The following is a 72,089-nucleotide window of genomic DNA, read 5'->3' on the forward strand; positions in this document are numbered from 1 at the left end:
ACCCCAATTATGTCCCATCTATTTTCTACCATCAAAACATACATTTGGCTTAATTACCTTCTTCACAACATGTGGTATTCTTTCATTATCAATTCATATCATCTTTAACATAAGGTGTATAAAGTCATTATAGAAAGAAATAACATTAGAATAAGGGTAGAATCTTTTCCATACCCTTGTCCATCTCTACATCGATAATCTTTCTCCCCACTCTTCTATGCACTCAAAGAAACTCTGATAAAAAAGATCTACATTTCTGAACAATATCAAATGCATTAGCATTGAGTAGTGAAACAACCTTAAATTCTTCAAATTTCCCTCCTTGGCAACAACAATCTCATCGTGGATCTTGGTGATGATGTATTCTACAAAATAGTATCCCACATTTGTGTTTGGATCTTGAATGTTCAGTACCATGACATAATGTGCACTAGTAGCATACATGGTTCCATTAGAACCTAGGACTTTGTTCAAAGAAAAATATAGTATTCTTCATATACCTTTTAAAGGAATCAAAAGGCATGATTCCATTCACTTCAATTTTCTTTTCTATTTCCCCTTTCTCTTTGTGTACTTGAGGGATGTGCCTTATCATAACACTATGCATGTAGAAATTCTTATGGTTTTTGAAGTTCTCATTAAATTTTTCTATGTCAATTGGCAATGACATAGGGCATCCCAAGTCAAATGCCTCAATGAATGTCTCCTTGTCTAGTGCTAGGAAGATACTTCTATCCTTCATATGAAAAGACTTACTGACTATTGAAATTTTTTAGAATAACTGAGAAGTGGGGATGAATTAGTTATTCAAGGTCCTGATGTACTAAAAAATGTTTTCTTTTCTCAGCTTAGTGAACCTATAAAGCATTCATATACATCCAATCACTACAACTTGTAGCTTGTTGTCAAATCAACCATGTAGAAATGTAAACATAAAACATCAACACATTTGACACAATGATTTAACGTTGAAACTCAATTTGAGAAAAACCACTAGTAACATGATACTCATTTCTCACTCTTCTAAAGTGATGCCCTATGATAGGTCAGCCCTATTAAAGGTTACAACACACACTATTAAATGTGACCTAGTTAAGGGATTTTATCACCTTGTTAAAAATGGGCCTTGTTAGAGGACTTTAAGCCATTCACTTGGAATGCCACCCTGTTAAAGGATTTTACCCTAACTGATACAATTGTTAGAGAGTAACACTTGAGCTTGATCTAATTTAACTTACAACCTCTCTTGTAGATTTTAGATCATAATTCAATCCTCAATTCTCTTTGCTTTCATTCTTTTTAGCTCTGATAGCTTGTTCTCCCTTCAAGAATATGTCTCATTAAGCCTTCTTGCTTGGTATGTCAGTTGAATCACCCTCTTGGTCACTTGACGAATTAGAATCCTTGTCCCTATTCTTTCCCAGTCTTCTTTGACCTTCTCAATATCTCCCCCTTGGCACTTTGCTTCATGACAAGACATTCCTTAAATATGAAATTAAAATACTTTTGTTGTTTTTTTCTCTATCATCCATTTTAGGGTTTTGATGGATTAGGTAGGATACAATGTATATATCCCATATCTTATATCTTCTAGAAACTTCTCCTAGAATCCAGTGGAATCTGCCTAAAAGTAGTTTACCTCAAATTTTGTGCCACTAGCTCATCGTCCTTATCTTTCACTTGGTTCACAAACTTCAAGAAAACAAACTTGTCAGCTTAGATTTGGTGAATCTTTGACTTTTCTAATAATGCAACAACTTGGCATTATTAATCTTATGATGCTCAAAACATACTGCATTGCTTGACATCAACTCTGAGTTCACTCGACTTCAACTATGATTTTCTAATGCTTAGCACCTATTGTGTTTTCTTGGCATCAACTATTTTACTTGACATACACTACAATTTTCTTTTACTTGGAATCAACTCATTTTCTACTCAGCTTGATCTAACTTTTCTTAGCACCTACTAACCAACTTGGTCAAGCTTGGTGGATAGTCTTTGAGTAACTTGTTCTTCTAATGTTTCTAAGTGTAACCAACCTTTGCAACCTTATGTAGATTATCAATACATCATATCATCATTGTCTTAACTAATCCTTGTACTTCATTACATAAGCATAACTCAACCTTTCCTCTAGGTGTTGTTACCTCTTATTGATCAAATCATCTTCATCAATCAACTAAGTGATAGTACTTGAGTCTTAAAAGCAATTGTCTTACTAGCAAATAGCAGGTTTGACATCGGGGATAGAACAATGATTGAAATACATTTTCTATCTCAACAATATCTCTTTTTCAATAATCTCTTTCAACAATCTCCCTCTTTGGCATTAATGGAAAACCAAACTAATTGACCAAGTCAGCTAGATGGTAAAATAACTTCTTCAACTAGACTAACTAGATTAAAATAGTAAGAAACTACCGAAAGGAAAACTTGTATCAAAATTGCTCCCTTTATTAGCAAATTCATTCTTCTAATTAGGTTACAAACTTCTTTCTTATGACTCTTGAGTTTCTTTCTTGTAAGTCCCTCTTATTAGGTAGATTAAGATTTCTCCTTCATTATACATGTGTTTACCTCTAATCAAAAACATTAGCATTTATCTCCCTATGAGATAACAATCTCTGGTATACTCTCCCCTTTCTGATCACTGGTATCTTTCTTTGATATTCTATCTGACTTTTTGATCAATGTCTCCCTCTTTATACTTGCTCCTTATTGGAACAAAACAAATTGTTGATCACTAGAATATCTCCCTCTTTGACAAAAATGCCAAAGAAATATCATCTTTACATCTTAACATGTAGATATAGACTTTTGCAATTTTAGCATCTTTGAATAATTTCTCCTTCTATCACCTTTCTTGTGATTGTTTTGAAGTTTTTAGCATTCTGATTACTTCAGTAAGCTCCTAAAGTAATATCCTCTGCATTAATTTGTAACATTTTGGCAATCAACTTGTTTGATGAGGGTAGTTCTCTTGTTACTTATATTTCCTTTAATAGGGGTATCACCCCTAATTTACCTCTTAGGTATTCATGTGCTTCCATAGGTAATGGTTTTGTGATGATGTCAGCAATCTACTCCTTTGTATTGACATATTCCATCTTCACCTCCTTATTTTCTACTAGCTCTCTCAAGTAACGATACTTTATTGTAATGTTCTTTGTCTTTGCATGCATCACTAGATTCTTTGATAAACTAATAGCATTGGTATTATTACAATAAAGTATCACTAGAGCTGTGATCTCTTCCTTCATTCCTTTGAGTAGTTGCTTGATCCATACAATGTTTGTGTAGTTTATAGCAGCAACAACATATTCAACTTCAATAGTAGACTATAATGTACAACTTTGTTTCTTACTAGTCCATGTAACTAGTCTCTTCCCTAAGAAAAGTGCTCCTCCCCTAGTTATTTTTTTGTCATCTATGTTACCAACCCAGTCACCATCATTGTAGGCTCTCAAGTCAAACTTTTCATCCTTCTTGTAATATAAGCCAAACTCCTCTGTACCTTTGAAGTATCTCATTATTCTTTTCATAGCCATTAAATGATTTTCCTTGGGATTTGCAAAAAATCTTACAACTATCCCTATAGCTAAAACAATATTAGGTTTACTATGTACAACATATTGCAACTTACCAATCATGGACCTATACATTGTTTGGTTTACCTCAGCTAAATCATCATTCTTGGACAATTTTAGTCTTGTTGTCATGGGTGTACTTAATGGTTTTGAATCCTCTAGTCCAAAAGCTTTTAATATTTATTTGGTGTACTTTGAATGAGTAATGTATATGTCATACTTCATTTGATGTACTTGCAGTCCTACAAAGAATTTGATTTCTCCAAACATTGACATTTCAAATTTATGGTTCATCTATTTTTTAAAATTGTTGCATAGAGCATCTTGTCCACCAAATATTGTGTCATCAACAAAGATTCCAGATAATAGAATACCTTTACCTTTTTTTTGGTTTTCATGTACAAATTTTTGTTATCATCTATTCTCTCAAATCCAATTTTCACAAGATACTTTTGAAGTCTCTCATAACATGCTCTTGGTGTTTTCTTTAAACCATATTGAGCTTTGTGTAGTTTGCATACCATGCCTTTATTGTTAACATCAACAAAACCTTCTGGTTGTTCTATGTAAACTTCTTCTTCTAGTATGCCATCAGAAATATAGATTTAACATCCATCTAGTAGACCTTAAATCCTTTGTAAGAAACATAATCAAGAAAAATTCTTACTCCTTCCAGTCTTGCAATAGGGGAAAATGTCTCCCCATAGTCAATTTCTTCCTCTTGTGCATATCCTTTGCAAACCAATCTTGCCTTATTTCTTGTGATTTCTCCATTTTCATATAACTTATTCCTAAGCACCCACTTGGATCCAGTCACATTTTTATCTTTTGGTCTAGGGACTAGACTCCAAGTTTTGTTCTTCTCTATCTACTCAATTTCTTCTTCCATGGCTTTGCACTAGTCATCATCTTCCAATGCATCTTTCATTGTCTTGGGCTCTTTTATACTTAGTAGACATGATTCACTTCTTAGTTTGTTTCTTGTCTTTGGCCTTGCATCTTTGTTTCTAATGATTTGATCAGTAGGATGATGTCTTCTAACATACTTGGATAGTCTTGGTTTAGTCCTAGTTTCCTCTATTTGTCTTTCAACTTCAGTATCACTATGTGCATCTCTATTAGGTATCTTAGAATCTCTTTCATGTGTATTGACCTTATAATCAAAATGTGTAATTTCTTCATTCTACAACTCGGCATCTAAATGTAACTCAGTTCCTAAATGCAACTCGACATTCATAAGGTGAGACTCAGTAGTTATTGAAACTTGTTTCCAACTTGATTTAAAACTTCTTCTTTTGCAAGCATTCCTTCATAAAAATATACAAATTATTTTTATAACTCTGGTTCTTTCATAGATTCCTCCTCATGTACTTCTATATACTCATCAAAATTTACATTTGCACTATCCACAATCTTGTTAGTTTTGTTTATTTAAATACTTATAAGCTTTACTTCTTATGGAGTAACCAAGGAATATGCCTTCTTGACTTTTTGCATCAAGTTTTCCATTTCTAAAATCCTTAAGAATGTAACATTTTCTTCTAAATACCTTAAAATATTTTACATTAGGTGGATATACATACCATAATTCAAAAGGTGTAAAATGTGTACCTTTCTTGACTTGTACTCAGTTCAGGGTATAGATAATTGTACTAACAACTTCTCTCCTATATTTCAAAGCAACATTCTTCTCCATCATGAGTGTTCTTGAAAAATCCATTATAGACTACTTTCTTCTTTCAGCTATTCCATTTTGTGGAGGTGTTCTAGATTCATTTGTCTTTCTTTTGATCCCTCTATAATTACAGACCATCTCAAATTTGTTTGATGTGAATTCTCCTCCTCTATCTGATCTCAAGCATTTCAAACTTTTTCTTGTTTCTTTTTCAACTCTAGCCAATTTCCACTTAAACATTTGAAAAGCATTATATTTTTTCCTTAAGAACATGACAATCATCATTCTAGAATAATCATCTACAAACAATATTCTGTACTTGTATCCCTTGTAGCTTTGCACATCAATTGGTCCATACAAGTTAGTATGAACAATCTCTAGTATCTCTTTATAGGTGTAGATTTTTCTTTTAAAACTTGACCTTGTCATAGCTGACATTGTTTGCATACTATATTTTTAGGCATTTTCAACTTAGGTTGACCTCAAACCTTTCTCATGTTACTGTTACTAATCAGGTTTTCAAAGTTAACATGACATAAACTTTTGTTCCATAGCCATACATCATCAAATTTTTTAGTAAGACAAGTAGCATCCTCTATATCAAGATAAAATAAATTGCTTCTATTTTGATCTCCTTTGCTTATCAATTTCCTATCTGTGTCATAGATATTGAAAATCTTGTTTTCAAATTCAACTCTACATCCCAGATTGCTTAATTGTGATACACTCAATAGATTATAATTTAGACCTTCAACTTAATAAGCATTATCACATGAGATCTTGTCTATGAGTTTAATGGAAACCTTTCTTTTTATCAGACATAGAGCATCATTACCAAATCTAACACTATTTCCATCATAATAGTTTAAGGTAATGAACATACTTTTATCTCCAGTATGTGATGTGAGCATCCACTATCAATGATCCATCTGTCATTTTTTTCACACATGTCACAAGTATAGTCACCTCATCTTCATCTAATTCATATTTCATTGCAACATAAACAACTTCATCATCATGTTCATTTGAATCATCCTCTTCAACAATGTAGCAATTTTTGCCTTTGTCTTTATAATCCTTGTTGTCTTCATTTCTTTTTCCTTTGAACTTGTCACCACCTCTATGCTTTTCTTCTCTAGACATCTAGAAAAAATATGACCTATTTCATTACAATTAGAAAAAATGATAGGCAACTTACCTTTGAATTTTCCTTTTCCTCTGTGAAATCGTCTTGCTAGTAGTGCTTCTAATTGTTCAACATCTTCCTCATCTATGTCATTGTCACTAGACACATGTTTTATCTTTCTTTTCTTCTTCTACTTCTTCTCATCATAATATTTTAATAGAAATTTAGCCTTGAAAGCTAATTCAAGACTCTCTGGTTTGTAATTGTCAAAGTTAAATAACTAAAAAGTAGTGAGTCTACCTACTAGACCATCAAGAGTTAGGTTGTTCCCTAGAATGCATCTCAATTCTTAGATTGTTGATACTCTAATGGAATAGACATGTAATAATGTTCTTAACACTTTTCTTAGAATGGTGTCACCATCTATTTGACCAGTTCCACCCTTAATTGCACTAACCACTATTATTATTCTAGCAACATAATGAGCAATGTTTTCACCCTCTTTCATTCTCATGTCATCAAACTTACCTCTCAGACTTTCATATTTGGCTCTTTGTATATTCTTGCCTCTTCCATAGATGGTGTGTAGGACATCCCACATCTTCTTTTTAGTTTCATAGCCTTTGATGTCATTAAACTAAGCATAGCTTAGTGCAAAGGAAATCTCCAACATTGTCTAATTGTGTTCCTTCTTTTTCATATCTTCAATAGTAGGAACTCCAATAGGGTCAACATGTTCTAATGTGATGGTGGATTGTGCATGATCTCCAATCCCTCTAAGATGTAGCTTCATCAAACTTTTCCATGCAAGAAAGTTGTCTCTATTTAGCTTTGGTACATCTCTCTTTGACATCTTGATCTTTGTGCTTCTAGTACTTTTAAACTAGTATTCCTTAGCAGATGGCTTTGATACCAATTATTGGAATTCTTTAGAATAATTGAGAGCGGGGGTGAATTAGTTATTCAAGGTCCTAATGTACTAATAAATTTTTTCTTTTCTCAGCTTAGTGAACCCATAAAGAATTCATATACATGTAATTACTAAAACTTGTAGCTTGTTATCAAATCAACCATGCAAAAATGTAAACATAAAACATTAACACATTTGACACAATGATTTAATGTGAAAACCCAATTTAGGAAAAACCACCAGTAACATGCTACTCATTTCTCACTCTTCTAAAGTGATGCCCTGTGAAAGGCCAACCCTATTAAAGGTTACAACACACACTATTTAATGTGACCTGGTTAAGGTATTTTATCACCCTATTAAAAGTGAGCATTTTTAGAGGACTTTAGGTCATTCACTTGGAATGTTAAAGGATTATCTAATGATTGTTAAGTCAACCTTAGTCCAAAGGATTTTACCCTAACTGATACAATTGTTAGAGAGTAATAGTAGAGCTTTATTTGATTTAACTTCAACCTCTCTTGTAGATTTTAGATCACAATCCAATCATCAATTCACTTAGCTTTCATTATTTGTATATCTAACAACTTGTTCTCCCTTCAAGCATATGTCTCCTTAAGCCTTATTTCTTGGTATGCCAATTCAATCACCCTCTTGGTTACTTGACAAAGAAGATTCCTTGTCTCTATTCTTTCCTAGTGTTCTCTAACATTTTCAATATCTCCCCCTTGGCACTTTGTTTCATGACCAAACATTCCTTAAATAAGAAATTAAAATACATTTTTCATTTTGTTCTCCATCCTCCATTTTAGGGTTTTGATAGATTAGGTAGGATATAATGTATCTACCTCATATCTTATCTCTTCTAGAACCTTCTCCTAGAATCCACTGGAATCCACCTAAAAATGGTTTACCTCAAATTTTGTGCCACCAACTCATCATCCTTATCTTCCACTTGGTTCAAAAAATTCAAGAAAATAATCCTGTTGGCTCAGATTTGGTGAATCTTTGACTTTTCTAATAATGCAGCATCTCAACATTATTAATCTTCTGATGCTCAACACATTGCATTGCTCAACATCAACTATGATTTACTGATACTCGACACCTATTGTGTTTGCTCGACATCAACTATTTTACTCAGTGTAGACTAGAATTTTCTTTTACTCAGCATCAATTGATTTTCTTCTTGGCTTGAACTAACATTGCTTGGCACCTACTAAGCAAATTGGTCAAGCCTGGTAGACAGTCTTTGAGTAACTTGTTCTTCTAAAGTTTCTAACTGTAACCAACCTTTACAACCTTAAGTATATTATTAATACATCATATCATCACCATCATAACTGATCCTTGCACTTCATTACATAAGCATAACTCAACCTTGTAAGAAATTTTCTTAGGGAAAAATTCACCCAAGACTAAGAAGCACAATGACTAGCACAAAAGACCAAATGAAGTATGATTAGAATAACTATATGATATTCAATTGATTTTTTTTGTATAGTACAACAGAGGTGCCTATATATAAAGGCCTCTAAGATACATCTAGAATGTTTCTAGAATGAACTAGGAGATAAGCATTACAACTAAACACATGCCCACCAGAAGTGAATTATCCTCCATTGTGCATGAATATATGTACATCAATGAGAGGATAATTATGACAAGGTGTCTCACATGTAGAGATGTTGTAGACACCATGTGCTAAATTAAAGTTGCTTACTCCTGTGATTTATGTTGGTTAATAGATTGTTCTTTAGATTCTGACTCTTAAATGCCCAAATTATGAACAATATCTTATTACAAACAGCTTCTGAAAAGACTAACTTTTCTCTAAATTAATAGATATAGCTCCCTATTGTGGATTTGCAATGAATTATTTTCTATTCCTAAAACTAATTTGGGGTGTGTTCTTGACCCGAGAATAGGAGAGGTAAAACAAATTCAGGCCTAAATAGGTTCTAACTTAGGGAAAAAGTGATTTCTGAAGAATTGATTAAGTTCATAAACCCACACATCTTATAGACTCATGAAGCTTAACAACTTAAAATAGGATAATAACTACTACTAAAATGATTCAACTAGAATATAAGCTATAGAGAAGGAAATGTTAACTAAAGGGAAAACATCTAAGAGATTTATCTTTGAACATGTAATGAAACTACTTATCACATCCATTCACTGCTTTCAAACAGGGGAATGAAACTCCATTCTTTCCTTGCTTCAATTTAGATAAAGGAGAAAACATATAATTAACAAGTAATAGAAATGGAATAGAAAATAGCTGATACAAAATACCATTCAATTGACTCTACAACATCAAGTACTTCACACCAACAATTCACTAATTTTTTATTAATCTTTCAATTTCATACATATATGATTTTGAGATGATTGTTACAATAGAAGTTTAATTGGTTCATCTCCTCAAAAGAATGCCAAATGGAAAGAAACTAGTTTATTGTATTACAATGATTACATAAAAAAGTGAAAAGGCGGCAGAATTTGAATCACTTTGCCTTCTTTCCCTTTTCATTTTTTTTTTCTATAGGCCTTCCTTAGCAGCAACAATGATTTGGATTAGCTCTTCATTCCTAGGCATGTGTATGTTGGTGTATCTCAAGAGCCACTTAGAATGCTCCTTGGCCAACTCCTTCACAACATTCAATTGATTTGGCAATTCCCTCGTGGCCACATGGATGCATCCACTAAGTTTTTAGAGTTCTGAAACTCTATTTTAATTACTGGAGGATGCATCCGTCAGACTATCTATGAGTTTGGAGAAATTCTCCTACATGATGGTTATTCCAATGAGTCCTTTCCCTTGGCCACTAGTCTACGAATTTTTATATAGTCTCCTCATTAGTTCAAAACCTTTGTCTTGGTTCTTCTTCACTTTATCCTCTGTCTCCTTAAGTCCTCTCTCTGCTAACAAGATCATTTTTTATTTTAACTGCATGCTCTGAAGCCATTTGAACAAAGGTTCATCTCCTTTTGGAAAGATCTTTTCTTCAATAGCTTCCTTTTCTTTTATTTGAATAATCATCTTCAGAAGAGAGATACAGTCATCACTCTTCACTATTTCTCTAGCCAAAGTATTGTTATTTGCCAAGATGTTATCCTTCTCTATTTCTAATCTTATGATAACATTGCCAATTTTCCCTATAATGGAGACTCCCTCTAATTTGAGCTTCCTAGTCTAGTCTTTACCAATTTGGCCAAAGTGGTTATCTTCCTAAAGTTGAGAGATAAGGGCTTGAACTTTAGTAGTAGTAGGATTTCTTGTTATTGATATTCTAAAGATAGTTGCCAATGGAGTGACCAATTGTCTAATAAATATGTTCAGCTCTTCTATCTCAACCTTCATCCTAATCTTTTACAATTGGAGGTTTTCCAATTGTCCTTTAATTACTTCATTGGTTGACTTCCACAAGCCAACCTTGGTGCCATGTTTGGTCTCTCCAAGATCCATCGAGTGCAAAGTGAAATCATTTGTGGTCATATCTTCCATTCATCCTTCTTTGGTGGGCTTCGTAATCTCCATTCTGAAGTGCTAGATGTAAGATCTTGTGTAAGGATAGACAATGTATTTTACTTCTTAACCTTACTCAAAGCAAACCCAGAGCAAATTGCAAGAGATAAGGCATCCTTGTTTGGAGCACCTTCATCCTTCCTCTTTCTCTTCTTCTCCAAAGTATCCTCCAACTAGGAATCTGTGCTTATCACCTTGAAGGCCATGCCAAGTGAGTCTATGCTAAACATCTTCTTCTTCATTGGAGTAATTGCCATTGCAGTTGAAGAGAAGAGCCTGAGAAATGAGATTGGAAGAACTCTAGAATTTCTCCACCTCTGAGGTTCTTTTATTTGTCTCATTAGATTCAGTAGATTCACTACTACTCTTCCCATCTCCCAAATCCACTATCTACACTGGAGGGCTACTTGGTTGCAAAAGTGCAGCACTTTCTTGTGGAACTAGGCTATGATGAGGTGAGGAGACTATGGAGACATGAGGAGAAGAAACTAGGGAAACATGAGGAGAGGGAACTACTATAATAACACTATCCTTTGGCTCCTCCATCTTCTTCTTCTCAACATCAGTTTGGGTTCCAATAACTGGGAGGGATCCATTATGAAAAGTCTTAGCCATGGGGATGTTCTTGTCTAGAGGTTGATCACCTCCTCTTGATGGTTGAGCTAGTCCTTGAGTAATGGCCAAAGTTACACCTATTGTATCACCTTGAGAGGAGGAAGGAGCTATAACTGCTAGAGAAGCTTGAGCTGATGTGCTTTTACTTCTACTCCTCTTTGTAGTAGTCCATTTGACCCACTTTCTAGTTCTTTTGATGATTTAGGCCATCATGATATCTAATTCATCATCAACATGCTCATAAGGCTTTGAACTAATAGGACTATCTCTTAACATAGTTAGATATGTATTACTGTACATATGTTTCCCATCATCCTCCAATCCTTGAACATCAAGGTTGATATTATATGTTTTTATTTTCCCCAATAATTCTCAATAGTGGTAATGTGTTTGATCACATGCCCAATCTGCAATACCTCCCTAGCATATCCGTTCGGATCAAACATAGGTCTCAAGACCTCATACATCTCCAATTTGTACCTCATCTTGAACACTTTAAGCATATTCTTTGCATTAGATTGGAACTCACAACTGAAAGCCCCTACTTTCATAGGGAACTCATATCCCTTCTTCTTCAAGCTCCCACTTAGTACATTCACCTAAATTGACTGCTTTACAATCTCTATCAGCACAATCATGTCATTTGGATACCTGGGTAGCTTCAAGGGGATTCCATCGAAAGCTACAAAGAAACAATATGAGAAAGATGAGAACTGGGTAAAATAACTTTCAAATTGGCTAATAGCCACCATTGCTTTTGGGTTGAATCTCCTCTCTAGGCATCCCTAGAGCTCCCTACAAATTCTCATAGTGAATGTGTCATTAAATTTTACATACTCAATGTAACTATTTTGCAATTACAAACATGGATAGAACTCATAACACTTCACATCATCAAGATAAATTTTCTATTCTTGGGAGGCATGGCCATAACTGTAGAGATGATAACATGTAAGTTAGAAAGGAAGACATATAGAAATTGTTGTAGAACTTTGTGGAACTAAGAGCATTGGAATGATTTTCACTTACCTTATGAGACCAATCAATATATTGTAAATCTAAACAAATAACTTGTACCAGAAAGAAATATTGCTCAATAAAATTTAGAGCTTCTACCTCACCTTTCAATCTATGCAAGAGAACCAAAATGTCTACAATCTCATGTTTAAGATTATTACCAAATAGAGTTTTGGGGACTTTACTCTTGGTGCTCTGCGAATTTTAAAACTAGGACTGCATAATCTCCTTCCTCTAGATCATCTTCTTTGTGTAGAACTCAGAGACTACTCCTCCCATTGTCAAATCTAAAAACTCCTCCCATTCTAGAACTTAGAGGAAATTCAACACAATTTGCCTATTAATGGAGATCAATACTGTATCATCTGGTAATATAATCTATTTGGTATCCAAATTGTAGTAATTTATGAATTCATAAATTAATTTTGGAGATTGGACTACCACTAGGAAACTAGCTGCTTCCACTAGTCCACATCCTTAGAGCTTCTTAGTTATGGGGTTAATTGGCTATGATTTCAACATCTTTTGGAAATCTTGCATATCATAAAAATGGAGTGAAGTATTTGTGAAATTCTATAATATGGACTTGATTACATTTAGACCATCAAAACTCACAAACCTAGTTTCCATTCTATCTAAGAATGGAATGAATTGAAATTTTGAATCTAGAAGAAGAACATGATACTAAACTTGCAAATATAGAATATTTGAAAAGTTGTGCAATTTAGCAGAATAACAGTTCAAGAAAAAGTGGTAGTTTGAATAACTATTATGTTTCCATCTATATAAGAGTCTCAATCCATCCGTTGATCTTTAGGATCTTTGCCACATAAACAAATTAAAGGATGAATCCATTGAAATAATAAATGTGGGAGCTCTAATGGATATTTTGGCATCTTTTCACTATTTCTATTGGCCCATAATAAATTCCCATTCTTTCATACTTACTTTCCCATTTCCCATTAAGTTTCAAAAAATTATGAACAAAGTAACTTGTAAGGAAATATCTACCTAATCAAATTTTGCTTAGTATACCTTTCCCACAATGGTTAGATTATTTCCATTATCATCCTAAGATTTTTTGTGTATGATTTTTGGGTCCAATCCACTTACAAGGTTGATTTTCTTTTGAATGTGGAAAATTGTCCTCATGGGTTGAAAACTCATCAAGGAGAAGATGATTTTCATTTCTCTGCATAGGCTTCCCTTTAAACTTTATCTTTAGAGTTAATATTTCCTTTGCATTCAAAGAGTTTTAAAAGGCACGAAAGTCAAAAGGGACCCACTTCCTTGTTTCTTTTCCTTTACAATTGCCTTTGGTGGAAAATGTACTTCATGGGTTGAAAACCTGCTGAAGAGAAGTTAGTGTTGAGTTTTTCACTTAAGATGATTTTGAGTGTTGTGAAGAATCATGAATATTTCCCAAAGTAGTATATCATAGTGAAAACGAGAATTTTCAATAAGATATCTCATTATCTTCTTATATAGATCCTTGGGTATCATTTGTTACTCTTCGTGGGAAATCATCTTAATGGGTTGAAAACCCGCTAAGGAGAAGGAAATTTTCAATTTTCTACAAGCTTCCTCTTTTCACTGAAAATATGATAAGTGGCGAGAAAGCTCAGCTTTGTAAATACTTTTGGATGTTGCAAGAATCTCAATTAGATTCGGTACTAAGCTACCTATAAGACTCAGAACATAAAGGAAAACTTCCCAGCTATGAAATGTGGGAGAAGGGAAAGATGAAAAATTTGATGAAGACTCTTTTCACCTAAGGGAACTTAAAACTAGACACAGACATACCCAGGCTTAACTAAGACACCAAATTCTTCACTTTTGCAAAATGGTTATAGGGTGAAAAGTGAGGCAACAACTGGCTCTGACTGGGAACTTGGGTAGACTATACCCAAGCAAGGAACTCAAAATCTTTCATTTTGTAAAAATAAAAGGTGGCAACACAACAAAACTAAAGCAGGGAAAAATAAGGAAGCAAAGGAAAGAAAGGAAAACTAACTAGGAAAACACAAAAAGGAACTAAATGTAACTATAATACAATATAGGGGTTACCTATTCTCAGTTTGAAATTTGATAAAGCTTTAGATCTTGACCATTTTAGGTCAAAGGTAGCACTTCACCATCTTGGTGAGCCAATTTGAAAGAATTATTCTTGAACACGTGATGAATTATGAATGGACCTTTCCACAAGGTATCAAACTTTTCATGCATACCCTTTGGAGCTCTTCACTTATCCCATAGCAACACACTATCTCCTACCATGAATTTCTGTGGTCTTGCCCTCTTATCAAACAAATTCTTCACTCACATCTAGTGTTGTGTAATGTGATCCATGATTTCTTCTCTTTCCTCTTCAAGCTTGCTCAAGTACAAAATCCTCTTTTCTAAGCCATCTTTATAGATATCATCTTCAATTACTATTCTAAGTTTTTTTGTAGACAATTCCAAAGGTAATGGGAGATTAGCCTTAGTTCCATAGACTAATTCAAAAAGAGATATACCAATCGCCCTCTTAGGTGTTACCCTATCTACCCATAGTACCTCATGAATTTTCTTGTGCCAAGTTTTCTAATTATCTGACACCAATTTCTTGACAATATTCATCAAATTCTTGTTATTGGACTTAGCTTGACCATTTCCCTGTGGAAAATAATTAGAGGAATGACTAACTGTGATTCCATGCTCAGAGCAAAAATTGGTAATCTCAATTGAAGAAAAATAGGTTGCATAGTCCATCACCAATTTGACAGGAACACCAAACCTAACCAGTATGTTTTCCTTAATGAATTCACATACTACTTTAGAAGTAGTTTTCTTGGTTGTTTTTACTTCTACCCACTTAGTGAAATAATCAATCATAGTCATCACATATTGGTGACTAGCACTAGATGTTGGGTTGATAGGTCCGATGAAATTGAGACCTGATTGTTGAAAAGGCCTTCCAATGATGATAGGCCTGAGAGGCAAAGCAACTAATTGGGGACATCTAGAAAACATCTTACATTTCTCACATTTTTCCACCTAGGATTAGGCATCTTTTAACATTCCTAGCTAGTAGTAACACTGTCTTAATATCTTGAAAGCCATGACTGAGGATGAGAAATGTCCCTCATTGGCTTCATCGTGAAATGTTCTCAACAGTTTTTCTTGCTATTGTTTTTCCACACACCTAAGAAACGTATAGCCTTTTAAAATAGTTTATCATCCCAAATTACATATTTAGCTACTTTCATTTTAAGATCTCTTCTTTGCCTTGCTGTTAAGCCATTTGGACATTCTCCATAAGTCAGTAAGTAGGCAATATTCTCAAACTAGGAATCTTGCATGCCTACTACTAATACTAGTTGTTTTCCTCCTGATTCTTCTATTTCTTCAACAATCTTATTTTTAGCAATTTATTTGCATAGGGAATTGCCTCTCACTAGCTTAGTGGGCTTAATTTCAGTATCATACTCTTGTGTTTTTTCTATCCACGTTCCTCTAGCATTACACCCTACGTCCTATTGTGTCAACACACTTTTTACTGCTACATCCAAGACATAAACCATAGAATGTGAATGCAAGATGTAAAATAATGTTTTTAAAGTGCTCTGACTACTACAAAGGCATGTTTCTCAATTTGTGAGTACTTCAACTCATGATTTTTTAGGGGTATGCTCATGAAAGCTATTTGGGCTTGTATTCCTTCAACATTATCTTGCATAAGTATTGCCGATAAAGTGTGTTTAAGGCATAACAGTAAATGATGAAATCTCGCTTATAATTTGGGTGGCATAGTACTAGAGCATTAGAAATAATAGTTTTTATATTCTAAAAGGTCTTCTTTCTTGCCTCATTCCATTAAAAATTTTAATTTCCTTTCATCATGTCCACAATACACTTAGTGGTTCTACAAAATTTGCTACAAACCTTCTAAAGAAACTCACCTGCCCGAAGAATGATTTAAATCCTATTTTATTTGATGGTAGGCTCAATCTTCAAATGGCTTTGACTCATTCAAGATCAATTCTAATACCCTCTTGAGAAACTATATGACCAAGGAGCTTTCCCTCTGTCGCACAAAAAATGGATTTTTTTGGATTAAGTGAGATTCCATGTTCCTAACACCTTTGCAGTACCTTCTTCAAATCTTCTATGTGATCTTTTCTCTTCTTTGAAAACATGATGTGGTCATCTAGATATATAACTATAATCCAATTCCTTAGATCAGGAAATATTTTACTCATGCACCTTTGAAATGTAGTGCTAGCATTAATGAGCCCAAAGGGTATTCTGTGATATGAAAATGTACCCCAAGGAGTGGTGAACACTATCTTATGCTGATCCTTTTCTCCCACTTCAACTTGATTGTAACCTGAGAACCCGTCAAGCATGGACATCATTTTGGCTCCAACCACTATTTGTAGCAAGTAATCCATATTGGGGAGAGCAAAATTATCCTTCATAGATGTATGGTTCAAATTCTAGAAATCAACGTAGATCCTTATTTCTCCATTCTTCTTTTTGATTGGTACTATATTAGGTACCCAGGTGGAATGATGGATGGGATAGATGATTTTTGCCTTCACCATCTTATCTACTTCCCAAAATACAGCATCTTCTACCTTAGGATTATAATTCCTTTGCTTTTGCTAGAAAGGGACTGCATCAAGCTTCAGAGGAATTTGATGTTTTATCTTCCTACCTCTATAGCTTTTTAAATCTTCATAACTCTAGGAAAAAACATACTAGTATTATATGAAGAGTTGTTTTGTAGCTTCTTTCCCTTCAAGAAAACAACATTTTCCAATATTGACTATTTTAGGATCATGAGTATCCCCAATATTCACCCCTTCATACTCACCAGTAGTAGGACCCTTTTCTATCCTCTTTTGTTTTATGTAATCATCATGTCTATTGAATAGTTTTTCTAGAGATATAGAGTATGGGGGAATGATATTACCTTGCAATTGGACTTCATAATTTCAATTCTCTTTCCACTCAACATCAACGTTTTCATGATTATCATCATTGGATTCGTGTCCAGAACTAGGTTTTTCATTTTCAAGGAATAGTTGCAAACTTCTATCATCTTCAAAAACTTTCCAAGACTCCACATTGTTAGGGATAGAGGCTCAATATATGATTTCTACCTAATACCTCTTGTCTTTGAATTCTAGATGAGGAAGTAACAAGGAAGCGGAAACCACTAATGAATTTGCTTTGGTATCCATCTCTCTTGGTATTGATTTGACACAAAAGGCATAAGGACCCTCTATTTCATCCCAAAATCTATTTCTATAATTCTTTAACTTGTGATTCTTCATAGAGTATTTCCCTTTAATTTGTCTTACAATGAGCTCTACATCACCTCGAGCTTTCAGGATCTTTATTCCTTTTTCTTTCACAGCCACTATCCCTACAAGTAGAGCTTTGTACTCCATAGTGTTATTTGTATTCTAAAACTCCAACTTGAAAGCCATGGGTTCAGGTTCTCCTTCAAGGGGTATTAACAGTATAGGTACACCTGATCTTGATGAGGAACAACTTCCATCGAACTCTAATGTCCATATAGATGATGAATCTTTCTCTTCACTTAAGGTTTTCATTTTTGAGCCTTCAGTTTCTTTCTCATTCAAAATGTCTTCAGTAAATAACATGTAATTTCCAAACTCTAGCTCTTGGTAGAGGATATGAGATTTAGGATCATTTAGCTTTAGCACAATAAATTTTGGTTTTTCTTTAGGTTCTAGTTTATCTTTCTTATTTCCTATGGGTATTATTGCTTGTGACCAATCTGGTTTTATTTCTCCTCGTAAGTCTCGACAAAAAACTCCTTCTTAAGAGAAGTCTATAGCTTGTTGTAGTATCCACCACTAGAATAGTTAGTAAGAGTTTCTTTTCTAGATGAGAAGCTAAGGCTACTTGAGCATCTTTAATATGTATAAGCAAGGGAACCTGTTTGGCATCCATAGAGTAACATCTCCCATGAACTTTAGTAAGGTTGAGAGCTAGGGCCTTAGCTATAGAATAAGGCATAACATTGTCTGACACACCTGAATCTATTATACAATTGCTCAATTTTCATCCATTGATGTATAATGAAATATAGAATGGGTTAGGTTTTTGTCTAGGAGAGGTTGCTAGAATAGTAGAATCTTCTTGATTAAAAAGGTTGGATTATAAAGTTTCATTTCTTTCTTCCATGGTCACATTTTGATTTAAATCTAAAGTATTCCCTTTACAATGATCTACCAGTCTTTTCAACTTAGAGGGATGAGACTTCAAATAATCTATGGAGGAAATTTGGATTTTTGATTCTTCACAAAATTGAATGAAATCAAAGGGAATTTTGTCCTCACTTGTTTGAGATGTAGATACTCCTTGAATTACATGAACATTATTCATTGAAGGACTAGGAGCATTCCTATGAGCATGACTAGAGGTTTGATTCTTTTTCTTTTGACCTCAAGTCAAAAATGTGTATGAAGTTCCATCAATAGTTGCATAACATTTGCCTCTTTGTTCAAAATCTGACTCATAATCCAAAAATAAATTTCTAGAGTCACCATTTGAGTATGAATCTTACTCAGAATAGGGAGTTGTAGTGTTCAACTCATCGGTGGACAACAAATACATCATACGTGTAGTTTCCAGATAGCTCTCACTATCATGATTTGTTGTCAAATGAAACACACACATATTTCCTTTCTTGGGTGCCACCTCAATTACCAACCTAGGTTGTGAGCCTATGGGCTGTGTGAATTTTCCATCATTGTTCCTTCCTAGCGAATTTTGATAATTGCACCAAGTAATTTCCTTTTTACTGCTACCAACTCATTTGGTAGTTTCTAAATCATTTCATCAGATGATGTGGTGTTATTATTGGAACTTCCTTTAGTTTGAAGTTCTCACTTCCATTTTCCCATGGAAATCAAGTCATCTTCAAATTCAATTTCCTTCTTTTGTGTGTCTATTAAATATATGGGATGTGCCCTTCTCAAGTCATAATTGGTATCCAGGGGAATCACACATATGAAGAAGGTTTTTAGATTACTGGTAGTGGGCTTGTCAGTAGTTGGAATTCTACTAGCAATCTTATTGAAAGTAGCAACAAAATCCCTCATACTCATGGTAGGTTGATTTTTAATAGATGTCAACTATTTTAATAGGACATGATCATCTTCAACAGTTTTAAATCTTGTCTCAAAAGTCATTCTCATTGTATCCCAATTAGTGATTGAGCCATCATCTAGATGATAGAACCTGTCTACTGCACTTTCTATCAAGGTTTCCACAAATAATCTTATGACAACATCCTCATGTGCAACTCCTAAGATGTGAGAAGTTGAAAAGAAGGCCTTAATTTGTTCAACTGTGGTAACCTTCTTGTTACCTAAAAATTTAGGGAAATTCTTTCTTGAACCAGCTGGGAGTGGGTGATAAGCTGTTAGTGCTAATGGTCCTATTTCTGTAGCCCATAGAGCAACCATAATTATTCTAGCAAGGTATGGTAGAAAATTGACAATGGGGGGAGTAGTAATTTCATGTAGGGCCAATGTTAGGAATAAACCATGGATAGAAATAAAAATTACATGCAAATATAACCAATAACGGAAAATAATAGATCACACAAAAAGAACACAAGGCACCAAGATTTAACGTGGTTCACCCAATCCCTGGGCTACATCCACCAAATAGAAAGTCCAATATTTTTATGATCTAGTGATTACAACCTGATTACAATCCATAATCCCTTACAGCTCAATACCACTGAAAGAACCAATTTTGCATCACAACTTGTAAAATAATCCCTAACCCTAAGCCCTTTCATACAAGTATTTTAACAACTTTAGGGTTATAATTAATAATTACATGTCAGCCCAAAATCTCAATAAAATAGGACCCAAATTTTTTTTCTTTAGGGTAATGCCCTAAACCCCAAAGAATTTATGAAGTATGTATAGTACTTTCCTGATCAGTCACCACAATCTAACAATCTCCCACTTGGGGACTAATTAGGCTCCACACTAAACAACAATCTCTCACTTGGAGACTAATCCTATAGCAATACCGCTACCACATGCGGCTCCCACTGGATCAAACCACCCTAGACTCTACAATTTTTTAATTCATATTTAGTCTAGAAGATCAACCAAAACTAAAGAGGAGTTCAACTTCTCCCTTGTTACTACCTTTGTCAACATATCTACTGGATTGTCATTGGTATGTATCTTCTCCAACTTTAATTATCCATCCTCCAAAACTGACCAAATGAAATGGTACCACAACTGTATGTGTCTGGTCTTTGAATGTAGAGTTGAATTCTTTGCAAGATGAATGGCACTTTGACTATTTGTGAACAAATAATTATCCTTCTGAGGATGTCCCAATTCTTGCAAGAAGAATTGAAGCCATATCATCTCCTTGGCTACCTCTATAGTAGCTACATACTCTACCTCTATAGTGGATAAAGCATTAACCTTTTGTAACTTAGAAACCCAGCTCACGGCTACCCCACCAACAGTAAAGACATAACCTATATTACTCCACCTAGTATCAATATCCCCTACCAAATTTGAGTCAACATAGCCCTATAAATTAGTAGTAGAGCCCCCAAAGTGTAAACACTTATTGGATGTTCCTCTCAAATATCTGAGAATCCATTTTACTCCATTCCAATGCTCAATTCCTAGATGACTCATATACCTGCTAACAACTCCCACAGCATGTGAAATATCTGGCCTAGTACATACCATAGCATACATCAAGCTTCTTATAGCTGAAGCATAGGGTACCTTGGACATCTTATCCTCCTCTTATAGTGTCTTGGGACATATTTCCTTAGTCAATTTTAAATGACCAGGTAAAGGTGTGCTAACAACTTTATCATTCTCCATAGAGAAACATTGTAACACCTTCTCAACATAATCAGCCTAAGATAGCATCAATGTTCTATTTTTCCTATCTCTGCAAATCTTCATACCAAGAATTTTTTTTGCCACCCCCAAATCCTCCATGGAAAATGTATGTCCTAATTGGCTTTTTAGCCCCTTAATGTGATCCATGTTAGACCCAGCTAGAAGCATATCATCAACATATAAACATAAAATAATGTAGCTATCATCATCCAACCTCTTAAAGTAGACACAATGATCTGAATGATACCAACTATAACCATGCTCATGCATAAAACTATCAAATTTTAGATACCATTACCGAGGTGCTTGCTTCAAGCCATATAAACTTTTCTTCAATTTGCACACTAAATTCTCCTTACCTTTGACAGAAAATCCCTATGGATGAGCCATATATATCTCTTCATCCAAATCACCATGAAGGAAGGCTATTTTAACATCCAACTGCCCTAAATAAAAATCTTCAGTAGCCACTAGACTTAAAACAATATGGATAGAAGTCATTTTAACAATAGGAGAAAATATCTCATCAAAATCAATTCCCATTTTCAGTGCAAATCCTTCTACAACTAACCTGGCTTTAAATCTTTTCTTACCTCCATTCTCTTCTTTTAACCTATAAACCCACTTATTTTGTAAAGCCTTTTTACTTGTAGGCAACTTGCACAAATTCCATGTCTTATTCTTCAGCAAAGAGTCCATTTCATCTTTCATTGCAGACTCCTACTGAATCTTAGTATCCACGAGCTTCATCATAACTTTCAAGTTCACCAGCATTAGTAAGTAAAATAGAATACAAAGAGGGAGAAAATATTTGTGGAGGTCTAATTTTCCTTGTTGACTATTTAACATTCACTGGTGTGTGTGGTATTTGTTTTTGCGGTTGTTGCACATCATGAGGAATGGCTGAAACATCAACTTTTGGAGTATCATCCAACACTACATAATCATCTTCTTTCTTCTCATGTTGTTATAATAGATCTTTGTACAACACTTTCTCATTGAATATGACATCCTTGCTTCTTTCAATTTTATGATTTTCAAAATCCCAAAGCCTATAACCAAACTCATTAATGCCATATCCAACAAATACACATTTATTTGACTTAGCTTCTAGCTTGGTTCTATTTTCAGAATCTATGTGATCAAATGCTTCACAACTAAAGGTTTTGAGAAAAGAATAGCTCACCTTCTTACCAGTCCATGCCTTCTCTAGAATACCACAGCCCAAAGGAGTAGAGGGACCTCTATTAATCAAATATACAACACTATTGATAGCTACCCAACATGCAACCTCATGCTCCTTGCATGTTCCATTATAGTCTTGTTCATGCATTTAGCCACTCCATTTTCCTGTGGAGTCCTTGGAATAGTTTTCTATCTATGAATACCATTAGCAAAGCAATAATGTTAAAACTCATGACTGCAATACTCACCACCATTATCAGATCTGAGACATTTTAATTTTTTACCAGTCTCATTTTCAACCAAGCATTTCCATTTCTTAAAATTTTGAAATACATCAAATTTTTGTCTAAGCAAATAAACTCATACTTTTCTAGTTGTGTCATCCATAAATGTAACATAGTAATGAGAGCCACCAAGGGAAGATACCTAAGCCAGTCCCCTTACATTGGTATGCACAAGATCTAATTTCTTCCTTTTATTTTCCTTTCCAATCTTTGCAAAACTCACTCTCTTTTGTTTTTCATACACACAACTTTCACAGAAATCCATATTAACACATTTTAGATGTGGTAAAACTTTCTTTGAATGAAGTACTTTCATACCTTTCTCACTCATGTGCCCAAGTTTGTTGTGCCACAATGCTATATCAGAACCTATAGTAGCTATTTGTTCTCCTTGCTCAACTACAACAATTGTTCCTAAACATTCATTTTTCTCTGAAACAATTAAAGTAGAAGGAACAATATGACTTGTACAAAGATATAAGGTGCCTACTTTCACACCTTTTGCTACTACAAGGGAACCTTTTGAAACCTTCCAATTTTTATCATTAAAAGTACCTACACAATGCTCATCTCCAAGTTGCCTTGCTGAAATTAAATTCCTACTCAGCCTTGGAACATGTCTTACCTCATGTAGTAGCCAGTGATTCCCATTCTGCAACTTAATCTTAATTTTTCCCTTTCCAACAATCTGATAGGGTTCATTATCCCCCAAATAAATAAGCTCAAAATCCCCTCGTACATAATCAATGAAATAACCTCTATGAGGTGTAGCATGAAATGAAGCACCAGAATCTAAAACTCATGAATCATCAACACTTTCTAAAGACAGAAGCAAAGCATCCTCTTTGGATTTGTTACTTACCACATTTTCCTTCTTGTCTCCATCTCATTTATCTCCTTCATTTTTCTTTCAATTCCAACAATCTTTTTTTTTGTGCCTTATTTTTCCATAGTACCAACAATTGTTTGGTCCTCTCAATTGAGACCTTCTCCCTTTTGACTTTCCTCTTGATTTCCCATTATTTCTAGAATTACTTTCTCTCTCAATCATTCTGCCCCCATCTTTGTGCATTCAAAGCACTTCCTAATGTAGATGCACTTGAGGTTTTCCTATGAGTTTCCTCACTCAAAACAACACCAATCACATCATCATATTTTAGGGTACTAGATCTAGGAATAGAATTAATCACAACCATTACCAAGCCATTCCAGCTTTTAGGCAAAGAACACAAAATTAAGAGAGCCCTAATTTATTCTTCAAAATTGATACCCATAGAAGATAACTAACTAGTAATAGTATTAAACTCATTTAAATGATCTATAACAGATCCATCTTCTACCATTTTCATATTAAATAAATACTTCATGAGAAATATCTTGTTTGAAGCTGAGAGATTTTCATACAGTATCGCTAGGGTTTTTATCAATTCTTCTTTCATCTTTGCTTTTGTAATATTAAATGCCACTGATGGTGCTAGGCATAATCAAATGCTTCTAAGTGCCTTTCTATCCAAAATATCCCATTCATCATTTGACATAGATCCCTGATTCTTGGCTTTGCCTTCCAACGGCTTCCATAAATCCTTTTGATACAAATAGTCTTCCATTTGCATCTTCCATAACTAGAAGTTCTGCCCATTAAACCTATCAACCCTCAGCTTGCCCTCATCTGTCATTGCTCCTACTCAACCATGAGACTCCCACTCAACTATGAAACTTTCCTACAGAGGATAACTGAAAAACAACTAGGCTCTGATACCACTTATTAGGAATAAACCATGGACATAAATAACAATTACATGTAAATATAACAAATAACAAAAAATAATAGATCACACTAAAAGAACACAAGGCACCAAGATTTAACATGGTTCACCCAATCCTTGGGCTATGTCAACCAAACAAAAAGTCTAATATTTTTATGATCCAGTGATTACAACTTGATTACAATCCATAATCCCTTATAGCTCAATATCATCGCAAGAACCAATTTCACATTACAACTTGCAAAACAATCCCTAACCCTAAGCCCTTTTATACAAGCATTTTAAATGCTTTAGGGTTATAATTAATAACTACATGTCGGCCCAAAATTATGAAGTATGTACAATACTTTCCTGATCAGTCACCACAATCTAACAGCCAATACCTAGCAGGTAGTATGTGAAGTGCTTTGATTCCTAACAGGGGAAGTTGGTCTACTTCAACTCTTCTTTTCACCTTTCCATTTCAAAATGTCTAGGATGGGAAAACCAAGTTCTGTAAGTTTATCAAAAATATGGTCTTGCCCACCCTGTTCTTTGGTACTTCTGAGGAACCTTGTTTTTTCCAGGGTGCTAGGTTTGTTTTGTCTTTGAGCTTCACATCTCAATTGTCTTTTTTCTCTTTGGATGTCTCTCCTCTAAAAAAAAACTTTGTAAAGCTTTAGCTCTTGATTCTTCCTCTTCCAATACTTGGCTAGCATTCCTCTGATTTGAGCTTTCAAGTTCAGTCTTTACCAATTTGGCCAAAGTGCCTATCTTCCTAAGGTTGAGACATAAGGGTTGAACTTTGGCAGCAGTAGAATTTCTTGTTACTAACATTTTAGAGATAGTTGCCAATGGAGTGACCAATTATCTAATAAATCTATTCAGCTCTTCTATGTCAGCCTTCATCCTAACCTTTGACAACTTGAGGTTTTCAAATTGTCCTTCAATTACTTCATTGGTTGACTTCCACAAGCCAACCTTGGTGTCATGTCTGGCCTCTCCAAGATCCACCAAGTGTAGAGTGAAATCATCTACGATCATATCTTCCATTTGTCCATCTTTGGTGGGCTTCACAATCTCCATTATTAAGTGCCTAGTTTCAAGATCTTGTCCAAGGATAGACAATGTCTTTTGCTTCTTGACCTTACTTAAAGTAGACCTAGAGAAAACTGCAATAGATAAGTCATCCTTGTTTGAAGCACCTTCATCCTTCCTCTTTCTCTTCTTCTCTAAAGTATCCTCCAACCATGAATCTATGCCTATCACCTTGGAGGCCATACCAAGTGAGTCTATGCTAAACATCTTCTTCTTGATTGGAGTAATTTCCACCACAGTTGAAGAGAAGGGATTCTTTAGGGCCTAAGAAATGAGCTTGGAAGAACTCTAGCCTTTCTCCACCTCCAAGGTTCTTTTAGTTGCCTCATCAGATTCAGTAGATTCACTACTACTACTATTTCCATCTCCCAAATCCACTATCTGCACTGGGGGCTACTTGGTTGCAGAAATGTTGCACTTACTTGAAGAACTAGGCTATGATGAGATGACAAGACTAGGGAGACATGAGGAGAAGGAAATGAGGAAACATGAGGAGAGGGAATTTGTGTAACAACACTATCCTTTGGCTCCTCTATCTTCTTCTTCTTGGCATTAGTTTGGGTTCCAATAATTGGGAGGGAGCCATCATGACAAGTCTTAGCCATGGGGATGTTCTTATCTAGAGGTTGGCCACCTCCTCCTGATGGTTGAGTTGGTCCTTGAGTAATGGCCAAGGTTACACCTATTGTGTAACCTTGAGAGGAGGAAGGAGATGTAGCTATTGGAGAAGCTTGAGCCAATGTGATTTTACTTCTACTCGTCTTCACAGTAGTCCATTCGACCCACTTTCTAGTTCTTTTGATGATTTAGGCCATCATGATATCTAAGTCCTCCTCAAAATCCTTGTAAGGCTCTAAACTAATAGGAGTGTCTCTTAAATGTAACACCCCACCAAGGGATCCAAAAGAAATAACCTAAAGTTTGACTAAGTTTGATAGCATTTTTTATTTTTTAAAAAGAAAGTATAACATACACATCAATCAAAAAGTAGCGGAAGCAATAACACACATAACAAGTTACATTCCTTAAAGATCCCATGATGTTGAATCACATTTAAAATCTAATCTAAAACTAAGTCCATCATTTAATACATTCATATGAAAGAATAATGAAAAGTCTAATGTTCGTAAAATATACAATTGTTCTGAATGCCTCTTGGAAAATTAATTCGGAATGCTCAATCATCCACTGTACATGTCACAAGGTATGAAAGGCTTAAAAGAATATACATATGTAAAGATAAAGATACATCATCCTCAAATCCATGATACAAATATAGTAAAATAAATAAAATCATATACCATACATGATACATCCATCCATCATAAAAAGATAAAACATCCATCATAAAATCTAACCATTCATCACAATAATCCATGAACAGAATGAAGGTATAAGCCAATAGTAATACTCCAGCCACGGTGTCTCGGACGGATCTCAATGGTAAGAGTAAAAAGCACTACCACCCGACCGCGTGGAACCTAAATGGTCCACTCCCACCACACTGAGGAGATAGTCTCAAGTCCCAAATAGGATAACAAAACATATAATCATAAATACTCTCTAAGTCTAGGAAATCCTATAAGTATGCTAACTCAAGGGTTCCTAAAAAGATTGACATCTAAAACCAGAGGCACCACAAAGACACGTAGGAAACCTACTATGCAAGTGGGAAAGTGTCATCGCAAAAGTCACGCTGGAAGTTACCGAGCAATCCCTTAGGAATCTCGGGTCCCCTATGATCCTGCGGCCACTAGTATCCTCTCGTACTGACAAGGCATACTACAGAATGCAAGGTCGTAACCAAGTGTTCTCTCTAGCCCATCCTAGTCTGTACTAGCACTCAAGGCATGGGAGAGAACATACAGTTATCTTATTAGATTCATTTAAGTCAGTATTTATATCAGATGTTTCCACTTATTAAAACAACTTACAATGAGTTACCTTGGCAGCCACTTAGGGCCCCGACCCCCATCGCAAGCCACTTCTTGACACTACACATAGATAACCTAGCCTAGGCTCATGAAATCACAAATCACAAATATCACCTCAGCCTTATACAAGCGACTGGAAAACATCAAATGATAATCATAATGATCACAACAGTTCTCTATCAGCAACTGAAGGCATCAATAATAAGTTACAATATCCAATGGTTCTCCAACGAGCAACCAACAAGTATCCCAATAATAGATCACAATACTGATCAAAGACTCCAAAATGGTCAAGTCAAAACATGTCACAACGTGACATCACCAAGAACAAATCATCCAAAACATCTCAGTCCTCTCAAAGCGACTGGAAGGAAAATCCTATATATAACTGATCGATGACTCAAAAATGGTTAAGTTAGGGAACTCAAATACATACACTTCAGCTTCACACAAGGAAACTGGAAAGCAATAACAACCAGTAAATACATCCATCATAGAGCACTCCATCACATTACCATGGTCAAGTTAAGAAAGATCGAGACCAAATCATTATAACATCACATTCACAAAACCCCCAAACCTCTAGTAACAACCTAAACTGGTCAACATCTGAACAACCCAAAACCCCCAATGCATAGTCAGTACAAACAGCACAATATAGTTTCATAGTTTGGGTTTGGTTTGAAATACACAATAGGGTTTAAGTTCCAGTTTCATATATGTTTCAAGTAATAAGTTTTTTCGCAATTAATCCATTTCTATAATGACTTCCATTAAATCAAGAATCTAATTCTATAATTTAATCAATAATATTCATTATTAATTAACTTTAATTAAACTAATTTTAATTAAATTAATCAATAATTACTGTTCTAATTACTTATATTAATATATTCATTAATTATTAATTTATTAATATTTAACCAAAAATTATTAATAAACTAATATTTACAAAAACTATGTTAAATGCATTAATATTTAATTATTAAATATTAATAAAGATTATTATTAAAATATTATTAAATAAAATATATTAAAATTTATTAATAAAATTTTTAAATAATAATAAAACCTTTTAATAAATAATACTAATTTAAATACGAATTAAAAATCAAATATTAAAAAAACAACGCACGTATTTTTAATAAGCCTGTCGGCTTAATAAAGTGCCTGCGGCTTGCCGCAGTCCTGCGATCGTAGGGCCTACGATGGCAGGTACTGTCACGCAGAGCTGTAGCAGTGGGGGTGGGGTACGGGGTAATTCCCTCCCCCCCCCCCAATAATTATATGAATTTTTTTATTTATTATTATTTTGTGTTTTTTTTTTTTTAATCAAACGATTTATATTTATTTTAAAATAACAATTCAAAACCCTCCTAATAATAATAACAATTTATTATTATAATGATTTTTTATTTTTTATTTTAATAAAAGATTACTATTTAATCTGATAGGAAAATAAATCGAACCAATCGAATTTTCATTCTAAGATTTTCATTTCCAAGATCAAACATTTTTTTAAATTAAATTTCTCAATTCAATTTTAATTCAACCCAAAACCCGATTTAATCCAAATTCCCTTTTTACCTACGAATGAGGTTTTCTAAATAGTTTTCCAATCTAGATTTACAGATGAAATCGGATAGCAAAAGATCTAGAACGAAGAATTCACACATTCGAGAAGACAAGTTCTTACAATCACGAAGTAGACAGAACATATTAAATTTCTTAAATCATTTAGGGGTCAAAATATCAGACCCTACCTGAACCTGATGCTAATACGCAATTCCCAAAAACTGTAAGAGAACTCGCTCCTCTTCAATAACTTTCTTCTGAAAATCTTTCCTAGAATTCTCCTTCTGAAATTTCCTTCCGAAGTTGTTTCCCCAAAATTCCTGTCTCTCCAAAATTCCCGGTCCCCCAAAAATGAACCCCAAAGTTGTGATAAGGAGTTTTCTCCTCAAATCGGGGCACTAATTGTGCGTTCACCCGAGAGGACTCCTTGCTTAACAGACTCAAACTCCCAATTTACTTTTATTATCTTTTCTTTTATTTTGCATTCATCTTTTCATGCACATTAAGTTGAATTATTAAATAACTTTATTTAATATTCCACTTGACTTCTATTTTAAATTAATTTATTACTTTAATCTCATGTGCACTTTATGAAAATAAAATAACATTATTATTTTCTATTATTTTATCTTTTAATTAATTTCTCATATTTAAACTCATGCTTAGATCATGTGATCTAGAATCCTTAATAATTTAATATTTTTCAACTTTTAATTTATTTTAGAAACTTAATTGATAAAATATTTAATTAATTTAAATAACAATAATATTTAGCATTTATTTAAAAATGAACTCTAAATATACTATTATTAAATAAAATAAATATTATCATGTTCTAAATTATCCTTAAACTTTTATCTCCAAATTCAATTCTTTTTATTTAATTAATTTCTCAATTAATTAAATATTTAAAGATATCATATTAATTCACCATTAAATTAAATCATTAATTAATCTTTTTAATTAGACTTAATAATAGAAAATACATCAAAGACTCATAAAGCAACATACGAAAACCCATCATAGAAAAATACATACTAAATAAAAAAAAAAGGGTTATAATCATGAAATAACATCATTTGATGCATTTGGAGGGTACTTAACTCAGATACTTGTCCTAATTATCAATTAGGACAATTGGCTAAAGGGTTTAGGAATTGGACTTAAGAGTTTATCTCCCCTCTCTTACCATTGAGACAATGCGATAGGGTACGCTCATCCTGGCAATTTAGGGAAGTCGATACCCGGTACCTGCAACTTGCATAAAATCCACGCATGTAAAAACACAATATTCTAAGCTAAACAGACAATGGCAGGAAGTGGTGCATCATGTAGATCCTGACTAGCAGGTGACTATGACTCCCTTCCTTAACCACATCAGAAACACCATACATAAATAAAATAAACACGCACACCATACACATGCAGTATGGGGTAAGTATCCATAAGAAAACATGTGTATAATAAACCATCTAACTAATCATCATCAATAACTGAAAATATTGAATAATCATCATACATGCCTGAAATATAGAGTACCAAGTAATCTCATCATATAATAACTGAGTGTAAAACAATATTTGATAATCTCAAGATAATGCTACTAATTATCAAACATAAAACTTGGCCTAAAAGAGTTGGCAATGATATCAAGAATGTAACTAGAAAAATGTAGACTAGGGGCAGGCACTACATTAACTTAGTTAGATATGTATTGCTATACATATGTTTCCCATCATCCTCCAATCCTTCAACATCAAGATTGATATTATAAGTTTCTATTTGCCCCACTACGAGCTTGGTGAAAGCATGATCTTGACTTTCAAATTCATCTCTACAATCTACTCAATAATCCTCAATAGTGGTAATGTGTTTTATCACAATCCCAATCTACAATACCTCCCTAGCATATATGTTAAAATCAAACATAGGTCTCAAGACCTCGTACATCTCCAATTTTTACCTCATCTCGAACACTTTAAGCATATTCTTTGCATCAGATTAGGACTCACAACTGAAAGCCCCTACTTTCATAGGGAACTCATATCCCTTCTTCTTTAAGCTCCCACTTAGCTCATTCATCTGGATTTCCTGCCTCATGATCTCTATCAGCACAATCATGCCATTCAGATACCTAGGCAACTTCAATGGGAATCCATTGAAAGATGATAGGCACAAATACGAGAAAGATGAGAACTGGATAAAATAATTTTCAAACTAGCTAATAGCCACCATTGCTTCCAGGCTAAATCTCCTCTCTAGGCATCCCTAAAGCTCCCTACAAATTCTCATAGTGAATACATCATTAACTTTGAAATACTCCACATAACTATTTTGCAATTACAAACAAGGATAGAACTCATAACACTTCACATCATCAAGAAAATTTTCTATTCTTGGGAGGCTTGACCATAACTGCAGAGATGCTAGCATGTAAATAAAAAAAGAAGACATATAGGAAGTGTTTTAGAACTTTGGGGCACTGAGAGCATTGGAATGATTTTCACTTACCTCATGAGCCCAGTCAATGTATTATGTATCTAAACAAATAATTTATACCAAAAAGAAATATTGCACAACAAAATTTAGAGCTTCTACCTCACCTTTCAGTCTATGTAGGAGAATCAGAATGTCTACAATCTTGAGTTTGAGATTAGCACCAAGTAGAATTTTGGGGACCTTACTCTTGGAACTCCATAGCTCTTTGAAACTAGGACTATATAACCTCCTTCCTCCAGATCATCTTCTTTGTAGAGAACTCAAAGACTACTCCTCACACTATCAAATCCAAAAACTCCTCCCATTTTGGAACTTGGAGGAAATTTAACATAGTTTTCTTTTTAATGGAGATCAATACTATAACATCTGGTAACACAATCTATCTGGTATCCAAATTGTAGTGATTTTTGCATTCATAAATCAATTTCAAAGCTTGGACTTCCACTAGGAAACCAGCTACTTCCACTAGTCCACATCCTCAAAGCTTCTCAGTTATGGGGTGAATCAGTTCTAATTTTAGCCTCTTTTGGAAATCTTGCATATCATAAAAATAGAGTGAAGTCTCCATGAAATTCTATATTGTGGACTTGATACCATCCAGCCCATCAAAACCTATAAACCTAGTTGTCATTCTATCTAAGAATGAAATGAATTAAAATTTTGAATCTAGAAGAAGAACATGATATTGAATTTGCAAATACAAACTATTTTAAAATGTTGTACAATTTAATAGAATAACAATTCAAGAAAAAGTGGTAGTTTGAATAACTATTATGTTTCTGTCTAGCATGTCTATGGTGTTTAATCCCTAGGGGTTACATTGGATGTATCCTCTCCCCTCACCATTCATGGATCTTGGGTGTAAGAGAAATCTGTGTAACTTCTATAGGAGGCCTACCTTGGATCAAGATACTCAACATTGGGTATGCCAAGGGATGACCTCAGAGCGATAATGAGCCAAAAGTCAAGTCAACATTCTAGCTGCTATATAAAAATTGATTATGGTGAAAGCCATGTTGGTGGTATTGTTGCATGATAGCTCTCCTCTAGTACCCTTGTGCTACATTAAACCCTAGTTCTCAAGGATGGGAGACCTTCTGCAAAAATTTATCATCCACTTTTTGAATGGAATGCCCTTACTCAAAACCATGCTTTAGTGGTCAAAATCCTTTCTGTCCACTAGCTCAAGGGGTCACCCATGCCCATGAAGACATCTTACATTCTCACAGTCCCTAATAGAGGCAACAATCCCTTGGGAAGTCATGCCCCTTGGGAAGTGGATCTTGGTAGCCCCAAGAAGTGAGTGCACCATAAGGGGGAGCCTATGGTGCCAAGATCCTAGGTTCTCTACTCTCGATAAGTGTGACTAAACTTTGGTTCAAGAAGGAATTCAGTGGATATGGTCTTAAAACCTATGTTGTGGTGTGACTATTCACTTTTAACAACAACTATTCTTCTCTTAATGTGTCTTGCATGAGTCTAAAAAATCAATAAAGATAAAAGCCAAAATTAAAATTTATACCTTAGAAACTTGAAAAACCTTGTCAAAACATCAAACATTGTCAAAACTTTACAAACTTTGGTTCAACACATTCAAATATTGGAAAACATGGCAACTTGTGATCCTAAACATGCTTGGCAAAATGTAGATTTCATCCTTGCATAGAATCCACTTGCATTCACCCTAGTCTAGGCCTCATACTTGCATCATATACATTTCATCTTGCATCTTTTAGCACTTACTTAGTATCCCTCATCCTTCACATTGTATTCATTAAGGTTTAGTTTGCATCCTTCATTCTTTGCATTTCAACCCAAAAACTTGCATTTTGCCTTGCCCATCTTGTATCTTTACATACACAACCTTCATCTTGCACACTTTAACCTTAATTTTAGGTGTCATAAACATCATTTTGAACCTCCATTCTAGTCTTAGCATTTTCCCCTATTGTTTAGCTCATTGTGACATCAATCTAAAAAACATAGCACCCAGAATTGCCTTAGTTTCAACCTAGTTTACCAACTGAGCCTTGAGACTACCAACTGTGCCCAAACTAGCCCCAACTACACCATAGGCATAGTTGGTGTTGTATGAGTGCACTTGGTGGTCTAAGGACCTAGTTTGGGAGTCCAGACAATATTTTGAGGCTTTTACAATGTCCTTAGGTACTTGGGTAGGTCCTCCTGTCTCAGCATGCCCTGATTTGCATTCTGCATCTCCTAGTCTTCATTTCATTCACTTAAGACACCATTCCTTAGGTCATAACCCCTTTTTTGAACCTCCTAACCCATCCTAACATCAACCCTATCATATTAGCTTCCTGGCATATCAATTTGGCAACCACACCACTTAGAATCAACAAACCTTTAACCCAGCTTCCCAACTGCACCCAAACTAGCCCCAACTACACCATAGGAATATTTGGTACTATTGGAGTGCACTTGGTGCTTTCAAGGTGCACTTGGGCACTTGCATGACCATTCTAGGCCTCCAAACTACATTTTGGGACCCTAAAACTCCATCTAGGAGCCTGTGTACCTCCTCATTCTACATTTGACCCAAAACCACATCTTGCACCCAAAATTTCATTTTTCACCTTAGGAACTTTTCATAGTGCATATACAATTAGTATGACTAGCATTTCAAGTCTCCTAAATGTCATTTTGCACCCCAAAACCTTTGAATTTAGTCAAAAATCTAAACAAAAGTATGGAGCCTATAGTGTTACATTGTGTCAATGGATAATGGATCTTGACCATGGTCATTTTATCATTTTATTTTATCATTTTATTTGGTCAAACACTATCTATGTAAAGGTAGATTTGACTTTGTCATTTTGATCTTATCACTTTTTGTCTTTTTTTGGTCAAGATCCAAAGTCTGTTGTCATAACATTACACTCTTAGGTTAATACCTTTAAAATATTTCACCTAAGTTCAAGAAACCTTGCATATACCTTTACCATTAGCATTTTCATATTCCTAACATCCCTAAACATCATTTTGACCCACCCTAGTAGCATATCCTCTTCATCTTGCATTGTTCAAACCTTAGCATCATTTTCACTATCAATCCCTATCAACTTGTCTATCAACCAAATTCTCTTCTCGATCATTTACCCTCATGTTGCATATCCCAAACATCATTATCAACCCTTGAACACCATCTCTTGCATATTCCACCTTGCATACATCAACCCCTAGCATCATTACCAAGTCCAAAATCCAACCCTAACTTTCATTTTTCATACTATAGGGTCATTTTCATCTCCTTTAGTTAATCTCCACACTAGTACATTTGACCCTATTTTTCGACCAAATTTTTTGACCATCTATTAAAATGGTTTATATTGGTCGCACTATGCAAGGAAAAATATGTTTGTTTTAAAATCCATGCCTGTGTTGGTCAAAATTTTTACCAAAATAGGCTTCATATTGTTTTGAAAATGAAAAAGGTCGATGCCCTATTTCATTGTCAATGTGGTTGTTTGATGTTTTACTGTTGGGGTTTCAGGGTTCAAAGAATAACATTGTGATTGTTTCCCTTGTAAGATCCAATGATGATAGAAATCTTGGATATCTGGCTAAGCAAAATAGGCTTGCGTTTCTGTATCGCGAGCAAGAGGAGCACTATATTTCTGTGGCAATCACAACTTCTTGTTAGATTTCAAAGAACAAGATTGTTTGAGTGAGGAAATATATTTTCATTATCCAAGACATCCTTTTGTTCTGTGCATTAAAGATGCTTCTTCTTTCAATCCTATTTTCTGCACATGGCCTTGTAGGGCTCTTCTCTAATGCGGTCACCTGTGTGAAAGCACTTGTCATGATGGTAAGCATCCACTCTATGTCGAACAAGTTCTTTTTCACTTCAAATATTGTGGTCATGAAGTAACAAATAATTGCTCACAAGATGAGGAATCAAAGCTTTGTTTGGAGGAAATAAGCAATGCATTTGATAAGTGTGGATCTTCATCAAATCTCTAGTTTCTCTGGTTGGTCGCTGGAAGCAGAATCTAGGTAAGTAGTTTGGATCTTCTTTTATTTTTTAGGCCAAGACCAAATATATATGGCAGGATGGAAGATAGTACCTAAATATCTAATGTCAAATGTCCCTTCAAATCAAACAACTCATAAAAATTATTGCATGCGCTTGAATTGCAATAAATCTTCTCTTAATGTATTAAGTGTAGCTGGTAAATGCTTTTATCTACTATACTGTAGATCACTACCTTATGTGTCAGCAAATAGAATCAATACCATGAGGAAAAATACAAAACCTGCAGTAGACCCCTCAAAGAGAAGTACCCAAAGGAGATACCATTGAAAAGAATTTGAAAAATTCACGTTACTTTCCTGTAAATTTTTCCCATCTTTTCTCATGTATATACATAGACATAGGAAAAGAATCATTCTCTATATAGCAACCTTTGATCTTTTGATCTGATGTATTGACTTTAAGATTGGAACTTGTTATCTTCTTTTCACATTATCTAAATTGAACTGTGTCTCCCAGCAAGCATCCAAAACTTTATCCCAAATTTTTAATCATATTTGCTACAACCCATGTGAAAAAAATGAAATTGTAGTTGGGCTACTCAGATCCAACACTCTGTGCAACCATTTTAGAACAAGAAGCATTTTCATATCTACATTCTATCTTATGTTGTGTTAAATTTAAGGAAGCCTTTCATATGATAAATTTTCTTGTGTGAAAGCTCCATAAATGGTTGTGTAGGTGTGTCTATGACATCAACAACACAAAACAAAACTCAAGGATAGCTCTTCAAAGAGTAGAGGTAGCTACTCACTATACAGAAGCATTTTCCAAATGTTTTTAAGTTTATCAGCATATCCCTGCATCCCCTCTATGTAACTACTACTATTGAAAATAGATAAGAAAGACCTAGAATCAATTGAAAAAAAAAACATGATAATCTGATCAACTACATAAGAACTTCATTCAAATTAGGTCAAGTGACTTACACAAAGATTCTGCATGATTTTCTATTGTTGAGAATGTCGATGGGAAAAAATGATCATAGGTTGCTAGTTGAATATTATGACCCAACCAAAGAAGAACTATTTTTATAATGAAATGAACCAAGACTGCTTTCTTGCAACTGCCACTCCAATCCATAATTGCCTATGCATAAATAGGTAGCATTAATAAAATGTATAATATGTTCAAAACAGTGATTGATAAGATACAATCCATAAGTAGGAGATATTTTTCCACAACAAGTCAAATTGTGATATTGCTATCAAGGTTTAATTGTGTGATTTTTGAGTCAAAGTCATTGACCCATATTTCATGACTAGTGGTTCACCAAAACCATCTCTCATGAGAATAAACAGAACACTTAGCACTCATTGGATCTAGGTAGTGCTCACAAAGGTGAAGCATGGGGACTTCTTGGGAGGTTACCCTTCCCAGTACTACTCCAGCTTGAGTGTGCGTGACTACAGAGTTTCATCCATGGTTAAACCCACTCTTCTTGCAACCCCATTTGCAAAACCTTCACCAAGTGTTATGCCTTATGAACCATTCATTAGAAAGCTCCTTAAGCATATCAATTGATAAGTAAGAGTTATTTTTGCACAAGTCAAATTGTGATATTGCTATTAGGATTTAACTGTGTGGTTTTTGAGTCAAACTCATTGACCCATATTTCAAGTTCACCAAACCCATCTCTCATGAGAATGAATGGAACACTTAACACTCATTGGATCTAGGTGATGCTCATAGAGGTGAAGCACTGGGACTTCCCCGAAAGTCACCCATCCCAATACTACTCCAGCTTGAGCACCTTAACTATCGAGTTTACTCTATGGTTAAACCCACTCTGCTTGGAACCCTATTTGTAAAACCTTCACCAAGTGTCGTGACTTATGAACCATTCATTAGAAATCCCCTTAAGCTCATCAATTGATAAGTAGGAGATATTTTTCCACAGGTCAAATTGTGATATTGCTATCAGGATTTAACTGTGTTTTTGAGTCAAACTCATTGACCCATATTTCACAAGTAGTGGTTCACTGAACCCATCTCTCATGAGAATGAATGGAACACTTAGCACTCATTGGATCTAGGTGATGCTCATAGAGGTGAAGCACTAAGACTTCCCAAGAGGTCACCCATCCTAGTATTACTCCAACTCTAGCGCACTTAGCTATGGAGTTTCCTCCATGGTTAAACCCACTCTGCTTGCGACCCCATTTGCAAAACCTTCACCAAGTGTTGTGCCTTATGAACTATTCATTAGGAAGCCCCTTAAGCTTATCAATTTATAAGTAGGAGATATTTTTCCACAAGAAGTCAAATTGTGATATCACTATCAGGATTTAACTGTGTGAGTTTTGAGTCAAACTCATTGACCCATATTTGATGAGTAGTGGTTCACCAAACCCATCTCTCATGAGAATAAATGGAACACTTAGCACTCATTGAATCTAGGTGATGCTCATAGAGGTGAAGCACTGGGACTTCTCGGGAGGTCACCTATCCCAGTACTACTGCAGCACGAGCGCGCTTAACTACAAAATTTCCTCTAGTTAAACCCACTTTTCTTGCAACCCCATTTGCAAAATCTTCACCAAATATTGTGCCTTATGAACCATTCATTAGAAAGTCACTTAAGCTCATCAATTGATGAGTAGGAGATAATTTTATACAACAAGTCAAACAAAGGCAAGATAATCCTACAATGTATGCGTAAACTCACAAGAGCAAACAATGCTCAAGATGGGGCCATAACATAAAGAAATAATTTCTCAAAGATTGTTTACTTAAAATCTAAGTTACTCGCCTTCGTAGTGGTTTGGGTTTAGGTTCATAGGTATGGTTTGAAGAGTTTATCAAAAAGAATCTGGTCTTGAGTTCGTCAATACAAAAACATTTAAAATATAAAATATGCATATTTGTAGCAGTATTTCAATTCAAAATACGAATGATATATTAGTGAAACTCAAATGTTATAATATATATTAAAATTAAATAATAATAATGTCAATTGTCAATAGTGAGTCATCATTTAAGAAAAAATAATATGGGACTTACAAAATATCATCACCATCTATATTAGATGATATAGGTCGTGGTAAATTAGAAGAACCACAAATAGGGCTCCACTAGCATTGGCATTGGCACTAGCACTCCAATGCCCACAAATTTTCCCATAGTCATCATCAACATCAAGTGCAACAAAGTGGGAAGTGGAAGATACAAGTAAATATGTTATGGGATTATTATCTCAGTCCCTTGTGTCCCCTCTTAGCCACTTTTTTTAAGGAGCAGTAGATTTGAATGCACGTAAACCAAGTCCTTTTCCTTTTTTCAGTGTAGCCAATTGCACTTTACTAAGTAGATCCAGGAGTGTGTGATATAATTCCTCATAAGTGTAGATGAACTAGCAAGCTATTGCGAAAAAATATAAGGGTTAAGAATTTTTTAAAAAATTATGATATTGCTATCAGGAAACTTTGTAGTTAAGTGTGCTCAAGTTGTAGTATTAGGATGGGTGACCTCCTGTGAAATCTCGGTGGTCCACCTCTGCGAGCATCACCTAGATCCTATGAGTGCTAAGTGTTCCAATCATTCTCATGAGAGATGGGTTCAGTGAACCACTACTCATGAAATATGGGTCAATGAGTTTGACTCAAAAATCATATAGTTAAATACTGATAGCAATATCACAATGTGACACTGTGTAAAAATATCTCCTACTTATCAATTGATGAGCTTAAGGGGCTTTCTAATGAATGGGTCATAAGGCACAACACTTGGTGAAGGTTTTGCAAATGGAGTTGCAAGCAAAGTGGGTTTAGCCATGGATGAAACTATGTAGTTAAGCATGCTAGAGCTGGAGTAGTACTTGGATGGGTGACCTCCTGAGAAGTCTTGGTGCTTCACCTCTATGAGCATCACCCAAATCCAATGAGTGTTAATTGTTCCATTCATTCTCATGAGAGATAGGTTCCATTCATTTCATTAAATATGTATCGACGAGTTTGACTCAAAAATCACACAGTTAAATCCTGATAGCAATATCACAATTTGACTTGTTGTGTTAAAATATCTCCTACTTATGGATTGTATCTTATCAATCACCATTTTAGACATATATTATACATTTTATAAATGCTACTTGTTTATGAACAGGAATTTATGGATTGGAGCAGCAGTTGTAGAAGAACAGTCTTGGTTCATTTCATTATAAAAATATTTCTTCTTTAGTTGGGTCATAATATTCATCTAGCAACCTGTGGTCATTTTTTCCTATCAACATTCTCAACAGCAGAAAAAAATCATGCAAAATCTTTGTGTAAGTCACTTGACCTGATTTGAATGAAGTTCTTATTTAGTTGATCAAATTATTGTGTGTTGTTTTTCAATTGATTCTAAGTCATTTTTTTGCTTTTTTTTATTGAAGAGTCATTTCATAATTCAATTCATCCTCACTGTGATCACTGTTGATGTATTGGTAAGAATCGCCAAATTTCTCTCTGCCAAATTATTATTATTTGTGGATCAGAAGTATTTAATGCTCATTCCTTGATTGTAGAGTTAATGATGACATTTTCATTTTGTTTTTAAGTTTAGAAGTTTGACATTAATAAGTTTTGAGACCCCAACTGAGACCCCCAAATCACCTTGCCAACTCATGAGGGTCACTGTTCAAAAGGCACTTAATTAGTTTGGAAATAGTCAATTCATTTAAGCAGCAACTATTTGACTTTTGTAATTGGTCTTAAACCATAACAATAGCAGATTGATGACTAAATGAGTCTTACTCATCTCAATGTTAGTTGGATTTGCTTTAGTATTTCTGATGTAACAAACCTGAGCAGTTGAACTTAGCAGCTCTAAAAGCATGTATAGTAGGTTAAGATATGGGCAACCTTAACTTATAGGTTGATGTATGGTAGTAGTTTCAATATTGTTCTAGCAATAGATGTTAATCTTGCAGAATAAATACTGGATCAGATTTGAGTTGCACCTTGGATTTTAGGCATATTGCATATATTATGAGTTAAGTTGAATTTACAATATCTCATTTTGTACAAAAAAATCTAATGTATATTGTGATGTAAACATAGATAGTCTATTCTAGTTATTGTTTTGTACAATTTTAGTTAAAGACACACAAGTCAACAAACTTCCCGTTGATGTACTTTGTTGGATTAAGTGAAAAGTTAATAATCAATTGTATTTGTCAACTTTTAATAAAGAAATGAGGCAATGGCTGAACTGCATTTAATATGACTATTTTCTTTCATTTATTGACAATTTTTTCCCATCATTTATTGACAACATTTTTATGACTTTTCCCTGTCATTGGTTAAAACTAAGGACGAAAGATGTAGAATACATATAATTTTTTTTTTGATTTAACTACAACATAATCCTAATCAATAGCATTGTCCTAGTAATGATGTAATAAATACCTATAATATGGATTCTTTAGAACATTATATGGATTTTTCTAATACAACTACACAGATAAAGTTTTAACTAAAAAAGAGATAGAGTTCACTCTTATGTGCAACTCCTCTTTCAGCCTGAGGGTTAGCTATGACAAATCATCTAGTACCATTTTGAAAGCAATTGAAATTTTAAATGAAAAAGAACAGTCCACAACAATTGAAGTTGACATGGGATATCTTGACTGCATGGGTTTAAGAACACTTTTTAGTTTAGAGAGAAGATTGTGCATTTTTAGCTAAATCTCTTATGATATTTTTTGTCTGGCATTTCAAACTGGAAACTCATAGATCACTTTCTTTATTTTTTAGGTACTTGATGCAACAAGCGATGAACCTTGGGGTCCACATGGGACGGTTATGGCTAAGATTGCTCAAGCTACAAGAAATTTGTAAGACCATCTTTAGAGTTTTGCATCAGAACTCTCACAAAAATTTACATTTCTTTTTGGCAGTCATCCAACAAATAATGGATAAAGAAATTTGTATTTGATGCAATAATGAAAGCCAATTGGTTATGGGTGTTCTCTGGAAAAGGGTTAGTGACACCAGCAGAAACTGGCATCATGTTTACAAGGTAGATTATTCTGATCCTTCTCTGGTAGTTAGTAATTTCAAGCTGCATATACTTGGTTCATGCCAAAAGTCAACAATGGTATATGACTTGCCTAAGCTGACATTTGTAATTTTTAAAAACATGTTTTTTTTTGCAATGGAAGTGTTCCTTTTTTCATCTTCTGTCAAAACTAAAAAATTGATTTTGTTCTCATCTTATGGCACCTTTGGAGTTGTAAAACATTCTATTAAGAAACTCATATTTTGTCATTTCAAGGCATTGACTATTCTAGAATATCTTGTGGCAAATGGATTTGAATGTGTCGTTGATGAACTATTGGAACACACTTTCCAAATTTTAGTATAAGATGTCCCAAGACTGTCTTTTTGTTGGCTAGGAAACTTACATTGGCCAACTAAAATTAATTTACTTATATGTTTGATTCTTGCTCTGTTCTCTGCTATATATTGAATATTTCTAGGTTGTTCTATTCAAATACTTGAGATTGATGTTTTAGCTATGAGATTGATAGTTGGAATTTTCATTGATTAGACACTTTCAGATTTTGAGTTTGTTGAACCAAACAGTTAGGATCAGGGAATCAATGTGATTGACACTAGTACATTTGACCCCATTTTTAGACCAAAATTTTCAACCATCTAATAAAATGGGGTCAAATTGGTCAAAATATGCAAGGCAACACACACACACACACACACACACACACACACATTTTTAAATACAAGCCCTTGTTGGTCAAAATTTCAACCAACATGGGCTTACACTGTGTCAAAATAAATAAAAACTCTGTTTGCCGCCCTAATTTCTTTGTTGCTGCCCTAATTTCTCATTTATTGTTACGGGAAAGATAGCTTGTGTGGCTTAATCATTTCCTATAGTGCATTTTGTGGCCAAGAGTATGTGCCAAAAGGGTTTTACAGCTTTAGCGCCAACAGGGTTTGACAGCTGGGGTTCTTTGGTGCTTGATTGTAGTAGAGGAGAGCTCATGAATGCTTCAAATTAGTTGACATTGAAAGAGATTTCAGAAGTGAAGGCTCTTGTAGCATCAAAGAGTCATAGTGAAGCTGAAAGAAGGCGACGTGAAAGGATTAATTCACACGTGGAAACTTTGAAGAGCTGAACCACACTAACACAAGCTATGTCATTTAGGGTAAGCTTGGGTTGGTGTTAAAGGCTACTCTTTAAACACATTTCTATCATTTGTATGGTTTAATGGTTGGATCATATACCTTCAAAAACTAACATTGATCACACACCAACTACAATATAATTTCTTAGTAGGAAAGGCCACTAATGTGGGACCAGTTATGTGCTGGTGTCTCAGGGACTTGCCACTGCTTGTTGTCAATGCAAGATACATGCCAGAAACAACAACTTCTCATTCAAATGAAATGAGACAACAAACTGACATCATTTGCTTCTTGCATATTTTGCTAGGCCATGTGTTAGAAGACATTCAACAATCATTTCCACAAACTTTCTTTTGATGGTAGATAAATGTAAAATGGAAATAACATCTAGTAGTGTATTTATGTTAGAGCAACCATTTCACTTTAACATAGGCTTGATGACAGAAAAAGGAGTGGCTTATTTCGTGTGTCATCATATACAAGAGTCTAGCAATTGTGCAGTGGTTGTGTCATTTAATTACATTTTAATATTCTAGATTTTGAAATTATATGTGGTAAACCAAGATCAATGAGGTCATTCCCAATGGATCAAGGGTTGAATTGTTGGTCTAAATATTTGTTTAGAATAAATCCATCCTGCTTAACTACCAATCATGGAAAGCCACACAAATGCATGATAGGTTTGTGAGTCAATATCCATGATTACAAGGCCAGTTCTTCACCTATTCTGGCATAAACCTTATTGTAAATGAAAGGAGGAAAAAAGGAATAGAGGAAATAACAAAAATGAAGAGTCTCATGGTCAACATATATCCTCTTATTTTTGAAATAGAGCTTTATGAATCATGGATCACTAGTCCACAAAAGTAACAATGATAAAACACATACGCATTAGACATTCATAGACACAATTAAGAGTTAGACTTTTGAGAACAACCATCTACAATGCAAGACACATACACTTAGGTTCCTTTGTTGATTAATAAGGAGTCAAAAAGTGTTATATATATGAGACTCAATAGCTCACTTACATGAAATGGATTCTCCATTACAAATGGGCACAGGGCTGCTCACTTATAATAATATCTCAACAAGCAATAAATTCTCCCAAAAAATGAGTTTGAATTATGAATCCATGGAGGTAGAAGTCATATTGAACATGGGTAGCATAGATCTCCTTTGTTGATTGTTGGAGCACGTATAGGATGGGTGCAAGGTAATTAACCTTGAACTTCAACTCTTTGTTTCACATATGCAACTAATGGGGTTGCATTTCTTGACAATGCTTAGAGCATGGCCATTGATCTTTGAAATCTTTTCAAAATCTTTTTCTTTCTGTGTTCCTCTTTTCGTCTTTTGTTTAGTATATTGATTCAAAATTTGATTTTTAGTCAATGTTTATACTATAATTTGATTTTACAATTATTTTATGCCCTGGATCAATACTTGTTTGAAATCAGCTTCAATTTACAGGATATAACTTTTGTTTGGAGCTAGAAAGATTGTGCCAAGCAGCTACAGAGCCATGATCGGTCAGACTACCAATGGTGGTTGGATTGAAAGTCAATGTTGAAAGCTCACATTGCCTAACCCAAAAGAAACTATTGGCCCAAGGTGTGTGGAGCCATGATGAATCCAATATAACATTCGCATTGTGGTGGAAACCACTAGCATACCGGGTATATACGAGTACTGTCTACTGCTATGCTTTGTTGTTTGGTGCTTGAATTGATTTTCCTTCATGATTTTTTCTAAGCTAATCCATTATTTCCCTAAACTGATATTATTTTCTATTGCATAATGTTTACAAGTTTCCAAATAATTTCTTTAGGTTTTCCTGCATATGCTTATCTATTCAAGTCTTCTATGAATTGATTCCTTAAAAATATGACCTTTATCCATCAATACTGACTATAGTGTTCTATGGGTCTCCTGTGAATGTTAACTAGTTGAGTGTGTGTGACTAGCTATTGATTCTCCTTATCATGATTCCAATATGCTCTCATCTACTTGTATACCTATTCTTAATTGCCACCCCTCTCCTATGTGAGTAGTGTGTAGTCCTACTTATATCTTTAAAAAGATTACTTGCATCCATCTCAGGTTGAGTAAATTTTTGGCCAGACTTTTTAAATTTTATTTTTTTCAAGTTTTAAAAATTGGATCCTCCTACCGAGTGGATTTAGAGCACAATGGACTATAGTGTATGCCCATAGTGATTTTGAGTTGAAAATTCTCATAGCTTTCTTGTTTCCTTTAAACCATAGAATAGTCATAAAGGTTATATTTATAGGGAGGAGATTGTATGTGTGCATTTCTTTCTTTAAAATAATAAAATGATAAAAAAGATTAATTTAATGGAGAGGATAGATAAACATATCATGAAACCTTTGTAAAAATTTTACTTTCAATTTTATTTAATGTTTGAGAAATCGTAGAATACCTGAGGAATTGTAGAATGCCTAAGGTCAGAGTATTGTAGTTTTGATAATCTAGGGTTTGGTTAAAATCCTACTTGGGTTCACAAATTTGTAAACGCATCACTATTTGCAAAGTGTAATTTTTCTAAAAGTATTGTAGTTTTGATAATCTAGGGTTTAGTTAAAACCCAACTTTCGTTCACAAATTTGTAAACTGCATCATTATCTGCAAAGTGTAATTTTTCTAGAAGTATTGTAGTTTTGATAATCTAGGGTTTGGTTAAAACCCAACTTGGGTTCACAAATTCGTAAACTACATCACTATTTGCAAAGTGTAATTTTTCTAAATAAGTTGAATGTCTGTAGTTTGATGTCATGAGTATTGTAGTTTTGATAATCTAGGGTCTGGTTAGTCACCACAATCTAACACCTTTTGTTTTTTTTTCCCCCACAAATAAGAGTAGGGTTTTCATTTTTCAATTCACTTACATCCTGACCAATGAGTTGAGCAAGGTGGTATTTGAGGCAATCAATGCCTCTTTTTGTATCAAACCTATGAAAATTGTATGTATGTTAGTATTTCAGAAAATAAGAACCAGAATTTATAGGAAATAAAACACCAAAAAAGAGAGTTAAGAAATCAAATGGCTAAACAAAAAAAGAAATAGATAATGAATAAAAAACAAAACAGACTTTGCAAGAATGGCTCAGAAAGACTTTCTAAGGAAGGTCCTGAAGAGGACTTTCTAGCTAACTTATGGTCAATGATGGATGTGATAGCTTGCAAGTGATGAGCTAGTTACTTGTCCAATATTTTTCTTAGAACAATATGTTGTTTTGATACCATTGTTGAATCCACATATAACATTTTCACTGTTATCTGTTACCACTTTTCAATCCCAGCTTCCCCAAGGAAACAAATGTTGTAAGTGATCACCTTTTCATAAGCTCAGAAGTCAACATTGCCCAAAATACAGAGGAGAGGATAAAAGATTTGAATCAATTTCAAAAAAATTGTATGGTGCCAATGGGGTGCTTCTCGGTCAATCTCACATTAGGGAAAATGTCCGTTGTATGGGTGAAGTGTTGCCAAAAATCATATTCTTTATTATATAGTTGAACAAAATGATCCAATAGTAATAATTGAGGATAAGTTGCCTTTCATCACTATTCCACAAAGTTAATTCTAGATCTAGACATGAAATATCATTAAATAACTACATGTGATGTCTTTGATAACTTCAAAATGAAAACCTTTCAATTTGTAAAAGATATTTGTGAGACTTTCAATCATAATATAGAAGATGACACTATGAAAATTTTTTATGAAAATTTCACTGCTTTTGCTGAAAATTGTATTTCACAAGGATTCTTATTTTAAATAGCCCCTTGGTGTGATGTTGACAGAAAATTTGCATGAAAAGGTATAAGAAATAGATCTAATGAATCCAACAGACTAAAGTTTGACAATATTTTGCTAAGTTGCCAGTTCACTTTTGGGTTCAAAATTCATTCAATTTTTTTTTGGGTTGGGTTCAGATTTGTTGTGGGTTTGTCCGTAAAAGAATATATGTTATAAATGTATATGTGCTTGTGTGTTTATATATGTAAATGTATATGTGTGTATGTATATATGTATATGTGTAGCAGCAAATAAGTTCATACACCACTATGCTAATATTAAAGAACATAGCAAAATGCACCACCACAAATTCAGACATGACATATAAAACACTTTTTGGTCTTTTTACTATTTTAGTGGTCACTTTTAGGGTTGGGGGTTCAAATAGACATGCTTGCACATGCTAGCAAGAAAGAGGTAGAGAATGAAGGACTTAGATAGACAATATGATCTCAATATCTCTAAGAATCTCAAGCATTTTTCTAGCAGAATTTTTGGTTTGGTTATTTGGTTAATTCTCCACAAAGGTTTGTTGTTTAAACCAATTGCTCAAAATTTTGCAGTTATAGATTCTACGTGGGTGAGGCATTTTTGAAAATACCTCTTTTTGTAGACATTTTGGGTTTGGCTTCAGGTTGAAAGCAATTTTTATTCAATGGCCCTCTAGCTTGCCCAAAGTTTTATCCTTGGGAACATGTAGCTGATTAATGAAAGCTGCAAATGTTTATGCTTCAAAGTTCAGCTAACCACTTTTGAATTTTTATGAGCCCTCCTCACATCTCATCTTAGGGAAGCAAATATTTGTTAATCAAGAGTCTGGTTTTCTTGTTGAAGTTAACTAAAAGACACAGATGTCCTAGGTACACAACCTATTTTTTTGTCGAGTATATTTAGAGAGAGACATTCCTTGCAACTTAGATTGATTTACTGCTCTTTTTATTGACATCTCATGTTTGTGTGTGATATATCATCAGGCTGTGATTAAGGGCATTAAGTACCAATTTTGTTCCATTAGCCTTTTTGACATCATTGACAAAAAGGATGGATAACTGATTAGAACTTTATGTTGCAGGAGAGGAAAAGTATTCGTCCAACCTTTTTTGCAGAGTCTATCTATGGTGGAGCTTTTTTGGCTATATGTTCAAATGATTTTGTGTGCTTCTATGATTGGGCTGAATGCCAAGTAATTCGGCATATTGATGTTACTGTGAAAGTGAGTCTACACACTCATATGATCCTGCATTGAGTATTGTACCTAGGCCTTATTAGCTGAAAGATACTTTAATACAGAAAATAATAGATTCATGGTTAACCTTTAGTTTCTTTTCCTTAACTAATGCTTCATATGTTATTTGGTACAGAACATTTACTGGGCTGATAGTGGTGATCTTGTTGCAATTGCCAGTGACGATTCATTCTATATTCTGAAATACAATGTAAGATGCTCAAACATGTTTTGTTCTGTCCAATTAACTTGTAGTATTAATTCAGTTGCTGAAATCTTGCAAAGTGTGCTTTCTTTCCTATATTTTATAAGGGGACAGCTTTGTACTAGCTGCAATTGAGGCTTTTACTACTTAATATTTTCCACTATTCTTGGATTGAATGAATAATAATGTTACTTTTCTATGGTTTTTACAGTGTGCTGTTGTTTCTGCATGCTTGGATGCTGGTAAGCCTATTGATGAACAGGGGGTAGAGGATGCTTTTGAACTTGTACAAGAGATAAGTGAGCGGGTTAGGACTGGAATATGGGTTGGTGATTGTTTTATATACAATAACTCATCTTGGCGCCTCAATTATTCTGTTGGTGGTGAGGTATTTATTATGCATCACTACCAGCAACGTATTTCTATTGGATCTCTCTTGATTTGTCATGTAATTTCCTATGTTAGGTGTGCCTTGGCTGAATTTACTTTCACAACTAGAGCCAGATGCTTGATGTTCTTCATCTGTGAGTCTTAGTTAATTATTATTATTAATAACCAGTGAAACTGATTGAGTGCGATCCCAAATTGCAGGTAACACCAATGTCTCACATAGATCGGCCTATGTATTTGTTAGGCTATCTTGCAAGTCAGAGTCGGGTGTATCTTATTGACAAAGAGTTTAAGTGAGTGCACTTCAAAGGCTTTTTACATTAAGTGCATTTAGAATATTTTTATTTTCAAAACCAGTCGTTGACATTGCTTTGTGTTGTGTTATTTCAGTGTGATGGGCTATATACTACTCATTAGTTTGATAGAGTATAAGGCACTTGTTATGCGGGGTGACCTTGATAGGGCAAATGAAGTTTTACCTACAATTCCTCAAGAGCATCTCAATAGGTAGTTTTTAAATTTAATGTTCTTAAATTAAAAGTTGAAACATCAATGGATATTTACTCATGTATTCTGATGTTTTGCTAACTGACATATATCTACACATGTCTATTATGTTTGATAATTAGAACAATACTTGAATGAGAGTGTCAAATTTCTAGGTTTTTGGTTGAATCTAGCTGATAAAATGTAATTCTCTCTTTTTAAAGTGTGGGTTGGTTTTTGGAGACACGAGGCATTTTAGAGGAAGCACTTGAAGTGTCTATAGATCCAGACTACAAATTTGATCTGGCAGTACAACTTGGGAGGATTGAAGTGGCAAAAGTTAGCTTGAACTTTCATTTGCGCTGATGATAATATTTAATTTCACATTAAATACACAAATATCATATATTATTGATAGGATTGACTGGACATATGGCTGTTCAACACCTTCTAGATCTTATGTTAGATAATGATTTACTTTGCGATGTTTGGTATTGATTATTTGAATTTTCGTGCTATTATGTAGGCAATCAAAATGGAAACAATTATGAGAACTAGCCATGTCTTCTGGAAAGGTATCAATTATCTCAACTTTGGTGGCCTGTTGAACTTATCCTGTTTATCTTGTATTTATCAAAAGCCCATGGAAATTTAGCAGATCCATGTGTTAGTTGTCACTTCAGTCCATCTGTATGGTAATGAATAATGATAATAAATAAATCTAGGTTTTGGCTTTTGTTATTTTTCGAGAGTTTCCTTACCAGGATTCCAGTAGATCAGGTTTTGGTTTTTATTTGAGCTTTTGCCCTATTGACCATTTCTGATTATTTACTGGTAAATATCATGAAATGCTTTGTTTATGAAGGCATATTGAAATCTAAAATCAGGTGATTTCAATGCAATCTTGTTTACTAGATTATAGATTGATAAGTTGCCTCAAATTCCATATATTTTGTTTGATGTTCTGCAAAATCAGCCTGGGATTTATAATTTACTATTCACTGCTTTTACCAATGCAAATTTGTTTGTGCTTATAATAAGGTGAACCTCATTGACTTGCTGATTTTCCTATCTTTTCACTTTCTAAAAAGAACTTTTAAGCGAGATAATGAATTACAATATGGTTGGCTAAATATTAACTTCCTCAAATGTTTTTATTTACAAAAGCTGACAGAAATGATATAATTGTCAATGTGAAACTGAAGGACAGTGACAAGAATAAACGAAAAGCTTATTTTGAGTGATTAGACTCAATCACAGTGTTATTTCAGCGTTATTTCGAGTTTTAATCATTGAGCTATTGAGTTACTTAAAACTACTTTCCTCTGATCTCTTAAAGCAGACTTGAAACACACCAAAATGGAGTTATATGTTCTCATCTATTGCTTTTGCATTTGCTTATCAATGGTGCAGTTAGACATGGCTGAGGAGTGCCTGAGCCATGCTTCAGACCTAAGTGGATTGTTGCTTCTCTACTCATCAATGAGAGATGTAGGTGGGATGGCAAAACTTGCTAATCTTGCTAGAGACCAGGGGAAAAATAATGTTACATTTCTTTGTTTGTTCCTGCTGGGTAAAGTAGAAGAATGCATCCAACTATTGGTGGAAAGGTGACTTGCAGAATGATGTTATACATATCTTTGGGGTTATTCAGAAATCTAGGCTAAAGGATGGTTAGTTTTGTTTTTTTAACATTTTTTTGTCGGTAATTGGCATTAATCGAATATCAGAAGCTGCTTTTATGGCGCGATCCTATCTGCCAAGCAAGGTTTTAGAAATTGCTTCCATTTGGCGTGATGACCTTAGTAAGGTATCCTACTATTTTGCAAGATCATGTGTGAGATTTATTTTCTATGTAGATGTGAATATAGATTTCAAAATTCTATCCTACCTATGTTTTTATGTCAAATTTTTTAAAAATATCTATCAATGTGAGATTAACAAAATGAAATTATAAGTCCTCCAACTTATATACAAGCAAACATGTTTTTTTTCTTTATGTACAAAGTGGGATTTCATTTGTTTATTGCTCTACACATTTATTGTACATTTTATATGCTAATACTTAAGGATTCTTGATATGCTGTATAAACAAGAAGTGTGGGCCTCAGATGCTGTGACTGTACAGGTAGTGTTTTTTGATGAATTTACTTGTTCCTCTTTTAATCTAGCATTACTTTGTGCTTCAAAGGTAAATCAAAAAGTTGCAGAGTCATTAGCAGATCCAAAAGACTATCCTAACCTCTTCGATGACTGGCATTTGGCGCTATCCGTTGAAACTCAACTAAGGGAGTCAAGGTTTTTATCAATGTTATACTTCAAGTTTATAGATGACAAGAATGAAATATTATTTTGGTTTGACCACATGTTCATATTCATTTTTCAGTTGTAACTCTCATAAAGTCTCTATTCTATTGCTTGACATTCATATTTGATTGAATGCAGGAATGGCTTTCCCCCCACTGAGGACTATCCAAAATATATACATACAAGGAATATAGACCTCATAGAGGAGTTCAGGAATTTGCACATTGATGGAGAAGCACCTCTAGAAAATGGAGATTCTGTTCATGAGGTATATAATCTTTGCTTGTATTTAAATTCTAAATTATCCTGATTACGATTTTGTTCATTTGAATTGATGTTTTGGTGTTTTTGTATTTGATTGTAGTTTGAGATATATTTGCTTATTCAAATTTGTAGGTAATAGACACCCATGAAGATTATGTTCATGGCGTCTCTCTCAATGAACCAATTGAAGATTATGTTCGTGATGAAACGCAAGAAGAAATAATTGATGGAGAGAGGTATGTAGAAGCAGAAGGATCTACAGAAGGAGAGGTTCTTGTTAATGGAAATGAAGCTGAAGAAGATGAGTGGGGTATGGACAATGAAGGAAACCAACCAGCATGAAATTGCGGGTAGCAATTTATTTAGAGTGTATAATGCAAACAAACCAATTTTTGTGTTTGGTAATTAGGATGGTAATTTTCTTTTTCTAGGCAGATTAGGATCGGGGTATATGAATTATTTGTTCCTGTTGGGGATTAGGTCCACTAGGTCCACTAGATTATAAAATTGAGTTCATCAAGAGCTTTAGGAAAAATAGGGTAGTGAGTTTTTTAGATATTATATAAAACGGGTTGAGGTTTACATTTAAAATATTCTTTCAAGAGTCTTTGTAATAATCATGTCCAGAGAATATAAACATTTCTTTAAAAACCTGTTGGCAGCATGTATGTGATTTTCAATCATTAAATAGATTCATAGGAGTCATTAGGGTTCTTTTCTCCTGACTGCTAATGTATTGTTTTTGAGTTGTGCAGTTGTACTAGCATGATGATAGGATGTGTATTTCTGGGATTCCCATTTCAGTTATTTTGACAGGTGATCACTGTGGCAGACATTTTCATTTTACCAATATTTGTGCATAGTGATACTGACATATCTTACTACACATGCTTAGGCAAGAGATAGAAACAAGAAAGTAACATAGGAGACTTCATAATGTACTAGTACCCGGCACTTCCTATTTTTCCAGTTTAATTTGTGATTCCTGTTCCTTAATTTTTTGCTTATCCGTAGGATTAATTTCAGATATGTGTCGTTTGCTTTCCTCATGTCTAGACAGTAATATTTAGAAGCTATTCAGGGGATTCTTTCCTTGCAATTTTAGTAAATAATTTTAGCTCTCGGAGCATAGCTTCAGAAAGTAAGAGATTATGCTGAATAAATTTCTACAGATTAGTGGGTTGATTTATGTTATGATTGACAACTAGGAGAACCTTTTGACTGGCTATTTTTGAGTGGGATGTGGGTGCATCTGAGTTGTAATCATATAGGTATTTGTGATGAGTTGAACTTGAATGCTATACACGAGTCGTCAGTGACCTCTGATACCAATAAAAATGGAGAATTTTATGTCAGCTTTCTTAAAAAAGTAAATTAGCTATTCTTAGAATTAGCAAGGTCTCAGTTTCCTCCATTGAAATCTTTAGATAATAACTCAAATGAGGCATGAATATTAATTGATAGGTCTTTTGAAATGCCACATAATTTAATGCATTGTCATTGCATGCTTGAAGAGCTCCTATTTTGTGCTATTCCTGTCTCCATTTTATTTTATTTGCTATGTTCGAAATTTGTTTTCTATGCTGCCTAAAGCTTCTTAAATTGGAACAAGATGTCCCAGATGACTGTATCAAGACAGAGTAGCATGATCTCTATTCAATTGAATGATGTCCAAGACAACTTTCACAGTACAAGACAGAGGCATTATCTCAAGGAATGCACTTCCACCCATGTTTTCAAACCATAGACTTCCATTATCAAAGAGATAATACATTGATGTACGGCTTTGTTCTTTACCACGACATAAAAAAAATATTGTTTTCAGTGCAAATTGACACTAAGAAATGGTGTGATGCATTCTCAACAGTTAGATAAACCCATTGTAGGTAACAGAAACAGGTACTTGAACAGTAGACTTGGTGAGCTGACTGAAAGAGTCAACTCATTGAGGTGACTGGGTGGGAGTGACTTGGCGAGCTCACCTAGAGAGTTGACCTAGGGGATGGGCTTGGTGAGAAAACTTAAAGAGTTGACTTGGTGAGCACACTTGAATTGTCGGCTTGGCAAGTGGACTTGGGGACTTTGTGGGACATGTGGGTGAGGCGACTTGGTGAGCTAACTTGGTGAGCAGATTTAAGTATTGACCTTGATGAGGCACTTTAGTGGGGTGACTTGATTAATGAACTCTGAGTCAACTTGGTGAGCACACTTGAATAGTCAACTTGGCAAGTGTACTTCAATTTTCAGCTTGGCGAGTTGACTTGGGGAGTTGGCCTGGTGAGCTAACATGGTGAGTGCGCTTAAAGTGGCAACTTGGTGGGGCAAGTGGGCGAGCTGACTTAGTGAGGCCACTTAGAGGTACGACACAGTGAGCTGACTTGGTGAGCAAGCTCGATGAGTGGACCTGAAGACTGACCTTGATGAGGCACTTTGGTGGGGTGACTTGATGACCGAACTCAAAGAGTCAACTTGGCGAGCATACTTGCACTAGTACATTTGGGTTCAATTTTTTTGCTTGAAATTTTGACCAACTCACTGGTACATGATTTTTCTCAATCATATAACTAATTATATATTCTTCATATTAGTTATTGTCGATGTTTTTTAGGCATCCTATAAAATAGTTCACATGCCTTGCGTATGATATGACATTTTGCATGCATCCTGCACTCTCTCTCATCCGACTAATGATGGATTACGCAAAGTGATCTAAAACCATGATGCTAAAAAACACACAATCAAATCCAAAATGAACTTGCACTACAAATGGATTGTGGAAATATGATATTGGTAAAATTGCACGTATGTCTACCAGGACAATCACAACTTAAACATATATTTGTCCTGGTAGACATGCATGCAAAATTAACAATATCGAATTTCCATAATCCATTTGTAGTGAAAGTTCATTTTGGATTTGATTGTGTGTGTTTTTTAGAATCATGGTTTTAGATCACTCTGCGTAATCCATCATCAGCCAAATGAGAGAGTGTAGGATGCATGTAAAATGTTGTATCATAGGCAAGACATGTGAACTGTTTTATAGAATGCCTGAAAAAAATTTACACCTTCTTGTTGGTGGAAATTTCCACCAACGCCTAGGGTTTTTCGACCTTTGTTGGTGGAAATTTCCACTAATGCTTAAATTTTTTTCGACCTTTGTTGGTGGAAATTTCCACCAACACCTAAATTTTTTTCTACCTTTGTTGGTCAAAATTTCCACCTTCATTGGTCAAAATTTTGACCAACACCTAAATTTTTTTTTACCTTTTTCGGTCGAAATTTCCACCTTCATTGGTCAAAATTTCCACCAATGCTCAAATATTTTTTCTACCTTTGTTGGTCAAAATTTTGACCTTTATTGGTCAAAATTTCGACCAATTCCTATATGACCGTAGACAATGGTTTTGGTGGGTTTTCGACCAATAGATTGGTCAAAATTTTGACCAACCAATAATTTGGTCAAAATTTTCACCAAAAAAAAAATCGACCAATGGGTTGGTCAAATTTGGTTGAAAGTTGGTCAAAAATTGGGTCGAAAATTCGACCAATAAAGGTCAAAAATTGAACCCAAATGTACTAGTGCCAAAATGTCACTTTGCATTTGCATTTGCATAACATCCCTAGGACATTTGCACTTTGCATATCAAAACCCTAGTTCATTTGGCATTTTCCTAGGTTTCATATCATCCCTAAACACTAAAAAATCCAAAAAACAATCTTGCATACCCACATCGTGATTATCAAGTTTTGACCTATTTTACAAATTGCAACCTTGTTTTACCAACTGCACACTTCAAGTGTGTAGTTGGTAGTTTTAGAGTGCACTTGGTAGTTTCAGGGTGCACTTGGTAATTAGGTGATTCATTCTAGGTTCCAGAACCCTAATCTTCACTTCCACACCTTGCATTGCATCCCAAAACCTTAGAAATCACTCTAAATCACTCAGAACATTCAAAATTTTCATTTTAGGCACCCTAGCACCTCTGTTTACCCATTGCACACCTCCTACTTACCAACTGCTTACCTTTAGACCCCCAACTATGTCATGGGTGCACTTGGTATTGTCTCAGCATAGTTGGTACTTTAGGTGCACACTTGGGAGGCAAAAAGTCCATTTAGGTTTCCCTCCATTGTATATGCATTCTTAGGTATCATCCTAGCACTTACTAGGACACAATCATCCTAAAGACCCAAAGAACTTTATCAACCTTTGTTTTCTGAGGCACAAACACAACCAAAACCTTGTCCAAGATAGAAGAAGAGCAAGAAAACCCAATAGACATTTGATGAAGATCAAATCAAGGCATCACAACCATTACTAGCAGACCCCTTGAACATGTATCCGCAAGAGCACCATAATCAAGCTATGACACAAAAAACCTTGAACAATGCACCTACCATGATATTTCCTCCAAAAATTTCCCCAACACATGGGATGGTTCAATGGAGTCTTGACTTTGAACCTATATTTGTGTTGATACCACTCGGGGGAAGAAGTGTGCCAACCACACTTGAAGATGAACAATCACACCCCTTCAAATTCAGCCAACCTAACACAAGTACCTTCAACCCTAACACATCAAACATACAATAAGGTACTATACACCTTAGTGATGACTCTGACATTGATTACGACATCATTGATGAAGACATCACTAGGGTGTGTCAAGACAAATTTTTTTGCAAGAACTTCAAATGTTTGGTAGCCCAAGAAATTGTAAAGTCCAAACATCAAATTGTATGTTTGGAAGGTGCTAAGTCCAAACATCAAACCATCACAACCATTGAAAAAATACAACCCATGATCAATTTGGACTTAGGTAAAGGAAAACAACCTTTGGAATTTTTAAATGCAATAATGGCACCTATAAGGTCCCATCAAGAATCAACCATCGAAATCCTCCAAAGTACATTTGAACACATCAATGTTAATCCCTTGTTCGACGAAATACCACCAATTCCTAAACACTCCAAAAGGACATTAAGACTTGATTTTAGTCACATGATGCAACAACAAGATGCACCTAAAGGGACTTGTACTCTAGGGATGCCAAACATATCTCCTTTGGAGATGAATCAACAAAGTGCACCTTTGCTCCTAACTCTACCAAGTGTTATGACATCAAATGTTATGGAGCCTCCAACAAGTGCACCATGTGAAACATCAACTACAACAATCCCTATTGATGCACAAAGGAAAAGTCTTATTGACATTACACCTATTCCCAAAAGGAATGCACCTCATTGTCAACTCAATATGATGTCCCAAGGAGAAACCTCTAACACACAAAGGTGCCTAAGCAACAATACCAACATGGCGATCACTTCTCAAGGACATAACAAACTACCTCAACAACATCAACCAGAAATAGTCCAAGGATCTAATGTTTGCAAGACACATTCAACATATCAAAAACAACATCAACCACAACAACAACAACCTCAAGTGGTACAAGCATCCAACATCCCTAACACACAATCCAACATAAACCCACTTGACTTACATGCAATTTATCAACAACAATTCCAACAACAACAAGCCATGTTTGTTAAACAACAAGAGCAACTCAAGAAATAGCTAGAATACCAAAAGACACCTTGAGCAACAAATTGTGTACTAACAACATTTGTTACAATAGCAGCACATGCCACAACAACCTCAACAGAACATCTACAACAACAATCACATACATGGTCTCCCATAGAACCAATAGAGCTATCCCAACAAAAACCACAGTAAGTGCCACAATAACAACACATGGTACATCAATCATAGTTGATACCGCAACAAGTACCACACCAAATACCACATCAAGTACCCCAACATGTGTCACAATAGGGACCTTTCTACCTTCGAGGTACTAACATACCTCCACCACCTAGTGACACATCACCAGACTCATCAGACACAGAAATGTCAGAACCAAGTAGACATAGCTCCCACCACAGCAAATGGTCTACTCATAGGCACAAAGGACTTGAAGGAAAGACTATCATGCAAAACCCTAATGACAAGTTATTTCAACAATTCAAACAACTTTCCAAACAAGTCAAGGCATTGGGAGTCCAAAAGAAACAGGCTCTATATACAGAAAAGGACTTACATCCTAATCCATTCGATAAAAGTCTATCTATGCCTCCGTTCCCAAAACACTTTGAGGCTCCAAGATTTGAAAAATACTGAGGAAAAGGCAACCCTGTTGATCACATCCAAGAATTCTACGCCTCTTGTACCAAACTTAATGATGAGCCCACCTACATCATGAGATTGTTCCCTCGTTCTCTAGGTGGGCCCATGTTTGAATGGTATTCCAAACTTCCAGGTAATATCAAATCTTGGTCGAAACTCACAAACAAGTTCATCTCCCACTTTGCCTTTAACATTACAAACAAGGTGACCCTTTCCAATTTGTGCTCAACCAAACAAAAGATGGGAGAACCATTTATTACATTCTTAATGTGCTAGAGAAGCTTGGTCAATTAATGCTCACTAGACATTCCTGAAGAACAAGTAAACTTGTGCATTAAAAACCTAGTCCCCAAATTAATGTATGAACTCAAAATCAAAATTCTAAGCACCATTTCTAAACTAATGAAAAAAGGGGCTAGTATTGAAGATGGTCTTATCCATAAGTGAATCCTCAAGATGAACAAGGACAACAAAAACACCAACTTGTCTAATGACAAGGCTAAATTTTTCTCCAAAAATAAGAATGTGACTAATGATGGCATCATGGATGCATGAACAATTAGCACAACACAACCTTAATTGACTCTGAGAGGTGCAAACCCTACAAATTTACAAATTCCCAATCAAACATCACCTCCACAATAGAAGACTGAGACTTCCACATAGGAAAAACCCCAAAGACACCCTAGAACTAAGGACAAGAAATTCACACCATTGGGGATACCTCTTCAGATTGCACTACAATAGTTACTCAATAATAATTTCCTATAGTTACCCTTGATCAAAGATGAACCATTGACTAAATAAGATTGGTGAGATGACAACAAATACTATGATTACCACCACACCAAAGGACATAAGACCTCATCATGTTTCCAACTAAAGCATGCAATACAAAACCTCATTGATGATGGTGTCATCATAATTGATCCATCACTATTAGCATACAAGTATGATCACACTATTTTCAAAGATCCTTTGGGTAATCACAAAAAAGAGAAACCCTCTAGTTTAAACTCTAACTCACAAGGTAATGTGAATTACACATGCATGGGATATGACTACACTATCAGTTGTTTCAATGAGTTAGATTCCCGCATATCCACATTCACTTTAAAGGTTGAAGACCCTTATTGCACTATCACTACACATCGTACCAAGATCACTCTACTTGGAGCCCTGTCTAGACCTACTACTTCTACTAGACCTACACCCCCTAGTAGACCTGCTGCTCCTACTTCATCTGATTGTAGCCTTGTTGAACAGCTCGGCAAGACCCCTATGCAAATATCCTTCTTGGACCTACTGTGTGTGTCTCCCCAACACTAGAAGATCTTAGATCAAGCCCTTAAAGAGTTAGTAGTCCCAAATAACATGGATATTGCCCAATTCCAAGCCATGATTGGGAACCTATCTACCTCATAGCACATTACCTTTTCCCCTTGGGATATTCCTAAGGACAAACCTAACCACAATGATCCCCTTCATCTCAAAGTCTTCATCCATAATGCCAAAGTCAGACATGTCTCAATAGATGGAGAAGCAAGACTGAACATTTGCACTCTTAAGGTTGTCAAAGGTTTGGGTTATTTTGAAGATGATTTGGATCCCTCTCAATGAATCACAATAAAATCTTATGATGATGGCGAATGTTTCTCCACGAGTGTCATCAAATTACCTATTAGAGTTGGTCCAGCTACTGAAGATATATTATTCCATGTCCTAGATATAGAAATGAATTGCAACATGATACTAGGATGCCCTTGGCTTCATGCTATGAAAACAATACCCTCTACATATCATCAATGTTTGAAGTTTTCCTATAACAACGTGGAGTTTACCATCCCTGGTGATCCAAATCCTTTCCAGTTTTGTGCTAATCTAAGAGATGCTACTACATACCAAGTCCCAACAAACAATGAATCATGACCCACAGATTCCTCTAAGTATGTGGATGCTGATATACTCCTCAATAAGGCTAAGGAAAAGATGAAGATTGAAGACAATGGGTGTGGATAGTACCTTATGTCTCAAGTGTACCACTTTAGGGAGTCACCAGTTTCTCCCCAATCTTATGATAAATTACAACTATTACAAGAACAATGCTCTAAGATCAGTACACAAAATACCACTTCTACCAATGAGAATGCTTTCATTTGTATTGAGAAAGCACAAGCAGAACAAAAACCCACTTTGATATCTCCTAGCAAGTATGGACTTGGGTTTACTATCATGTAGAAGAAAGGCTATGATGGATGTAGTGGTCTTGGATCTTAAGAACAAGGTATACTTGAATCTATCACTACAAAAGGACAACCTCCTAGTTTGGGGCTTTGATTTAAACCATTACAAATAGGTCCTCCTAGTACTATGTTACCTACATGTAAGACTATGGATGTTTTGAACGATGAAAAGGCATCTGAGGATATCCCACTTGAAACCAATAATCCTCTAGCTTTTGAGCATAACCCCAATGATACAATTGAATCTAATGCCCATATCTATACCTTCAACCAAAGCCCATTCAATACTGATGATGATATCCCCTCAAGTTATCTTGAACTATTGGATTGGGACCAACGTGGACCACCAATTTTTGATCAATTTGAAAATGATGCTGCTCTCTCAACAGACTTTGAAATCTATGAAGGCATCAACATTGGTGACCATAAAGAAGAAACTTCTCTTGAAGTAAACACATTGGCATATTGTTGGGAGTCAACTCCATCTTCTAGTTACGAAATTGAAAGCAAAGAAAAAAATGAAAAAATTAGGTCTCTTGGTGAAAATTGAAAGGTGCCATTAGACCATGAAAAATCAAAAGCTAAGCAACTCCCAAGGATACAAAATGAAAAAGATGATGCCATGAATATCAGTGTTCCAGTGTTCAACATGCCACAAAGTATTTTGAAGCTTTCTTGATTAGCATTCATGTGGAAGGTCATTGGTCTCAACCCTCCCAACCCTCCCTTATATCCAGTTGTTTATCCCCAAATCTAGCTACCTAATTTTCCCAACACCCAAGATCAAATCTTTATCCCCCAAGCCTTTTTGCATGTCATCATCAATGACATCCCACATGACATATCTATTGACCCAATTATCCGTAGATTCTTTGATTCACAAGAGGCAAACACTATCTCACATATGGTACATGATGGTATATCTCGAGGCCTTTCTAGTAGTTTAATTTTAGCTACAGACTTTGAAAAACTCCTATGTAGTCATGGTCAGTCATGGATCCAAAGATTATTTGCTAGCAACAACAACACTAGATATCTTCTCAACATTCATCAGTAACATTCATGGTTCCATCTAAAAGTCCTGAAAAAATATTTTTAAAAAATGGCAAAAAGTCCTCTAAAAATATCAAAAAATAGCAAAAAGTCCTAAAAAAAGAAAAGAAAAATGTGAAAAAAGTCATGAGAAAATGGACGCCTTGATGAAAACTTGGCAAACAGGTGTCTTGGCATGAAAATTTGAATCAAGACAAAAATCTCATCCAAAAGTGAAAACTTTGGAAATAGGCACTTCGAGCGAGTACCATGGTGAAAACCTGGCAAACAGGCACCATGCATAATCGATTATTGCTCCTCCATCTATCGAGATTCCATCTAGTTTTTTCCCCTTTTGTCATTCCTTGATCATATCCATCATCCTACAAGACATCCTTGGCTCCTTGACCATAGCTCATGAACTAGTTAATGTCCTTTGTTATCTTGCCTAAGCATCACTAGTCTCCACACACTCTGTCATCAGCCTTTGTACATAGTTTTCGTCTTGTCTGGGGGCATAATACCTACATGATGCATGAGTTTGAACTTGAACTGGGGGCATATCCCTAAGAAATTTTTATCCATTGGACCTATCGCATAATAAATTGGAGCTAACACTTGTATATGCTTTTACGATCTTGAAAAATCCTAAAAATTCAAATACAATCCTAAAAAAATCCTAAAAAGTTCAAATATGATCCTGAAGAAAATCCCTAAAAATCATAAAATGTCCTAAAAAAAAATCACATAAAAATCATAAAATATCTTGAAAAAATCCCTAAAAATCATAAAATGTCCTAAAATAAACCCTAAAAATTGTAAAATGTCCTGAAGAAACTAGTAACACCAAAAACATCAAATATCCCCAAAAAACCCTAAAAATCACAAAGCCCACAAAAAATTTGTAATAAACCTTGTAAATAGTCACTATGGATAATCACCCCTTTTGCATGAACACTTGCACTATGCATATTGAAACTCAAAGCACTACATTTTTCAAGATAATCACACTATCTGAGCAACATGAACCAACAGTTAATCCAACATGTCACAATGAAAATATTAGCTAAATCGACAAACCAAACTATCACATGATCAACCTATCAAACACATCTAAAGACCTAAAACACTAAAAAGAAAGTAATCATGGACAAGAATAGTTGTTGGCTCATGCTATTTAGTGAGTGATTTATTTTTTTCTTTGTTTTTCTTTGATCATGTTCCTATGCCACTCAATGATATAAACTGATCTATGAGAGTGGTCGGGATGGTTCATGGTCATCTTTTTCTATTTCTATCTATTAAATTGTACCTTTGAGAGTTTGGGGCATGTGCATATGCCTTAGGAAGGACAAGGTCTTTTTTTTTGTTTGCATCCTGCTTGTTTATGCAAAAGGCTTGCATTTACACTCTGGCCCTTTATGCCATATGCATTGCATTCCATTTGCCATATCAAAATAAAGCTCCATTTGACATATAGTGCACTTTCCAAAAGTAAAAGTCTTCACCTCAATCTAATTAGTTCTCATCCCATCTCCTCAATCTTTCTATCATTCATCTCATTCTCCATCAACATGATCATGTCTTCTAATTCATCAAATCCTCTTCATCTTGTATTCATGCATCCTTGCATCATCCTACACTGTCAATCAACCTTTTGTGGCTTTCCACCTAGTCCAACCTCAATCTGACATTTGTCTAACCATATTTGACCAAATTTGACCATTTTTGATGATTTAACTCATGCTCTAACATCTTTTCATCATTTTGGGCATGCACACACAGTTCTAGGTCATTTCGAGTCCAATTGTGCTGATTTTGGCCCTCGGAGCCTTCTAGGGAATAGTCTGCACTTTTAGAGTGCAATTGGGCCTCCCAAGTGCATCCTGGATGCACTTGGTACTATCATGGTGCACTTGGGCTTACCAGGTGCACACTGGGTGCACTTGGATGAGTTTTGGATGCACCTGGGGTAGTAGGATGCCCAGAACCGCTCCCAGAGCCCTTATGTTGCACTCCGGAGGCCATAACTTTTGCGTTTAAACTCCAATTTATGAACCATCAGTTGTGTTGGGATAATATCTTTTTTTGAACAAAATGAGCTATTATTTTCATTATTTTTTCACTGTATTGAGTGGTCATCCTTGACACTACTCTTGGGCTCCTGATTGACCCCAACTAGGTTGATTTTGGCCCCTGGAGCCTTCTAGGGAACATTTTGCATTTTCTAAGTACACTTGGGCTTCCCAAGTGCATCATGGGTGCACTTGGTACTGTCATGGCTCACTTGGGCTTACCAAGTGTGCACTAGGTGCACTTCGGCTAGTAGGATTCCCTAAACTGCTCCTGGAGCCCCTATGTTGCACTTTGGAGCCCATAACTTTTGTGTTTTAACTCAAATTTGCAATTTGTCAATTGTGTTGAATTTGTATCTTCATTGTAAAAAAAATGAAATATAATTTTCATCATTTTTTTTTATCTTCTTGGCTAGTAACCCACGTAATTACTCTTGGGCTCCTGGTTGACCCCGTTTTGCACTTTGGACCTCATAACTTTCACATTTTAGCTCTGATTTGTGATCCATCAATTGCTATGGTTTTGTCTTATCATTGTTGAAAAATGGACTTATCATATGCTTATCTTAGTCAATTTATCAAGGGGGCACCCATATATATCATCCCTACTGGGGCATGTTGTGGCTTTCTCATCAGTTATTCTTTGAGACAACACTCTAAATCACATTGTATCAAAGAGGGAAAAAATGTAGATTCTCAAAAATGGTTCACATCTACGGTTTCATCACTTCTTCATACTATTTTTTCCCATCTTCTCATTCTACTAACTTTAATCTTTTGGCCAAATTGATCATATTTTATCATTTGTATCCTCTTTCACATCAATTTTATGTCATTTCAAAATCATATCAAGTCAACTCGAAACCACTTCAAATCAGCTCCAAATCACCCCAAATCAAATCATAATCACCCAAAATCAATCATAATTATCACAAAACATGTCAAACATCCAAAATTAGTCATCATTTGTCCATTCCTAGGTATTGTTGTGGCTTTTGGTGCCTTGGAAACTTATCAATCTATCAAATATTATCAATCTAACCTTAGTACTGCCATGGCTCTCAGTGCTAGGTCAAACTATCATTCACGTCATCTAATCTTTGAAATTTTTGAGGCTTTCAATGTCAGATCATGACATCATTAAACCACTTTAATAAGATTGATAGTGTCTATTGATATTATTATGATCAACCTTATCAATCAATCTCAATCTTGTAGCATTTACGATATCGATTAAATGTTATGTATCTTTAATTCATGTCATGTGTCCTTGGCATGTTATCAATTTAAACCAATCAATCAATTTGACAATGGCTTTGATCTATATATCATCATCCTATTCAATTAGTATCATTATCACATCTTCATCAAAGGATACTGTCGCACTTATTTAATCAATTTTGGCCAACCATTTACTAATTTTCTCTATAGGATTAAATAACCCATAATTTAATCCTATCATTCTTACTAATTATTCTTCCTAATTGTTATCCTTAATTAATTAATTATATTAATTAATTGATTTATCATTTTCAAACCATGGAAATTCTTAATTTTCTAAGTCATATTTTCCACCATTAATTCCATTTTTTTTACTAATTCCTATTTTGTGGAATAAAGGATTTTTAATTCAAATATTCCATTAAATATTGACATCATCATGACACTCAGGTATGATAATTTGTGGATTATCCATTAACACTTGGCTAAGATATTTCATAATCTAAGATTCTTATTCTCTTAGGTACGTCCATATTTGGCTTCATTCGTCATAGATTCTTGGCTTTAAGTGGGCTTGAGGTGTCTTATGATGCATCATAGATTCTCTTCCACATTTAGCCAAGTTTTACTTCCATGCATCATAGAATCTTACATTTTGCATCTTGTTTCATATGTGTCATAGATTCTCAAAGGAATATCTTGCCACATCACACATCTAAGGGTGACAAATTCAATGCTCTTATCCTCCATGCCAATCATAAAATCAGCATTCTTCCTCTCATTTCTGGTCCCTAGCTTCTTGCATTTTGCATTCTTGCTCTCATATTCAAATCACAACTTCTAGTATTATCATAGCATTATCATTATCATAGGCTTTTGCTTCAATTTTGTGTGCACTATAGGAAACTTTGGAGCTACATCATTTGGAGAAGAAAGAAGGACATGTGAGCTACAAATAAAAGAGGGAGTTTTAACATTGTTTTCTTTCTTTATTAGTTTGGCTTTCATGGTAGACTAGTGGGTGCTAACATATGATTATTGAGTTTGTGATTTTCTCATAGTATGTTATGCATTTAACCCATTTTATGGTACTACACTAACTACTGTGTCATAGACACCATGTGCTAAATTAGAGTTTCTTACTCATGTGTTGTCATCAAGACAACTCATATGAGTACACAATAAATAATAAAATAATGCATTTATCCCTAGTAAACTTAAGTGAAGTGTAAATAATAAGTATTTACACTAACAAACCTTTCCTCTAGGTGTTGTTGTTACCTCTTATTGATCAAATCCTCTTCATCAATCAACTAAGTGATAGTACTTGAATCTTAAAAGCAATTGTCTTACTAGAAAATAGCAATTTGACATCGGTGACAAAACAATGATTGAAATACATTTTCTATTTCAACAATCTCTCTTTTTCAATAATCTCTTTCAGTAATGATCTTTTCAATCATATTTCAACAGTAAGTAGGTTATAACATTTTATCAGTTCCTTCCCTAGGTCAGTGTATAGAAAAATCACTGGCATGATCATCTTTCCTAGGTTCTTGGTCCAAGCATTGCATATTGGGACTTTCTCTATCCTATTCTTGTAAAAATACTAGAATAGTTCACTATCATTTCTATCAGGAACCTTTGCATCTCTGCAGAATACATACTAATATTTGAGGGCAAGGTCATTTATGGCTTGTGCATTCAATGAACCAGGTAGAATTTGCATCCATTCATCTACAAATAGGCTAGAGCTCTTCCCTTTTAAGGTGGATTCTTCAATTATGGTATGTGCTATTAATTATCCTTCCTTGTACTATTTTTACAAAATAATTTCAAGTATTCTGAATGTTAGATGTTGGGAATCTTCTCGAATTCACTCTATAACTATGCCTCTACTTTGAAAAATTCAAAAAATCATGCAACTGGTAATGAAAATCTCCATGCTTCTTAGAATTTATCTACCTCTACAAAATAAAGAGTGGCTTAAATGGCTTTAAAATCCACATGCTTGAAATCCTTGAAAGATTGGTGGAATTTTCACTTTTTCAATTATTCATGCATCTACCTCATACTTTTCTACCAGCTAAGACATGGTCATTGAAAATTGTTTTATGCATTTAAAACTAAGAGTTGTGATCATGAAATGACCTCCCTATTGTTACTTCACTATGGTTTTATTTCTTTCCTTATCCCTAGTTGCAACCATGGGAAGAGGGATATCTCTACTATTTCACAACTTCGCTTCTCGTTTCTATAACTAGTATGTTTGGTCTTCAATGATGTGCATTCTCTTGTTCACTTCTTTGCAACTTTATTTCTTTACTGATCACATGGACTTGTAAAATTGTATTCTCTTTATTTCATGCTTTATCATTACTTCATAGTTGTTTATCACTCCCATTTACTCACCACTATGATTGAGTGATTACCATCAAACTCACTACTTCCAATCTTTGCCATAGTTTATGACTTAACATTTCTTTTACTTGGGATGCTTCAAATATTCATGGTGTCACCTCTTCGCAACCACCAAACATAAATCCTTTCTTAATCATGTGACATTTTGATCACTATTTTGTTTAATGGTTACTTCACCTAGCAACTTCATAACCAAAATATAAACTACTATTGAATCCTTGTGATGTTGTGACTACTTATAATCTTAACTGTCATGATCACTTTCCACACCTTCACAACTTAATATTTAACTGTAACTTAGACACTTGTGACGATGTGATAACCATTCCCTTTAGCCATAAAATGCTTTTCATAGTTTTGCAACTCAAAAATGTTTCTCTTATATTGACCATGTGATGATGTGATTTATTTTAGCTCGAGTAATTTCTCATTCATCATTGCTTCACAACTTGAAATCCATTCAATGCTTTCTAACTTGCAATAGTGTGACAACCATTTAAGATTGACCTTTTCATGCCATCACACCCTCACAAGTTGAATCATTAACTCATTTCTTAACCCTACGAATGTGAAATTATATGCTTTCACCACTTCATTTCCTAAACTCTAGGTTACCTTTAACCACCTGCAAAGATGCAATAACCACTTAACTTAATTTCTACTCTAATGGTTAGAAAACGAGTGCATCATAGAATGTAATGGGTTTGTAGGGATAATTCTCATCATTCTAGAGACTTTCTTCAAAACTCTTTTTTCCTTTTACACTTAGGCTTGAAATAATATTATGACCATTTAGTCCTTGTCATCAAGTCCTCGCCATATGTCACAATTCCATACCATCAAGATCTTGAAACCAAACTATGACATTATACCAGTGATGATGTGATTCATCTTTTTCATTGCTTTGCAACTATAAACTCTGACATGTCTTTTTTCCCAATGATGTTGCAATAACCATCTTGTTGATTACTTCCTTCTATTCGCACCATCGCAACTTAAAATCCCTTAAGTCATAACTAATTTGTAATCATGCAATTTATAGTGAGTTGCTCCTTTGCAACATGAACTTGAATGCTAGCATTAACCTCTATGATGTTGTGATGACCATTTTAAAAACCACTTCACTACTTCGCAACCTCTTCAGCAGCTAAACCTCAAATTGGAGCGACAAGGCAATTCAAAGGATTTCACACAATTAGAACTTGAAATACTCATAAATATATTGACATACAATATAAAACTAGTTAAAAGACTTAGGGATATTGAAGAATAAGGAAATTTTCACACATCCCTATATTATAATTGTATGACAATTTACAAACATTTCACCAAAAACAAGACAAGACTTATTTTCCCTAGTTTTTTTTATGAGGAAAATAATTTTTCAAAAACCCTAAGCAACCTAAATATCATTTCTTCCTAACTTTCACAAAATATCACAAATTTTTTGCTGGGTGAAAATTCAAGCCATCAGTTCCTACACATGGGTATTGATATCGCGTACACTTTTAGGTATATGATTACCTTGATAGAACTCCATATATATATATATATATATATATATATATATATATATATATATATATATATATATATATATATATATGCTCCTGAATATTTGTAATCTTGTTCTCCTTCAACACATTGACAATATTATGAGGGTCCACTTCAACATTTCCTTAGTTGTCATCTTGTCTCAGATCTGCATTTTTTTCTTCTTTCCTAACCCCAATGATTTATGCATCATCAACCTTATGGTTATCTTGAGACTTTTGTTGTTTTCAATTTGAATGATCAATTAGAGTCTTTTTCTTGTCTATGTCCTCTGTTGTTTGTATGACTTCATCCTATAGACAATCTCCTACTTCTAACCATTATTGAAGAGTTTATTGTGTTGAGATGATGAATACTTCATTTGTACCTCTATATGATCCTTCATAGATATGTCCTCCCATATGCCAATCACCAAATTTTGCTTGATTTTCTTTAGCGACTTAGCCAAGTTGGGTGTTTTTAACTTTTTGTGCTCATCCCTAGAAGTGAAATTCATTATTAACCACCTTGTTCCCACCAAGAGGTTGTGTGTTTCCTTCACTAATTTGTAGAGCCCTTCTTGAATTATTCTTATCTTTCTTAGTGTATTAACCAAACTATCACTCGACACCATAATTCAATCTCAATACCTAAGAGGCTAGAAAGATCAATATCTTTGGTACCATAGTAATGTTCCTATGTTGCTTGGAACCTATGAAAGTACCTTCAGTCCATGAGACCAATAAGAAGAGATGGTGTACATAGTAGGAAGCCATAGGCCACATGAAAAGTAAGTTAAAAGCCACACGGTAGTAGGTTAGAGGTTACACTAAAGAAATACATAATAAATAAGGCATTGTATGGGGTTTGAGTCTGCTATCCAAAAAGTACAATGAATTACAACATTATATGCCAAATAAGATAATACTTGAACATTATTTGCACAAGATATATGCCAAAAAAGAATGGATGTTAGAGATAATTATATAATATAAATCCAATGACACATGTATATTAATCTCCAAATGATATTACTAGATTACATATGTGCATTTAACAAGATCTGAGTAGATAAGTAATAGTCACCAAATGATGATACTTTGCAAATATTGCACACAAGTGAAATACCCAATTGATATCTCCAATGTTAGAGTCAGGTGGTGCTAAACCACTCAAAATTCAATAGGTAAAGTAGGGAGGATCTTCCACATCTAAAATTGTGCACAATAATACCTTAGCCTTTAGCTTCCAAAAATACAAAGAAAAGTCATATAAAAGCCATGATGAATTGCAATGCCCAATAATCTCCTTATAAAGGCCTCAAAGAAAAATCTAAAGAATTAGAAGTACAAGACAAAAATAATATTTATTTTATTATTTTGTTAATTTAGAACCCATATTTATTAATTAATTAAATGCCCTTTATTATTTAATTTAATTCCATAGACCAATTAATTAATTAATCATTACATTAAAATTGGGGACATCACAACAACTATGCAGCCATGAAAATGGCTAGGCATACAAAGGGATTATTGGATTTTGGATACTAAAGTTGTAAAAAGGTATATTGAATAAGAATATTTTTGTGATTGGATAGCTGCTACACCCACCTACGACCGAACCTCTTTCCATGTCAATAGAAGATGAGTCCACCTCAATACAAGAAACAATGAGAAAGATCAAAAGAATAGATTTTAAAATGTTAAACACTAATCTTCTAAAGATTCACATAAGGGAGTTTTCACAAGATACCAAACCACCAGACATGAAGAAATCCTCCATCTCAATAGATAAAGTTGTCAACTTCCAATCTCATAAAAATGTCCCTACATGTATAGTAGATCTCTCCACCTCTAGAAACCATAAAGAAAAAAAAAGCTATAAATACCAAGCCGACCTCCTAATAAAAAAAATGTGTATAAGAACCATAAGGAAAGATCCCCAAGATCAATTGAAAACCAAAAATACTAGACTAGATCAAGCCCCTAAGAAATGAAAATAATTGATTATTCACAAAAGAAAAATAAACCACTATAAAAACTAAACAAAATAGATCGTTCAACATAGAAAAGGAGCATTGAAATTGAATAGGACTTCCATCACAAAAAAAAAAAAAACCTCAAACCACACATATTTTGCAAATTACATAAACTCTCCAAGTTGAGAAATATTGCTTCCCTTATTTATGAAATGGTAGAAACCATTGCACCCCAACCATAGTATAGTCTAAATAATTACCTTATCTTTAACTAGGACATCCCACATTACATCACTAGTCACCATAAGAGAAATATAAAGTCTCAATTTCCACACCCAACAAAAAGAGTGAACATCCATATTATCACCATCAATAGATAGGGGAAATGCCCATATTTTGGCTATCTCAACATTTCCTCCACATTAACATTCATAGAAGGGTCATTCCATGTTTCTTTACCACTTTTAACATAGCTATAGAACCCATCAATACATAAACCTTGTACTTTCTCTAAACCATTAAAGATCCTAAAATAAAGCACACCATACCAAGAAAGTGTTACCCAATAATGACAAACACCATCTTCACTCCTAGTTAATAAAATTCAATAGGTCAAGTAGTCCACAATACATCGAGGCCAAAGAATGTATTCTTTGAAAGAACCCTAACCTTAAAAATAATCCCCATCAAACACATTCTCTAATAAAATCAGACACTCCCTCTTGATCCCAACCTTGAACACTCTCAAAATGGGTACTATCCAAGATAATTCACAATAGGGAGGCTCATAGTAAAGGGAGTGGCACAAGAGATATCACAATAGATAGAAGACCAACCATTCAAAATACCTTTCATGAAGGGAAATTACATAGATATATTCATTATAATCTAGACTAGTAGCAACAAAACACATTTACTAACAACCAATAAACCCATCAAGCCCTAGGAATCTATTGCAAAGAAGAAAAAACATACATCTAGATGAAATAGAGACCCTTGTTGTCTCAAACCTTCATTTCCAAAGAAAAGAAGAAAGACCAAAAAAATCTATTTCACTCTAAAGAAAAGGTACATACAAGAAATCTCACCTCTATAGAGGGTGAAGCCTAACAATAGGTCAAGAGAAAAAAAAACTACAAAAATTCCGTAGTCCTTACCATGTACAATAATCAAACACACAAGCAAAGCCCCAGATGCTAAAATGGCATGCATGAATATGCTTCAACTATAGGACAAACACTAGATGAGCCAACACATCTTTAGAAAAAGATGAAGGAATACATGAGATAATAGCAAACACCCTAAATACATTAAAGCTTGCACCCATCACACTAGTCTTTGCCAAAACAATAACATGGTGCACATAGAGCTACACAAGTATAAGATCATATTATTCCCCATCCATTAAAATAAACCCATCGATAATGAAGCTTATCATAGGAGTAGGAAGTTGAATACCATGGAAATGATTAAGAATAAAAAAATAGAATAGAGAAAAGCACATAAGCAATTAAAGAGAATAAGACACTAGTATTTATTGTGGTTTCTCATAATTATGGCTGTGTCTACACTGAGAAGAGGAATTAAATTAAATATAAATAATTTGGTTGACAATGATACAATAGTAGCATATATAAAGATAACCCATTACATGTAAGTTGAATACACATCAATTTTGTAGGGAAGAAAAGGTCTTTGTTGGCCTTCAAATCAACAATCTATGACCTAAAGTTCACTGGATGCTGCAATTAATCAACCAATCACTTTCCATACATATTTTTTCACTTCTTCTTAACAAGCC

The 72,089-nt window shown here is 34.6% G+C and overlaps 1 pseudogene; it reads left to right on the plus strand.

Annotated features, from left to right (window-relative positions):
• Positions 1–17,940: 17,940 nt before the first annotated feature.
• On the plus strand, positions 17,941–52,119 carry LOC149533370 (coatomer subunit beta'-2-like; annotated as a pseudogene).
• Positions 52,120–72,089: the final 19,970 nt, after the last annotated feature.

The sequence above is a fragment of the Cupressus sempervirens genome, chromosome 10, assembly GCF_028749045.1.
Source record: "Cupressus sempervirens isolate cs-2001-9-10 chromosome 10, ASM2874904v1, whole genome shotgun sequence".
NCBI classification, from domain to species: Eukaryota; Viridiplantae; Streptophyta; class Pinopsida; order Cupressales; family Cupressaceae; genus Cupressus; species Cupressus sempervirens.